This window comes from Papio anubis, chromosome 5, assembly GCF_008728515.1.
Source record: "Papio anubis isolate 15944 chromosome 5, Panubis1.0, whole genome shotgun sequence".
NCBI classification, from domain to species: domain Eukaryota; kingdom Metazoa; phylum Chordata; class Mammalia; order Primates; family Cercopithecidae; genus Papio; species Papio anubis.
In genome coordinates, this window is record NC_044980.1 from 166,954,475 (window position 1) to 167,026,563 (window position 72,089).

Below are 72,089 nucleotides of genomic sequence, written 5' to 3' on the forward strand. Positions count from 1 at the left end.
AATACCTCTGGGATCAGGTTTCTCAGCCTGGCCCGGGGGCACTGCGGGAGCCTCTGGGCCTCAGGTCATAACTCAGTTTGTCAGGTCTCAGCCCACGGCTGCCCTCCTTACTGGTACAGTCCTGTCCAAGGAGCCTGGGCCTGCATGGCTGTTTGGGGCTTTTTCTCATAATGCCACGGTCTTTGCACCATCTGCTGTTTTCACCCCTTATCAGGCCACACCCCCGTTTTTTCATAAAAGCCCCCAGGGAAATGAGTAGAGGAGTCTCTGCTTATCTGCTGTCCGTGGGCCTGCTGGTTCCTTTCTCCAGGCTGGTTCAGCCTGGCAGAGTCAGGTGGCACTGAGCTGGAATCCCTGGTTCTCCACTCCCCTGCTGTGCCACCCTGGGCATGTGGGGCCACCCTTCTGAGCCTCAGTTTCCTTATCTGAAAAAATGGGATCGCTTCATCTGAGCTGGAGGAGTTGGGGTAAGAGAAGGTGCTGCTCACACCCTGGGGGCTCAGTCAGTGAGCCATGTCTCAGTTCCTTCCCCAGAGTCAGAGAACCATCCATTACGGTTTCTGCAGGGAAGGCTGGAGGGGGCCTGGCCACACCTGGTGACAGGCTGCTGGTGACAATAATAACGCATTCATCAGTCATCGTTTCCAAAGAAATGGTCACATTTACTGTTGCTTTATCCTTACAAGAACTCTGTGTAATGAGATGGAATTTTATACCCATTGTACAGCAAAAGCGTCGAGTCGCGTTGGGGTGAGAGCATCTCTTCAAATGAAGGGTGAATGCCTTTCAAAGTTGCAGGCTTCTGCTCACCGACTTCCCCTCTGGCCCATCAGTGTGGGTAGCTGGCGGCCAGCTGGTAGTTTCTGGGTGTCTAGAGTGTCGCATGGCTTTTTCCAGACATCCTTCCATGCAATCCTCACAGCAGGCTTATGGGGTCCAGATGATTTCTATTTTTATTTTACAGATGAGGAAACTGAGGCTGAAGGGAGTCAAGAAACCGGTGAAGAAGCAGGGGTGGGAATCCAGTCTCCTGCTCTTGGGCACCAGACCATGAGAAGCGGGTGACTGAGAGGAGTGGGGGGCCTTGCTCCTCAGGAGACAGGGGTCTAACCGGACCCTCTGCGTGACGCTCTGAGCTTCTGCCTCCCCATTTGCAAAGAAGAACTATTTTTCCTGCCAACTTCATAAGATTATTCGGAAGCTCATTTGAGAGACTCTGTAGAAAATTGTTTCCTAAACCAAATTGGAAGGCAGGAACTTTAGCTTGAGCCCACTCAGGAATTTGGGCAAGCCTGGGCCTGTTTGCCTGTTTGGGATGTGTCTGGGCAGGCCCTCCAAGAGTCCACCTAGTGAGATTTTTTGTTGTCTTTGATTGAAGGAGAATGCGGAAGTGCTTTTGCACACTGAGTCTAAGGAAGGTGGGGGACAGGATCCCCTGGGTCTGTCTTGCACAGCGTCCTGCCGGCTCAGCCCTGTGAACCTGTGGATGGCAAGGAGGTCCAGGGGATCCCTGGGGTGACAGCACTCCCAGAATGTGTGTGGAACCAGGGCACAAAGTTACTTAGTGACAGCGTGCCTCATGAGGCAACTGGAACAGGCAAGGGGACTGTGGGGAGAGCTCCTGCGGGGAGACCCTCCTCTGGGACTCCTAAAGATGTGCCTGTACCTGGAGGGGCAGGGCCAGGGCACGTGGCCGGTACAGGTGGAGGCACAGCTGAAACGAAAGACGGTTACTGCTATCAAGTTGACGCCATGGTCAGGTCTGGAGAAACCTGAGGATCCCCTTTAAAGGGCCATGGCAATGTCTGGGCTTGCTTTTCATTCCAAGGAGTAAATACAAAAGAGGGGGCCATTTTCTGACTGAATCTGTAGAGACTGAGTATGAATGAGGTGAACGGCTTTGCCCCTGTTGCAGGGGAAAATCAGAGTGTTAGATTTGTAGTTACTGTATTTGTAGTTCTGCCTTCAAAGTTCAACCCCACCTGTGCACACAAGGGGATCTCGATTTTCAGAGCCTCTGCTTCTCTCACCTGCAAAATAGAGGTCAAAGTGCACCAGTCCCAACTTGTTGGGCTACTTCATGAGATATTGCATGGATGTGCCCGCCAGAGCAGGTGGTACTTGCTCATCTTGTCTCATTTTACTCTTTCTTCCTTCCCTTCCCGCACCCCTTCCCATCCCTTCCCACTTTATTCATTCAGAATAACCTGTAATGCCCTATGTGGTCATTTTGGCTGTGCCGGTAGCTAGAGTAGACTTACTCTTTGTTAAGCCAATTCACAGTCATTGTGACAATTAGAAGCAAATGTGCATTCGAGAAATAATCATCTCAGTGCATCTGGTAGGCACAGTTTCAATGCAGCTGGTCTGTTCCCTTACAAAAACAAGATAGGCCAGGAACCTCTCTGGACCCATCTGGTTTTCATTAGTTCCCCCATGAAACCAGATTTTTACTTCATTTAGTTACCATCATTGACCACAGTAACTTGCTCTTTCCAAGCTAGAGCTTTTACATCCCCCTTTCCTGGAGAGGCCAGTTGAAGATCAGAACTTAAGAGAAATCAGTCTCCTGCTGAAAAAGGCCACCGTGTGGTATATGTTTGCTAGTGGGAGATTAGGAAGATGATGCACAGAACACCATCAATGAGGAATCCACTGGGGAAGATGGTGCAAGGTAGGAGGAGCTAGGCTTCCATGTTTGCCAAAATATGACATCCGCCACTGCCAAAGGACAAGAGTAAGATGCGGTTCCCTGCGAAATCCCTTTCCTTTCCAAGAAGACAATAAAATCATGTAGTGGTTCATTTAAACCACCAGGAGCCTCTGCCTCATAATATCATCCATATCTGCATAAGGATAAGATACGGTGGATCCCTGCGATTGAGGGGCTGGTGTTCATTTCAAAATGTTGCTTCCTCTTGTTCTGATACCGTGTGTGTAATACAGAAAACCAATCATAGTGTAGTGAAGGAAGTCACATTTCGTCAAGGTCTATTTGCTATTCCTTCTTTCTCCAGCCAATGAACAAGCTATTTTAGAAGTACAGTTGATGATCTAGAAATAAGACGAAAGAGGATGGAAGGTGGTAACTCTGGGCTATCCCTCTGTCCATTCAGAGAGTGAATCTGAGGATGGCCTGAGAGGTGGCAGTTTAGGAGGAGGCAGGAAAAGGGGCCCCCACTGATGGTGAGGGAGTCCTGAACTGGGCAGCCAGCCAGGGCTTTCCTATCCTCACTTTATTCCTCCCTCAGAACAGCCCTTGAGGCACACAGCAACATGGGGTGGTAGCTGAGCACCCTGATGTTTAGAGCCAGTGGGACCTGGGTTTCGATCCCAGCATCACCATTTACTAGCTGTCAGATGTTAGGCAAGCTTTTTAAACCTGTCCAAGCCTCAGTTTTGCCATCTGCAAAATGGGGGTAATGTTCACTTCTTCTTGGGTCAGTTGTAATGTTATGTAAGCTAACAGCTACAGAGAGTGTCCAGTACTGCGGAGTCATCATTGTGATCATTTACAGTACGGGAATTCGGAGTTGGTGAGGGGAGGCCCTTTCTGTTACTCCGTGCCCACTCCACCGGTCCTTCTTTCTAACCAGTCATCAAATCCTATTAAGACTTCCTTGAGACCAGGCATGGTGGCTCATGCCTATAATGCCAGCACTTTGGGAGGCTGAGGCAGGAGGATCACTTAAGTCCAGGAGCTTAAGACCAACCTGGGCAACACAGAGAGACCCAAACTCTACAAAAAGAAGAGGAAGAAGGAGAAGGAGAAGAAACGTTGAGCATGGTGGCAAATGCCTGTGGTCCCAGCTACTTGGGAGGCCGAGTCGGGAGGGGACCTGGGAGGTTGAGGCTGCAGTGAGCCACGATTGCACCACTGCATTCCAACCTGGGCAACAGAGTGAGACTATGGCTCAAAAAAAAAAAAAAAAAAAAGAGAGAGAGAGACTTATTTGAAAATATCTTTCAAATCCATCCCCTCCTTTCCATCCACTCTCCCACCACCTGGGTTCATTCACACGGATGCCACCTGGAGTTGTCAGTGACCCCAACTGGTCTCCTTTCTCCACTCCTGTCTTGTCTACCCCTCACAGAGCAACCAGAAGGTCTGCCACAGATCTGACTATATCCTCCACTTAAATTCATCTTGTGGTTTTTGTCACCTTCCAGACAAGACCACAGTGACTTAGCAGGAGAATCGTGCTTATCAGAAATCATTCCATTGAAACGGACAGAAAGCCCAGTCACACTGGCTTTAAAAAGTACTAGAAAGGGGTTGGAGGTCCTCTAAGAAGCATGTGCCAAGATGGTATTAGACATACAGGAGATTTACTGGGGGGTTCACCGGTGAAGAATTGCCGCCAGGCAGCTGGAGGAGGCGCGGAGGCAGGGTGACTCAGGGCTGACCCTGTGGAAGGGAGAGGGGAGGGAGGAGCATTGGGTAGGAGTCTCAGACGGCCACGCAATTTCCAAAACCTTTTGGCCAGGCCAATGGGGAGTCCTAGAGTTTAAGTCACCAGGTGGAGGGGACCCACAGGAATGGAATAGTACTAGGACCCCCAGATGTCAGGCATTGGTTGGGAGCAACCGAAGGTTACTGTAGGGAGCATGGCCTGGGCAAATGCAGGGAAGCATGCAGCGGAGCTGTCAGTCAACCATTGTCCCACGGCAGGAGGTCTTAGTGGCACATTGTCATGGCTGCCACAGGGAAACACGTGTGGGCTTGCACAACCAGAAAGTCCAGAATCAGAGCTGCTTCAGGTATGGCTAAGCCCAGGTTTTCAGATGACATCTCCACAATATTCCTCACAATATCTCCACAATATTCCTCACAATATGGCTCTGCTTTCTTTGATATGGGCTCCATTCTTGCAAAAGCTCTCTCCACGTGGAGGTAAGATGCCATCACCAGCTCCGGAGCCACCTCTTCCCAGGTTAAAATCCAGCTGAAAATAGCCCTCCTCCTTCTTTCCTAATCATTAGAGCAAATGTCCCAGGAACAGCTCTGATTGGCTCAGACTGGGTCATGTGCCCATCTCTGAACCAATCCCTGTGGCCAGGATGGTGCCATGCTCTCATTGGCTAGTCCTGAGTTAACTGCCCACTCCTTGAGCAGGAGGAGGATCAGCTTTACCTGCCACATGACCCCTCATCACCACATGGTCTGAGTGGGTGTCCCAAGCAACCCTGGGGAAAAACGGGGCAGACCAGGCTGGATCCTCTGTTAACAGGGGAAAGGGAAATGGATACGTGTGACGACAGCAGAAGTCTCCTCTCCATAAATCATTCTTTTAGTTTTTAAACTGTGGTAAGAATACTTCATGAGATCCACCCTCTTAACAGATTTTTAAGTGCTCAACACCGTATTGCTAACTACAGACACGATGTTGTGCAATGAATCCTTATTCACCTTGCATGACCAAAACTTTATACCCATTGAACACATACTCACCATTTCCCTGCCCCACTGCAGCCCCCTGCCATCAGGATTCTACTCTGTTCTTCTGTGAGTTTGGCTATTTTTGATTCCTCCTGTAAGTGTAATCCTGCAGCATCTGTCCCTCTGTGCCTGGCTTATTTCACCAAGCATAATGTCATCTGGGATCATCCATGTTGTCACATGTTGCAGTTTCCTTCCTTTTAAAGGCCAAATAATAGCCCATTGTTTGTGTATGTCACATTTTCTTTATCTGTTCATCTGTCGATGGACATTTAGGCTGTTCCCACATCTTGACTATTTGTCAATAGTTCACATATCTCTTCAAGATCCTGATTTCATTTCCTTTAGATAAACACCAAGAAGCGGGATTGCTGAACCATGTGGTGGTTCTATTTTTAGATGTTTCAGGCACCTCCATGCTATTTTCCATAGTGGCTACACCATTCTACGTTCCTACAAACAGCCGACCAATTTCTCCACATGCTTACCAACACTTACATCGTATTTCTTTGATAACAGTCATTGTGACCGGCATGAGGCGATATCTCATTGTGGTTCTGGGTTTTAGAAATGTTGAGCGCTTTTTCTTATACCTGCTGGCCACATGTATGTCTTCTTTGGAGAAACCCCTATTCAGGTCATAGATCCCCCTTTACATTTTCTCCTGAGGCACATCCCGCGGGCGTTCAGTTTTCTCTTGATGAGCAATAAAACACCCCAACACTTAGTGGCTTGAAACCCAGTGGTTTATTATTTCCCATGAGTCCTTGGGTTTCTTGGGCAGTCCCTCTGCTGGTCTGGCTTCCAGTTGATCTGCGATGATTCAGTAGGCCCTTGAGCTGGGTTAGAGGGTCCAAGAAGGCTTCTCTCTCATGCTTCGTTCTGGGGGTGGAGGGTTACCTGCTACCCTCTCTGCATGCTTGCTCTTCATTCAGTAACGAGCCTGAGCAGCATTACTTCCAGGGTGCTGCTTCCCGGAGCACAGAGGCTGAGGCCGGCACCCCAGCCTCATTAGTGCATTAGTCAAAGCATGTCACAAGGACAGCCCAGAATCAAAAAGGATAGGGAAGCAGTCTCTATCTCAAAGAAAAGATCGGTGAAGAATTTGTGACCATCTTTAATCCACAAAAGTGGAAATGAGATTAAGAGGCGGGTCTGAATTTGGCCCAGCAACTGCAGGGCTAGAGAGCTTTGCTCTGCCACTTCCCTTGCCAGGGCCACAGCCCTGTTCCTGTTTCAGCCTCTTTCTTTGGAGATTTAGGAAGCAACTGTAATACCTGGCGGGGGCAGGATGCTGAGTCTGGGTCCAGTGGACAAACCACAGTGGCAGCTCACACCAGAAGGTAAGCTCTTGAGGAGGACCCTGAGTATGTTGCATCCCAGGACTGGGCCCAAGACACCAGGAGGTCAGCAAACAGCAAAGGCTTTGGAACGGGCAGACCCAGGTCTCCATCCTGCCTTTGCTGCATGTATGGATAAAAGCTCCCCAGCAACAAGGCCCAGCCTGCTCCAGGCATAGCTATGTCCTGGCACCCAGAACCATGCCTGGCACATAGTAGTTGCCCAATAAATGTTTGCTGGATGAATGAATGAACCTCTCTGGGCCTTGTTTTCCTCATCTGAAAAATAGTGATAACAACGGTAACAGTAACAACTACCGCAGTCAGGATGATAATGTCAAGCTCCAACTCATACAGCCTATGATGCCTTGTGTGCTGGCCTCGATGTATTGATACCTCGTCAGCTGCATTTCACACAGAGGCCCACGGCTCTCTGCACTCCAGCCACCTGAGGCTTGCTCCGGTTTCTCAAACTCATCACCGTCTTATCTCAGGGCCTTTGAAAATGCTATTCTCAGTGCTAGATGCACTTCCCTCCCTTAGTTCACCTAGTTCATCAAATAGCTTTTTTTATTTTTATTTTTGGAGACAGAGTCTCTCTCTGTTACCCAGGCTAGAGTGCAGTGGCACGATCTCAGCTCACTGCAACCTCTGCCTCCCTGGTTCAAGTGATTCTTGTGCCTCAGCCTCCTGAGTAGCTGCAATTACAGGTGCATGCCACCATACCCAGCTATTTTTGTATTTTTGGTAGAGACAGACTTCACCATGTTGGCCAGGCTGGTCTCCAACTCCTGACCTCAATGATCTGCCCGCCTGGGATTACAGGTGTGAGCCACTGCACCCCAGTTCATCAGATATCTTACCCCCATTAGCACTTCTTTGGAGAAGCTTCCTCAGACCTCTAGACCAGACTGGATCCTCCTGTCTTAAGCTTTTAGAGCACCATGTGCCTTTTCTTTCGAGCTCTTCTCAGAAGTGGTAGCTACAGCTTTGTTGATTACTTTTAGTCTAATGCCAGTGTTCTCCAGCCTCTTGTCAGCGCTGCAAGGTACAGATGTGGCTGGTTTGCTCCAACATGTAAACGCAGAACTTAGCCCAGTCCCTGGCATGGGGTAGATGCACGATGCATGCTGGGACTACACAGACAAATGGATGGTTGCCTGGCATGGCTCACTGAGGACACTCAACATGTACCACTACCATTTATTTAAGCGGATCAACTAATGAACAAGTTAGAGAGTGGCTGGAATGGATGTATAGAACTAATTTGTGAGAGAAGACAGAATCAGAATGTAATTACAAAACAATGAGCAAACATCAGAAGAATTTAAGCAAATAACTGCAACATTTCCCCAGTTGTCCCTCTCATTGTTCTTAAAAGAAAAGCATTTCTGCTAATGAGTCAGGGAAATAAGTGAAAAAGCCACATAAAGGAAGAGCAGTGAGTCTCCAGAGCTGGCATCCCAGGGTGACTTCACGATGGGCTGTCATCGCTGAGGCCATAAGAAGCCAAAAGCACTACCCTTGAGTCATCCTAGCCCCTTGGAGCCAAAAACGTAGCAACATCGCGTCTGTAGCTGACCTCAGTTCCCAGCGCCTTCCTGAGCATTCTTTGGGAGGCACTTGTGAAACTCAGCCCAGGTGCTGCCCGGGATCAGGAGGCTGGGCCGTGGTCTGGAAGTGAGTGCCCACCCATACACCTTCCCCAGCTTCAGGGCCACAGAGGGACAAACTGCAGGCAGGCTGGCCTGGGACTGAACCTACACCAGCCTGCAGTCAGAAGAGCCTCCAGGAGCCTCCAGCCTGGACTCTTTTTACAGATGGGGAAACTGAGTCCTAGAGAGGGAACAATAAAGGATGCCTAAGGTCATCAGCAACTTAAAGTCAACAGCATCATCCTGAGTCATATTCGAATCTGAGGTAAGAGAAGAGGTCAGTAAAGCTGAGCTTGTCTGTATTTTAAAATTTGGTATTTTGTTCAGAGTGGGGTTTTGTGTTCATTTGGATGCTGGAAAATATCAGGTTAAAATATGATTCATTTTGATAATGGAGTTTTCCAGATACCTCTTTCAGTTCTGCTTCCGAGGCTAGTCCCGGCCCTGAGAGCCAGGGCACTGTGTTGGATCCATATTCCCTTGTTGGCACATGTACTGTCCTTCCCCAGACAGGCAGAGCACCCTTCTGGGAAGAACTGGCTTTGTGTTTGGGCTGACCCAGGTTTTAACCCCACTTCTAGCATCCCCATCCTAGTAACTCAACTTCTATGAGCATTAATGTTCTCTTCTGGAAGTTTCCCAGTCCCTCATTTATCTAACCAGTTCTTTGCAGGGTTCTACCATGTGCCAGGGACAGTGTGTGTGGCATGACTGTTACCCATCAATGCCCTAAGCAGCTCACAGTCAGTGAGGAAGACCTCCAGTGTCAGACCACTGCAGCCTCATGTGGATGGGGCCCCGGGAACGCCACAGGATGCTGGGGCCAAAGCAGGGGGCTCCCCCAAGACTTCTCAGAGAGATCCCTCAAAGGCAAGAGTCTCCCCAGGGAGAGTCCGCTGGGAAATCAGCAAAGGAGGGGGCTCCGGGCAGAAGAAACAGCGTCTGCCAAAGCCTAGAGGCAAGAAAGCTAGGCCTGTTTGCAGACATTCCAAGTAGATTTGCACCAAGTGTAAAGGAAGATTCGCCAGAGAGAACTTGGAGGCTCCACTGTGTGTGGCCCTGGGCCATGATAGGGGGTTGGGTAATAACATCTCCTGCAGATACCAGCTGCAGGGGACATGAGGACCCATGGAAACCACCTGGGGCTGAGCCTGAGGAGAGTATCAAGTCAATATTACCCTCCCCTGTCTCTCCTCTTGAGATAAGGCAATAGATGTTTGATGTTCAGTGTTCAGAAAGTCAGCCTGAGTGCTCTCAGATGATTAGGAAAGAGGCTGTAGTCGGTAGGGCGGCAGGGGGTGGGGGTGGGGGGTGGGACTGGCCTCCCCCCTTCTGTTTCCAGAAATCTGACCTCTGCCTCGGCCACATTCCCCGACTCCTGGGCGTGAGATAAGGCCGCTGTCTCCTGTTCCCTTCTCTTCTGTCTGGCCTGGCTGAGCTGGCGTATATGGTCTTAGTTTTCTATATTTATAGAGACAAGGATGGGGGAACCATGGTAGGGGGCAGGGGGTTGGGGGTGGCTGGCCCAGAGCTTCAGGGCCTGTGGAAGCCGCCTGGCCGCAGGGGGTATTTAACTTTCTGCCCGATGGTTGTAATTCTGGGGGCAGCCAAACTGGTGGGATCAGGTCCCTCTGGCTGCGATGACAGGCCTTCAGCAGGCACTGTAATTGCAGAGTTAAAACCACTCATTTTCTTCCTGGCAAGCTGTAGTTAAGAGGTGCTATCGGGCAGCCGGGTTGTCTGCAGGGAGGCTGATCAAAGGGCTGAAGGCATCTGTTTTGTCTCTGTTTCTTTCACCACTCCCCCCCAACTTTGAAAAAAAAAATGGTTAAAAAGTAATTTATGAAAATGAATACCTGTCCTTCTCCGGAGGCTAAAAGGCGGCTGCATATTAGAGATATTAGATGATGTGCATTGGGTGTTTTCTACACTCCTTCGGTCCGTTTCAGAATGAGAAAATTGGAGCTGGAGAATGTGCCCACCGTGTCCGCTTCCATTAAAACCTCTCAGCAGGGTTTTTATAATATCAGGCCCGACTTTTCACACCCTGAGGATTTCCTGAAGAAGATTAAACTCTCCCACCTCCAGCCAGCGATTGGCAATTACGTCTTGGCCATGCCCACACCCCTGCAGGCCTCCCAACCCACACTCCTCTTTCCACTCTCCCGAAGCCCAGGACGGGCGTCGCCCGGTGTGAGGTGGTCCAGGACTCAGCCTCTCCCTGCTCTCAGTGCCCTGAGGCCTTGGAACTTTCTTATCAACTGACTACACAAGGAAAGGTTTCCAGTTTTTAAATAGTGCGCTTCATATCTGGTTTGAAAACTGAAAGAGAATAAAGGCACTTAGAGATGAGCATGAAAAATCCCTAGCAAAGGAGAACGGCTCAGGACTGCCTGAAGATGGAGCACGTTTAAGCAAAGCCTCAAAAGAACAGGTTGGTTTAAAGCAAACAAACAAAAACAACAACCCTTGTGCTGCCTCTAACCGTGCTGCAGTGGGGAGAAGCTCACCAGCCAGACTCCACACTGCAGGTTCGTGGCTTCAGTTTGAAACCTGAGCCCATTTCTCTGCTCACGCAGCGCACACATTACAGCATCACTATCCTGTTCCAGGAGCCTGGAAATCAAAGAGGTGCTGGTTGGGGCGCCGTGTTCGAAGGGTTCAAAATGCAGCCTTAGAAGTCCCCTGTCTTGCATTTCGTTTGTATTCCCATGTGCCAAGATTTCGCGAAGCCTTTCATAGATGCCCAGTAAGGACCGGCTGCTCCCTGGGGAATTTCCAGCCTGGCCACCCTGAAGAGTTAATTCTCTGCCCTACCTGCCATTCCCCCTGCCTTCTCTTGGTTTCTGAATCCCTTTGGGAACTCAGAATAAAATAAGCTCTGTGCATGTGTACAGAGAATGTATCATTCTCGTAGTATTTACACAGCCTTCATTGCAGTAGAGTCCCCACATGATCCTCTGAGACAGCATTGCTGTTCCCATTTCACAGATGGGGGTCATCGAGGCTCTGAGGGAGGAACGTGCCTCTAAGACCACACAGCTGCTAAGTGCATCACCAGCATCTGGGTGATTGGATGACTCTGGAACAGGTGTCACCACCACAGAGAGCTTCATGGGAATTTGCCAATGGAACATTCCAGGCCTTGGCACCTAGCAGACCCTCATTGGAAACGGACTCTGACCTTGGGCATGTCACTTCCCTGCTCATATCAGTGTTTCTGGGTTTGGAAAAGCAGCCTAGAGCCTGTCTAACTGAAGGCACTCCATAGGCATTACCGCCCTTCTTCTGATGAAGTTTGGCTCCAGGGGCATGGACTGCCTGTTCTGGGATTTTCCAGGCCCTGGTTAGGTCTGATGAAGGTGGAAGACATTGCTCAGGCCTGTGGGCATGTGGATGCCAAGCTCTGATCTCTTCATGACGTCATCCCTACCCACTCCCGGCAGGCTCAGCTGCTCAGGAGCGTATCCTAGCTGCCTGTGTGTACCCCCTTTTTGGGGCCATCTGAACCCCCTTTTTGCTTCTCAGACATTCCCGAGGAAAGAGAGACTGCACCATCCCATGATTTAGTGATTTCATGACATATGCCAGGATGCCACTCCATGTGGAATGGGTGAGTCGACCGAAGTATTTTCTTCAAATGGGCCGAATTCTCTTCCAGAATGAACTCCTTGGCATGTCAGCTTTCCATTCATTAGACTCTGGGTCTCTGCCTAAGAAAACTGAGCTGGATTGCACAGAGACAACCTCCCTGCCCGACATGCAACCTCAACAAGGGTGGATTTGGGCCCCCCATCCCCCATCCACATTCCCTCTTGGTATCTGTCCAGTTAGATTTTCAAGAGTGATTTCCAGGCACAGGCCAGTCTCCGCTGTAATGGGAGGACACAGAACACCTACTGTGTGCCTAGCACTTCACTAAGGACTTTGCAAAGTAGTTATTACGTAATAATTTACAATGTGTATTTAGCGCTTATCATGTATCAGACTTTGAGTCAAATACTCTGCATACACTATTTCTTACTTAAGCTTCATAGTCACCCTTGAGAGGTGTGCTATTGCTTTCCATATTTTTTAGGTGAGGAAACAGAGGGTAGAACAACCTTCCCAGGACCACAGTAAACAAGCAATGGTATAGGCACACAAACTGAGTCCTGCGTGACTCAAAAGCCTGCTATACTAACCTATTTTATAATATCATCTAATGTGATCTTCGTAACATCCCATGAGGATGGGATTAGTAATTCCATTTTATAAATGAGAAGATTAAGGTACCAGACATAGTATGTAACTCGGGCACCTCTTCTGAGGTCGCATGGCTGGTAAGTGGTAAAGGTGGGATTTGAACTCATGAAGTCTAACGAGAAAGGGGCATACCCAAGGACTAGACACTAAAGCTTCACCAGATCCTCCAACATCCTGTTCCCTTGAGGCTAAATGCACTTCCTTGGCATGACCTAAATGCCCTTCCTTGGCCTGACCAAGCTTCTACTTAATCCCTCAAGACCACGTTCAAATGTTCCTTCCTTGGGAAAGACTTCCCTGGTGACTTCAGGATCTTTCTTGATGCATTAGGTTCCCAAGACTGTATTCCCAGTTGTCACTTCTTATTTGTATATGTCTCTCTCACTAAACAGCAGCTCCTTACTGATGGGATACAAATCGTATTTGTCTGCATGTCTTTAAACTTAACAGGGAGTAGACACCTAATAGTTATGGAATGTAGAGATTAGGTAATTTCTTTCAGCTTCCTTGGGTCTTAGAATGTATTCCCTGATACATTATATCCATATATATTTAAAGTATAGATAGATCAGTATTTCCCAATTGGGATTATACATCAGAATCACCTATGGAATTTTTTAAAATATAGATTCCAAGGTTCCACCTGAAGCCTACCAAATTATATACTGTCAGGGCTAATCCATGTCTGTCCAAGACCCAGGCACCCACTGTCTTTGATAAACAGCTCCCTCCACCACCACCACAGAGGCAGGAGTGTCTCAAAGCTTAACCAGTCAGAGTTCTTCCTTGAATTTTTTGTTGGAATCATGGGAGAGAGTTTTCTTTGTGTTTCCAGCCATGGAGTTGGAATAATGTGAATCTATGCCTGGCAGCAGCCCTGTTCCCTGACACATGAAGAAGCTTATCTTTCATGAGAGAAAGAAAAGAGGGAACAGGTTCAGCCATCCCCAAGGCCTGCTTGAGTCCTGACCTTTTGAGGTTTGAGACAAGGAACTCCCTCCAACTTTTTCTTAAGCTACTTTGCGAGGGTTTCCTGTCCCTTGCAAATGTTTGTGCGTGATGTGTACGTATACATTATGGTGTATGTACAGATTTTTAAAATAATAGCATTAAATGATATTTTGTACAGAAAAATAAATAAATAAACATGGAGATGCTGCTTCTAGCTTGACCTCATGGCATGATGAGATGCAGTGTAGCTCATGCCCAGGGCCCTGCCTGCCCTTCCCTCTGTGGGCACAGGCCCTTGGGCCAGGAGGTCCTCTGGCCTGGTGCCATTAATTCCCATACCCAAAATGGGTGGTGTGGGGATGATTTTAAGGTTTTCTCAGCCACCAAAGTAAAGTTGAGTTCAGATGATGGAATCTTACTTTTCTAGAGAGAAAACTGAAGGAAAACTTAAGAGCCACCAAAAGAGGAAAAAAAAAAAAAAAAGGATAAATTGAGAAAATCATCTGTGAGGTTGGATATATAAGGCCATTTTTTATTGTTATTTATGAGCGATTTAAAGAATTTCAGGGGTAAATCTTGACTATTTCTGCTCTTCTCTTAAGTGCTGACCTCACACCCAGTAAGATCAACCTCAATAGTGTGTAATAGGTTGTTCTTAATATTGTTGGTCTGGCAAAATGAGGTGCTGGTGACTTTTCAGAAAATGTTACAAGCCACCCCTCTGCCCAGCTACCCGCCTTCGGAAGAATCTTCTGTGCCATGTTTCTTCACAGCCTTGTGTTCTTCCCTTGCTTATTATAAATGAATGCATGTACTTCACTCATAAATCCATTAGCTAAGCACGTGCTCTGTGGAAGGCCCTGTGCTGAGTTCTTTCGTAACCATATGGATCAAAAGTGATCCAATATACATCAATATGATGCAATAGAGATCAATATGGTCAATATGTGACCAAGGAGGTCAAAGCCTCTGGTGAGACACAGACGGGGGTACCTGCTTCTATCAGAAATCAACAGGGTATCTTGTGCTATGACAGAGGCCTCTACAGTAGGTAGTTCAAGCACAAAAGGAGGGGTCCCATTGGCTTTAGGAGCATGTCAGGAAGGGTCACAGAGCTGGACAACTTTTATCTGGGTTTTGACGTATGTGTAGGAGTTTACCAAGTAGAGTATCTGAAGGCTGCATTCAAAGATTTACCAACTCAACTTTAAGAATTATGTCTCTGAATATGTACCTCTCAGTAAAAGGTCTCTTTTTTCTTATAAAACTTTTTGAAGAAAGGAAGAGTTTTATATCCCTCTTGGAGATCTGTGGGCCTTCTCCTAACTTGCACAGCTGCTTTTTGAGGAAAAAAGAAGCTGGTAAAATATCCTTTGTCTAAAAGTCACAAAAATATACAGAGCAGGATCTAAGTTTGACATAGAAATACTTTATAGAAATACATTCACAGCTCCACTTCCTCACCCTCCAACTGCCAGTAATTTATTCAGACAGCTTCAGCTAAAACCATTTCTCGCTTGATATAATATTCTGGAAAGGTGTGTTAGGATTTTCTTCATTCTGCAGGGCTTCGTTCTTTTCTTGCCAGGAAACCATTCTATCCCTTGGCCTCTGACTTCCATGAGCTGTGGTAGATGGGGAATGGACCCAGTCCTCTCTGGCAGGAAAAGCAAATGATTTCTGTGTTTCTAGATGTTTCTTTTCAATTCACTTCTGGTGAACGTGTCCAGTGCCGCAGGGTTGATAGAAGGCTTTCACTCGTCCTTTATGTGACCCAGGGAGATGGACCTTCCAGTTCAGCCCCTTTTACAGGTGAGGACAGAAGTGGAAAAGAAAGGACAGAAGAAAGAAGAGGAAAGAAAGAGAGAGACTCAATGGTCACTTGCTTTGGCAGGTACCTTTCACATAGGAGACTGAATCACGTCCTCTGAACAACCCAGGAAGGAGGCATTATGGGCCCTACTTTATACCTAAGAAAACTGAGGCTCGGAGAGAAGTAGCCCATCGGAAATCAGCAAGGCCCCTATGTGACTCCAGGTCCCTCTTATCTGGAATCAGACCCCAAGGCTTTTTGACCCCAAGGCCATCATGTCATGCTACCTCCCGAGACTGTCCTGAGGGCCTGGCCTGTGCCTCTCAGTCGGGTACTAAGAAAGGCGAGATATGGACCCCCCCCAACCCGGACCCTCATATTGGTGAAGAGCGAGAACAAAGGGAGGCATTCCAGGATGACGACCAGCCCGAATGACAACTGCCGCCTTTGTAAAGCCGTGCCAGACACTCCCAGACACTCACTGCTGAAACATGCAATCCATCCTCCTGACAATCTGGAGATAAGTGCAAATATTATCCTCATTTACAGCCCAAAGCAGAAGATTTGGGCAAAGTCTGCGTGATTCCACAGCACAAGCTCCTAATCACTGGAGACAGTCATGTAGCTCAGCCCTGGGGTCTCACTGCCTAGCACCATGCAGTGATGAGCTGTGTGTGCTTGGGCAAGTAATTCCCCTCTCTGGGCCTCCATTTCCAGGGCTGTAAAATGAGGATGACACCAGTAATGAACTCAAAGCAGCATTGTGAGGAGTCACTGGGAAAGCACAAGCAGAGCCCTGAGCGCCCCTGGGCTCCGTGCCTGCGCACGGCTGGAGGACTGCGGCTGAACCCCTGGGCTCCAGGCCTGCGCACGGCCGGAGGGCTGCGGCTGAACACCTAGCGTCAGTAGCGGCTGACCTTCTGGTCATTCCGGGTGTCATATCTGCATATTCATTAGATCCACTCTGAGTATGGGAAAAAGGGACACACGTGGGAATGTCTGCCGTGGACTCTGAACCTGCCCCTTTGGAGTGGAGTACAGTTCTACCAGAGGAGGGCAGAGCTGGGTAAAATTTTGTTTCCTTGTTACCTGCCTACAACACAGCCAGTTTCTGCAATGGTGGCCACAGAAAAAGAATTCTTCTTCCTCTGGCAAGATTTGGGAGACCTGATCCCTAGGAAAATGTCACTGGGAGGTGAGGGAGGTGAAAAGTGTGTCTCCATTGAATGTTCCTAAGAACTAAGTAGAAGGAGCTTTTTCCTAAAATGCCATTTGGATTTGGGAGGTAAGCTATTGCTTTGATTGTGTCTCTTAGGCTTAGTTATCTGGTCTGAAATTTATACCCCTCATATATTCCATGTAAGGGACTGAAATACATTCTCAATACTATCTAACAGAGTAGGGTAGGAATGATAACACTGCCCATAGTGCCTGCGAGGGAAGTGGGAGGGAGCCCTGTGGAGCCAGACAGACCACTGGCTCACCACACAGCTGAGTTAGAATCCCAGCTCAGCCACCTTCAGCCTGTGTCACATTGGACCTGCCTCTTTTCCTGTCCAAGCCCCAGTTTCTTTTTCTGTAAAATGGGAGCAACAATTGTGCTAGTATCCTAGGCCACCACAATAAAGTACCACAAATGGAGTGGCTTACAACAACACAAACGTATTCCCTCGCAGGTCTGGAGGCTGGCAGCGTAAAATCAAGGTGTTGGCAGGGCCATGCCCCTTTTGAGGCTTTAGGGGAGAATCTTTTCTGGGCTTCTCTCCTGGCATTCCTTGGCTTGTGAACACATCACTCCCCTCTCGGCCTCTGTGGCCACAAGGCATTCTCCCTGCATGGGTCTCTGTGCCCACTCTTCTTAAAAGAACACCAATTATACTGAGTTGAGCCTCCCCACTTCCTGCAATTGCCTCTTCTTAACTTGATTACATCTTCAAAGACCCTATATCCAAATTCAATGTATCATTTTTTTGAGGGTTAAACAGGCGCTTATGCCAAATGGCCAGCCCAGCACCTGACCCCTGGGAGCTTTCATTCTGGAAGTTGTATGGATGCATTTTTGTTATGCTTCATCTCAGTGTCCCCAGAAACATCTCAGTGACTCACTTTGCCGTTGCCTTTTTTAATCAAATGCATTTATTTTTTCATGACACAAGAATACATATTTGTAAAGGGAAACAAACATGACATGAAATATATTTATACAAAACGTCTGGAAAAGGAAAATTTCATTCATTTTTAACAGCTACATGGTGTTCCATAAGATGGCTAGAATTGGAAAAAAGTAACCACTCCCAGTTTGGGGACATTTTGATTACCTCTAGTTTCTTACCATTACAAGAACACACCTGCAGGAGCCTCCTGATGCAAGCGTGACTCACCTGTGCTCCAATGACACACACACACACACACACACACACACTTCAGGCCTACAGAAGCTTTAAGCCTCCTATGTTATGAAAAAAGACAGCTGGAACCTCTGAATAATTAGAATCTTGATTAATGAGATGCAGCTTGGCTTCCCGGAGGCTGCTTTCAGGGGTAACCTGGGACTCTGAGCTGCTGGTATTCTCCAAAGGCCTGTGCAACACAGTTGGGCAAATCCAAGAGTGATACCATTATAGTACAGCTGATGACATGAATTCATGAGTGATAACCTTGATCACCGCCACCACCAGGCCACCATCCTCTCTTGTTTGTTTCTTTCCTCACCTGCTAAATTGGTTCTACCATGAACTTCCCAAAACGTAAGACATGTGCTACTCAGTCAAGAGGTTCACCAAAATCCTGGTGTGGCTTTCTTCTCTGGGTACCCAGAGAAGCCATACTCTTTATTCTCTAGGTACCCAGAGAAGCCACACTCCAACCGGTTTAACGGTGGGAGAGCTGTAAGCAGATTAAACCTTCCTATGAAGGAAGGCATAGCTGGCAAAACTTTTCCATTCCCAGGACAATGTGGTCAGCTGGGGCTCCAGCAGCACTTAACCTCTCAGGTCAAGTGAACTTGCCAAGATTCAAAGGCAATTTGGGCGGAATATGTAACCACTTTGATAAAGAGGCTTAGAGCGAGGTGTTGAAACACTGTCACCTGCCTCCCCACTTGCTCTCCAAAAGGCCAACTTCTAACAGCTTCCATCCTGTAGGTGGGTAATCTATGTGTTATCTAATCATGGAAAAGAGAAGGTGGCATCTGGTTACAACATCAATTGAAATTCATCATTCAGGGTAACAGAGACCCCATATACCATGCTCTTCCTCCTCTATCCATTCATGTGTTAGCCTTGGCTATAATCTTTCCAATCCAGGTATCTCAATCATCCTTCACCACCACCAGGTGGATGTTGCTGCCACTGTAAGGTAGATGAGGGAACAAAAACTGAGAAAAGTGTTCAAGCTTCACCCAGCCAGTAAAGGGCAGAGTCAGAGTTTGACTTCATGCCTCTCTATTGCCAAAACCCATATTTTTGTCCTGATGATCTTCCTCAGTTTCTTTAAGGCTCTAGATTTTTAAAAATCATCAAAAATTTTTTAAATGAAAATCAAGAGTCTACTATCTTATCACCCTAATCTCTTTTCATTTGGGACTATTACCGCAATTATTGCCTGCTCTCTTTCAGACATTGCACTGGCTGAATAGATGAATGAATGGGTAGATCGATAGATGGGCAAGTGAGTGGATGGATGGGTGTGGATGGATGGGGGGGTGAGTAGATGGATGGATGGATGGATGGATGGGTGGATGGATACATGGATGGATGGATGGATGGATGGATGAGTGGATGGATGGATAAACGTGTGAATGGATGAGTGGGTGGATGAATGGAAGAATGTCAATGGATGGATGGATGGGTGTGTAGGTAGCAGATGGGAGGTTGGGCTAATCAATTAACCAGTTTCTTTTCCTTTGCATGGAGGACTTCTCCTGGAATAATGCCCCTCTCATTCTGAGTCATGCTGTACGTACACACTGCATAACCCCCAGCACTCACTGCCTTTCTCTCTTCACTAGAGAAATGGGAAAGCAAGATTGAGGAGACCATCTTCCTGGTGTTTAAGGACATCAACATGACCAAGGTTAGAATGCAGGACTGAGAACAATGGCATCCTGAGTCATGGGTTTTCCAGGACTGCTTGGCTGAACACTTGCTTCAATTGTTGAGTAAAGTGGTCAGCTAAATCCAGACCAAAAGACTCCTAGAAATGTGCCTGTTACAAATCCTGTAAAGCCACGATTCCTGGGCCAGGGAGGCGGTTTCTTAAGTCTTACGACTCCTACTCTGACTCCCTCTCTTAGATGCTACAGACTAGGAGGGTCTGCGAATCCTATAGTCAGTTCTGACATTGGGAACCAACCCTCCATTTTTTAAGACTGACCCCAAGAGCAGGGCAGACAGGTGCAGGGGGAAGAGCACTGGTTTAGGAGTCAATCAGACTTGGGGTTGAGTCTTAGCTTTGCCTCTGACCCTGGGAAAATTTCTTAGCATTGCTGGGTCTCGGTTTCTTTGTCCATAAATTGAGAATAGTGTTATTACCTACAACAGGGGTGGGGACAATAGTGGGGACTACACTACATAGTAATGGGCCAGGTTCCTGGCACAGAGCTGGAAAAATCCTAGGTGCTCAGAAGATGTCAGTCTATCCATTTCTGCACCTCTGGCCTTTGAGACGGACTTCGGAATACAAAAATGGGAATATCTCTTTGAGTAAATACATGCTGAGTTTCCTATTTTCTTATACACTGGAATGGAAATTTGATGGGCTTGGTCTTGGTTTATATTTCACTTTCTAGATCCTGCTTGGCTAAAGCTGAGGTCTCTCAGTGGACAGAATTGGAAAGGCTTGAGCTTCAAAATATTTAGAATATGACTCTGAATTTGCTCCCATTTCCCACAATGATACAAAAAAAAAATTGGTTCATTCTTCCCACTCCACTGACTCGGCAAAGATGTGATCCTCTAAAATAACAACCCCAGCCCAAGAAAAGGGAGTATTTCACACTCTCCATCTGCAATGTGTCATGAAGAGGAAAGGAAAAATAAAGAAACCTTTAACAATCTGCCATATTGTATGCTTTGGAAGAGCCTAGTAAACTTGCCAGCAAATTGCTTCTAATTATAGGAAACCTGCCTTTGGCTTCAGGAAACACTCACTAGCGTCATTCCACTTCTCAGTTCTTGGCAGAAGCAGAAGTTTCTTCCATTATTATTTCAGTTGGCTTGAGCTATCGACAAGGCATTTATCAAATGGGGCATGCAGCTGCCTCCGTGGAATTAGTACTAGAGGAGGCAGTGCGTGGGAGCCAGGTGAAACAGGCCAGCCTCTGAAGAGTCCTGATACAACCTCCAGGACCAGCGTCAGCTGAACAATGATGATCTGCCTGTCTTATGATCAATTTTTATTTCAGAAGTTACAGAATGCGTACATGTCATTATCATAAAATCTAGTAAAATATCAAATTCCCACATATCTCTCTTCCTCAAACCTGTATCTTTCCCCAGGATGGTTCACCCTTCTACTGACTTTTCCTAATTCTGCTAAAGCTTGTCAAGAGTCTTCTTGTTAACTACTGCTCGCTTGCCAGCTTTGGGAACACTATCGGGTCCCTTCTGGGCCCTTTCAGATACTCTCTCTTCATCTTTCCTCTTTCTCTTTGAAATGTGTATATACTTGTTCTTTTTTTAATTGGGCGATATAATTAGCTACTGTTCCATGAAAGGGCCATATATGCAAAGCTGCCCCCAAACCCAAAATGAATCAAGAAACCAGAGAAGGAGGCAAACAAGTCCAGCTTGTCTTTATAGGGTGATTTTATTGGGAAACTTATGGACGCCGTTGCTCCCGGACCCAGGAATTACATACTATAGGGAAAGGGTGTACCTGCTTAATGTAATCTAAGGGCAGAATTTATGCTAAGTATAAGTTTATCAAGGTTGATTTGATCTAAAGGCAGATTTATGGGGAACAATAGAGAAACTGGAAATCTTAGAGATTCCTGGAACCTGCATTAATCAGAGATCAACATGGCAGATCATCTTCCAAGATGGAGTCACTTTAGCATCTAGAGCAACACAACTCTCCTTCTTGTCTTAATAGTGAATTTGTATTGGAGATCATCCTTGCTGGTATCTGTAGAGGTACGTCATTCATTTAATGGTTATATTCTAGTTTATGGAGGTGTCGTCCAGTAGAAATATAATGCCAGTCAGTTTTCTAGTAGCCACATTAGAAAAAAGTACAAAGAAACAGGTGGAATTAATTTTAATGTTCCATGCCTTATCAACCTTTGTCTACAAACAAAGACCATACCTATTCTAATGATAGTATGGTGTCATGGAAACTCCTATCCCTTTTCCACTCTTTCACTCAAGGGTCTCCAAGCCGGTCCAAAGAACCCCGGGGAAGGCAAACATTGCCTTTTCCTAATCCATCCAGCTCTCCTTGTATGTCTTCTAACAAAGACGTCCATTTCTCAGTGTCCCAAAACTCTCATCCATATGAATATGTGTAAATAGTCACTTGGAAAAGTCACAGAGGCAGAGTAGCTATGGAAAGAGAAAATACGTTAGCTAGTCTGGACTCAACTAAGATAATAAAAAATACTATAACTCATTTATTCTGTAAGGATTCAGCATCAACTCTGCCGCAGGCCTTTTTCTGGATTCAGCAAATGCCTGATTTCTTCTTTCAAAGAGTTTACAGTCTTATGAATGAGACAGACAGGCAAATCATGTGCACTGGGCTAACATGGCACGCACAAAAGAGGACAACCAAGAATTCCTTCGGGAAGGGAGTGAAGCCCAACCTCGAGTGGAAGTATGGGAAGTGGTAAGCCAGGGAAGGCAGTAAACACCTGGAATGTCCAAGATTAGGAGGAGTTTGCTAGGTGAGGGAAGGAGAGAAGTACCCTCTAGGCAGAGAGAGCTATGCGTTAAAGGGGTCAGGGTGGCAGATGAAATGGCAGATTCATGGGGCCGTGTTGCATGATGGTGTAGGGTTAAGTAGAGGAACATTAGCTGGAGAATCAGATGGACCAGCCCAACTAACTCTTTTCTAGCCACCAAAACAGATTTTAAAATATGTCAAAAATCCAATTGGCCATCTTCTCTACAAAGCCTTCTCCCCATCCAGTGTTCTCAGAATGGCCCAACAACCTCACCCAGGTGATTATTCCCTGTCCTTCAATCCCATATTTAAAGCCATCCTTGATGACCCTCTCGTCCAATCTCTCATTCCCATCGCAACTGCTATCACTCTAATTGCACCACCTCAGCTTTTTCAGGGGAGCTGTGCCAGCCCCAGAACTGTCCTCTCCCTTCTTTGTTGCTGCTTCCGACCTTCCCCACACTGCAGGGCGGCCATTCCAAAATGGAAATCTGACCATGCACTAGTCATTCACTGATTCCCATTTTCCTCAAGATAAAGAGTTTTCAACATCTCTGATCTGCAGATCTGTTAATAAATGAACTTTCTGGAATAGTCTCCACTCTCCTTTACTTACCCCATGTCTTAGTCCATTTTTGTACTGCTATAAAGAACTACCTGAGACTGGGTAGTTTATTTTATTTTATTTTATTTTATTTTTTGAGACGGAGTCTCACTGTGTCACCCAGGCTGGAGTACAGTGGCCGGATCTCAGCTCACTGCAAGCTCTGCCTCCCGGGTTTACGCCATTCTCCTGCCTCAGCCTCCCAAGTAGCTGGGACTACAGGCGCCCGCCACCTCGCCCAGCTAGTTTTTTGTATTTTTTAGTAGAGACGGGGTTTCACCAGGTTAGCCAGGATGGTCTCGATCTCCTGACCTCGTGATCTGCCCGTCTCGGCCTCCCGACTGGGTAGTTTATAAAGGAAAGAGGCTGAATTGACTCACAGTTCAGCATGGCTGGGGAGGCCTCAGGAAACTTATAATCATGGCGGAAGGTGAAAGGGAAGCAAGGCACTTTCTTCACAAGGCAACAGGAAGGAGAAATGCTCAGCAAAGGGGGAAGCACCCCTTATAAAACCATCCGATCTTGTGAGAACTCACTCAGTATCATGAGAACAGCATGGGAGAAACTGCCCCCATGATCCAGTTGCCTCCACCTGGCCTCTCCCTTGACACATGGGGATTATGGGGACTATGGAGATTACAATTCAAGATGAGATTTGGGTGGGGACACAAAGCCTAACCACATCACCCCGGAACCCAACCTTATCAAGCCATCCCATTTTCTCAACATGTCATAACTTTCACATTTCCATGTCTGCCCCATCGTATTATTTCTGCTTGGAATTTTTACTTCCGTATGCTACCAGGTAAGTTTTTATTTTTTCTTTGAAGCCCTAGCTCAAAAAGCTTCTCCTTTAGCTAGCCCATTCTGTTCCTCCCATCCAGGAAGAATAAAATAGTTGGTGCTTCATCTGTGTTCTCAGGCACTATTGTCTCCTTAATACACTATACCATCAGTTTACCATGGTTCTGTAACTCAAGCAAATTTCAGACAACACAGTGGTCCACTGTCAGCCCAGTCTTAAGTTCCAAAAAGCACAACTATGCAACCCACAAGTAGTGAAAAGTAGTTAAAATCTTTGCTGGGCCCTGCCATGGAAATGACCAAGAGGGGAATGAATTTCCAATTAATACTACACATCTTTAAAATTACCTCCCAATGGTAAATGCAGTCATAAAAAAGGATGAGTTCATGTCCTTTGCAGGGACATGGATGAAGCTGGAAACTATCATTCTCAGCAAACTATCACGAGGACAGAAAATCAAACACTGCATGTTTTCACTCATAGATGGGAATTGAACAATGAGATCACTTGGACACAGTGCGGGGAACATCACACACTGGGGCCTGTCGGCGGGTGGGGGCTGGAGGAGGGATAGCATTAGGAGAAATACCTAATGTAAATGATAAGTTGATGGGTGCAGCAAACCAACATGGCACATGTATACCTGTGTATCAAACCTGCACGTTGTGCATATGTACCCTAGAACTTAAAGTATAATAATAAAAAAAATTATCTCCCAATGATTGACTCTTTCAATAGCCTTCTCAGTCGACAGTTGTTCTCTAAACTAACTCATTCATTTTCTCTCTCCCAAATCCTAACTTTCTAAAGCTACCTCTGACATCTACCTTGCATGTTTGTTTATTTCTCCCTTCTCATCAAGGCCGCTGACTTATACACAAGACGGACACCATTCCCACTATGGTCTTTGGAGTGGAGCTTCCAAGGATGCTGTTTCCGTAGAATACCATGTGAATGGTGTTCCCTGCAACACAGTAGATCTGCTGTCATTCCTCTCTCAGCTCTGTTCTGCGTATATCAACTTAGTATCTCTGACTTTTTCTCCCTTAGCCAGTTTCTGGATGCTGGCCCAACAAGCAAAGATCTCTCTCCCAACAGCCATGGGAGAAGGTAGAAGATCATGAATATTAGTTCATTAATTACTGTTGTCTCTGTTACATCTGTTTTTGCATCAGTCTTTTTTAGCAAATGGTGAGCTCTTCCATGTCACAGGCTGTATTTTATTTAGCTTGGTGATTCCAGAACCTGCACAGATTTCAGAACATGTAGATGCTCAATTATTGAGTCAACAACTTTAAAAAAAAATGTAAAAGTTTAAATGGCCCATAACTTTCCAAAATAAAAATAGCACTGAACACATTGGTTTTTATATTACTCATATATCTACCTTACTTCCTTTCAAAGGTTAGTGTCTTTTAGCCATGGGCTTTCAAGTTATAGTCTACATCAAACAAAAGTTTCAAGAACAAAAGTTACCATCACTTCATCCAATACATTCTAGTTTATTCTGTTTCTTTCTTTAACTATTGTTTTAAATTGAAAGCTCATCATAAACAACTAAATGGATGTCCCTACTCGTATGTTATTTCTCCAGTTTGAAAAAGTTGCTCTTCTTTCTTATTTTTTATTTTATTTTATTTATTTATTTATTTTTGAGACAGAGTCTTACTCTGTCACGCAGGCTGGGGTGCAGTGGTGTGATCTTGGCTCACTGCAACCTCCGCCTCCCTGGTTCAAACAATTCTCCTGCCTCAGCCTCCCGAGTAGCTGAGACTACAGGTGTGTGCCACCATACTTGGCTAATTTTTGTATTTTTCAATAGAGACGGGGGTTTCATCATATTGGACAGGCTGGTCTTAAACTCCTAACCTTGTGATCCACCTGCCTCAGCCTCCCAAAGTGCTGGGATTATAGGCATGAGCCATTGCACCTGGCCTGCTCCAGTTTTACCTTTTTTTTTCTTTTTTTTTTTTTTTTTGAGATGGAGTCTCACTCTGTCACCCAGGCTGGAGTGCAGTGGCGTGATCTTGGCTTACTGCAAGCTCCGCTTCCTGGGTTCACGCCATTCTCCTGCCTCAGCCTCCTGAGCAGTTGGAACTACAGGCACCCGCCACCACGCCCGGCTAATTTGTGCATTTTTAGTAGAGATGGAGTTTCACCGTGTTAGCCAGGATGGTGTCGATCTCCTGACCTCGTGATATGCCTACCTTGGCCTCCCAAAGAGCTGGGATTACAGGCGTGAGCCACCACACCCGGCCTCTACTTTTTCTTAAGAAGGATCCTATTTTTTTTTGTCTCCTCTTTAGCACACCATTGTGTGTTTCCCCAAATCAGCAGGCTCATGTGGCAGTGGTCACCAGTTGGTACTCCTGGATAGCATCTCCTCCTTAGGAGAAGCTTCCGTTTTCATGGCTACCTGTGTGGAAGTGGATGTGGGGGTTCAGTTGGGAAAGCACTACTCTGGTCCTCTAAGTCTCAAAACACAGGTCAGCTTGGGCATGAGGTCACCACTTGAAGCCCTAGTACTCAGAGCCCTGGTACTCTTCTTCCCTATGAGCTGCAGGCCTGCCTTCTCTTTTGCCCAGTTGTACAGAGGGCAACTGTTGTCTTAAGCATGGAATACTCACCTGTGCACACATACACACATGCAAACACATACACTTGTACACATGCATCATGTGTACAATGCATCATGTGTACTCATGAACAAACTCATGAATTCTCAGAGAAAATGGAGTCCCAAGTTATAAGGAGGAAAATAAAGTTTTTCGTAACCACTAAATAATGTGTACAATGCCTCTTTCTTGACACAGTCAGACTCTGTTATTATTTTGAATAGCATTTAATTACTTTTCTTCATGCATTGAACATCATCCTACTTTCAAATTGGGCCCCGTTGGGCCTGCTAGAAGGAAGAAAAGAGCTTGTTTTATAGCCTCTTAAAAACTCCAGCCCTATGCTAAAGTTGATGTGAGCAGGCCATTCTGGGAAGAACTTGATTATATTCCTGGCCAAGGGCCACGCTGGCCTTGGTTTCTGTCTGTGGAGACAGATGGGATGATTCTCTTCTTCCAGACATGGAGGAAACAGAAAAGCCCTGCTGAGAACTGAGACTCAGCCCAAAGTGGCCATGGAAGCAATGACGAATTTGTGGCATCATGGGGTTGTGGGTTTAGATTTCCACAGATGCCCAGACATGAGGGCCACCTGATGATGTGTGTGAGCCTGGTAGCCAGTGCCTAGCATTTCCCCAGGAGGGAGCATTCTCCAACACACAGCTCTTTCTATCCATCACAAATCAAAAAGGGGACAGAAATAAACAACAATAGCAACAGCAGGCCCAGCCCAAACAATGGACTTTGACAAGTCAAATGCCCTGTAAGACTCTCAGTCCCTTGGTCTGTAAAATAAAGACTGCACCTGCCCTGTCAGCTTTGTAGAGCTGCAGGTAAGTAGGCTGCACATGAGATCCACGTGGAATGGGAATGCAGTCCAAATACTGCATGGTACCGTGCAAATGTAAATGTTGGGACATTAAAAAGAATTTTCGTCATAATTAACAATAAAGCCTGTAAGATACACTTGAATTTCACAAATGAGAGAAAGGAACTAACACTTATGTGGCAGGCATTCAGCTGAGTCATTTCATAGATAATATCTCACGTCATCCTCACAATGGTAGTATGGTGAGGCAATGCTATTTTCTCGATGTTACAGAAGAAGGAGAGGTTCAGGGAGCTTACGTAACCCTCAAAATTTTACAGCCCAATAAGACAATAAGAGTCTAAGCTGGGAGACAAACTCTGGTGACTCAGGTCCAGGGTCTCTGCTTCCCACCTCTGCTCCACATCTGTGAGACCAAAATTAATCAGAGATAGACCCTGTTGCACAAGGCAGAAATCCCAGTGGCCATCCTCAGAAGAGTCCAGGAAGGGCAGGCCCTGAGCATCATGATGTCACTTCCAGTAGAATCCAGCTGATTTTGGACCTCCTTCCAAATCTGACATTTATGGATTCCAAGGATTATAGAAAATGAATCCTTTCTGGGCTGATCAGGGAATACTGCCTTTTTGTTGTTGTTGTTGTTGTTGTTGTTTGAGACAGAGTTTCACTCTTTTTGCCCAGGCTGGAGTGCAGTAGCGCAATCTCGACTCACTGCAACCTCCGCCTCCCAGGTTCAAGCAATTATCCTGTCTCAGTCTCCCTAGTAGCTAGGATTACAGGTGCCTGCCACCATGCCTGGCTAATTTTTTGTATTTTTAGTAGATACGGGGTTTTACCATGTTGGCCAGGATGAACTCAATCTCTTGACCTCGTGATCCACCCGCCTCGGCCTCCCAAAGTGCTGGGATTACAGGCCTGAGCCCCTGCGCCCGGCCAGGGAATACTGCTTTCTTAAAGCCACCAGGCTCCCCTAGTGTTGTCCTTGAGTGGAATCTTCAGCGGTGACCGCATAACCTCTATTTATTCTGTGAGCTTAAAAGTCAGTCCTCAAACATTTGACTTTGGCTGTCAGCTCTAAACTGAAGTGGGGGTTACCCGAGGTGGTTTGGATCTCAACGACTAGGCTCTTGGACTTGAGAAACAGCCTCCTGTTCTTGAAGAAGCTTTTTAAAAGTTTTTAAATGTTTTCTGATAGCAGTTACTTGAGCACTGTTGGCTTTCTGGTCTCATCTAGCAAGGGAGATGGGCTGCCTTAATGGGAGGCTGCCATCTGAAGTTGTTACATCCCCTCAGTCTGTTTTTAGAAGGCTCTTGAAGAGAGGAGATAAACTGCTTGGCAACCCTGTTCATGATAATGGATGGGAGGAGCCTAGCGGCTTGGGCTGGATGGCAGGGGAAGCTGGCAGGGATGTTGGTGACACTCCTGGCTCTGCACCAGCACCAGGCAGTTCCAGCCCTGAATATCCTGTGTCATTGTAGGAGCAATCTCTCTGAAATGTGAATCTGACCCCAACACCCCTTGCCTCCATGATTAAGTCAAAAGTCCTTAACTTAGTCATGCAAGTCCCTCATGATCAGCCCCTTCCAACCCCTTCATCATCTTTGTCCTCCCTTCCTCTTCTTCCTGTCCCTTCTCTCCAGGCTGGCAAGTCTACATGCATGGCACAGCATTTGGTGCCTTTATGCCCTTGCTCAAGCTATACCCTCCACTTGGAATGACCTTCCCCAGCTCTTTGGCCTTACAAAATTCTCTTTGCCCTCAAGATCCAGTTTAAGCATCTGCCTTTCTCTAGCCTACAACCTCTACATGGCCCCAACAGCACCACTATGTCCCCTATTAGTGACCTCCTGGTACTATTTGTTTGTCCCATCAGAGCACCTGTCACATCGGTGATGATTATCTGTTCTCAAGTCTCTCTCTCTGCTAGGCAGTGAATATCAGAAGGGCAGAGACCATGGCCTATTCTCATAACAGCCCCAGGCTATTGCATGTCTCAACTCTTTGCACATAGTAGATATACAGAAATGTGAAAGAAAATTAGTAAGGGAAGAAGGAAGTGAGCATGTGAGGGAGGGGCTAGGAAGGGTGAATTCTCCAAAAGAAATAGAGAAAGCATCTGTTGTCTCTTATTGTCAAAGTCTCCAGAGTGTTGCCAAGAATATATATGCTGGGAGCAGACTGTCTGCTGAACCCTTGCTCTGTTACTAACTATGAGAATTTGGGGAGGTTGCTTAAACTCCCTGTACTTCAACTTCCTCACTTGCAAAATGAGAATGAAAGTACTTGTGAGGATGAATAAGTCAGTACATGACAGTCATTTACAAATGCAACTGTGATTTAGACAGCATGAACAACATTAGCTACTGTAACAAGTCAACTCCTAGTCCCAGTGACTCATGGTCACATTTCAGTGCATCCCCTCCACAGAGTCTTTCAGGGATCCAGGCTCTTTCCATCTTGGTGCTCAGCTTCCTCTGGGTCCTGAGATTTCTCTCCCTAGAGCTGGCAGATAGGGAAAGAGCAAGGGTCATGGAAGGAATGGCCAGTCCTAGATATAAGGGGATAAACATCATTGTCCAGTGGCCACAGCTAACCCAGAAGAGTGGCTCAAAATGGGGTTTAGCTGTGGGCATTGAGAGAAGGAGACAACGAAGACACTGATGGGCATGGGAATTTTCCACCCCAGGCACCACTTGGCACACTGTAAGTCTTGAATAAATGCAGGTGCTGTTATTATAGCGGGGAGCCTGATAAAAAATATCTGCTACGATTCTTGATAGATAATGAGGATATTTTGCAGGTTGCAAAGAGTTGGTTGTTGGGAGTTCCTCCCCAAGGCATGGGCCCTAAAATCAACATATTTTGAGTCTCTGTTCTGCAGAGACACCCCCACAGTTCCTGTCTTTCATTTCCATGGGGAAAGATGGCTTTGTGCTCATTTTGTTGAGGATGTAACTGCCTTAAGGAAGAGCAGACCAGGAGCAGTGGCTCATGCCTGTAATTCCAGCACTTTGGGAGGCCAAGGTAGGAGGATCACTTGAACTTGGGAGTTCGAGACCAGCCTGGGCAACATAGGGAGACCCTGTCTCTATAAAAAATATAAAAATTAGCCAGGTGTGGTGGCATATGCCTGTTGTTTCAGCTACCCAGTAGGCTGAGGTGGGAGGATGGCTTGAGCCCAGGAGGTTGAGGCTGCAGTGAGCCATGATTGTGCCACTTACTGCAGTCCAGCATGGGTGACAGAGCAAGAGCCTACTCCCCCCAAAAAACCAAAACAACAACAACAACAACAAAACAGAGTAATGCATGTGCCAAGGTCATATAGAGAGGTTGTGGGAGGGCGTGAACTAGGACATTGTTCTAGTTATGAGCTTTGTGCCTGTGTGGCCTTGATCATCCCCCTCAACTGCCCTGAATCCCAGCTTCACATCTACAAAATGTTTGGATGGGGAGGGGATGTTTTAGAAAGGATAATTTCAGAGCTTATTTTTAGTTTTAAAAGACCATTCTGTGAAATGAGGTCATCTAAAGGGAAATGACTTTGAACAATGAAAGACCTTTACAAAAAGCAGGGATTGATGGTGATTGTGTTGCAATTATGGGAAAGTGCAAGTGGGCCTTCCATGTAATTGTAGCAACCCCACCTCTGTAGCAAAAAGTTATGCTCATTTCTACAACGGTGTCAGGAACTTCGGGGTTAACACTCTGCAAGTTTGACCAGAGCAAATAGATTTTGCTGAGTATATTCTCACAGAACATTATTTTTGTTTAAAAAAAATAGTGCTTTCAGTTAATAGCTGACATTTATTTAATTGGCCCAAACAGATTTATTGTCAACTGAAATGGCTAAGCTACATAAAAGAAACACAGGCTAGAGGACAGTTTAAAGGCAGTTTCAGTTTTACAAAGGCATGGATGGTTTTCTTTGAAAGCAGTTTGGCTCCAGAAGCTTGTGTCTGCTTAGCACCCTAGTCTGTTGGTCTGATCTGTGAGTGTGCCTCGGTGTTGTAAAAGTTTAATTTGTTTAAGGAATTCACTAATTTTATTGTTCACTCTTTTGTAAAATTATTCAGTAATTTTTTTTTTTTCACCAATCACTTGTGGAATCGTAGGCACTGGATATACAAACAGTAGCTGATTTGTTTTTAACTCACTTTGTTTAATCAAATTTTCAGAGCAAAATATTTTAAAAAGCACAGATGCCAAAAAAGTCTAGAGTATACATAAAACTGTACCACAAGCAATGGGTGGCCAACAACTGTCTCTGATCAAAATGTCGCATCTGACACAACAACTTCTCCTGGGACTCCAATTTCTAAACTGCTTGCAAATGAACAGCTAGCAGGATCTCAGTGCTGGCCCAGAGGGGGTTCAAAGGCTGGGATTATGCAGCTCGTCACTTTATTCGTTCTTCTTTAATTGTTCATAGATTTTGAAAATGTTTATGGGACTGGGGAGAGAAAGACAGAGCAGAACAAAAGGAATTAATAACTGTCAACTGCTTGATTCTTAATGAACCCAGTCAAGAATCTGGGCCAATATGACATATACTTGTACTCTCTCTTGGGGGTAGAGGGTGACTTTTCAGCCTAATTTTAACAGAAAAATGATGCCTGACACTCTTCAGACACAATCTCAGAATGTGTTGGGGCTGAACATTGAAAGGATATGGAAAGCAACTTTCTCCTAGTTACTCTTATTTTTTTCTGGGAGAGCTCAGCCAACTGCAATGTGGACCAACTGTAGTAGCCTAGTCCATGCATTCAGTTTGTTTCTTGAGTACCTACTCTGCTCTGGGCACCTGGTAGGCACTAGAGGCATATTTGAGAGCAAATACTGCATGGCATCTTCCCTCCAGACCTCACAGATTCCTGGGAAAACATATTAATAAAATAATCTCTCTCTCTTTTTACACACACACACACACACACACACACACACAGCAAAGATGATGATAAGAACTTACAAGTGAACTGTTGATCTAGTTGGCAAATCAGGAAAGGAAGTAATCTGGCTAAGATACGAAGAGGAAGCCAGAGGGAGAAACTTGAGAACAGTGTCTGCAGCAGAGAGAACAGCATAGGCCAAAATTCATCATGGGAGCCAGTAGGTCATGTCTAATAAACTCAAAGAAGGCCAGTGCGATTTGAGGGCAGAGGGTAAAGACTCCTGCAATATAAGATGAGGCAATGATCGAGTCAAATACGGTCACGTGGATCAGTTAAGGATTTCTACTCTCATGTGAGGCTATTGAAAGCTCGTAAGTATGACACAAGTCCCAGCTGGAAGACAAATGCATCTCAGGTCAAAATCTGGTCCCAGCACCTACTCATTCTGTGACTTTAGGCAAGTTTCTTCATGCTTTGAGCCTCAGGTTCCTCTTCTGTAAAATATGTAATTCCTACTATGCAAGGTCATTTGGGAGAGTCAATGAGAAAATATGTACAGCAATACTTAATATTACGTAATACAGTGGCTGATACGTAACATATGCTCACAACATGTTGCTTGAGATAAGTGAAACTGATGGCGTTTCTCACCTTTGATAACAGGAGTGGGCTTCGCTATCACCTTGCTTCTTTGGCGGTGAGGATATTGAGTTCAGCAAAATCCTCAAAATTTGAGACCACTCATTCTAATATTGGCTTTTCTCAGGTTAAAGAAAAAAGGAAAGATGTTTACTTTACCCCTGGAATTATAGAATCACAAATTATTAGATGTGGAAGGGACTTTGAAGGTGATAACGTCAGCCCCCTGCTCATTTTTGTAGCTATAATGGGTATTCATTGTTTTCTGTCGTCCCAATACCTATTTCCCTTCTCTTCAGTCTCCTTTTGAGGAATTACATCTTCCTCATTAGGTACAGTCTGATGGGGCTACTTGGGGTGTGCATCCTGCCCTAGTCAAGTGGCAAGGACAACTCCCAAGCCAGTGAAGTGAGCCTTCCCTTCCTGGAAGTGGAATCCCAAACAGAAAAATGAAAAGGCTGATATAGAATGGCAGGGTGGGGAAGGTGGGGGGCTCCACACCGGCACAGGCTCTTGGGCAGGTTGTTCTGCTCTTGGGCCCTACCTGAGTGTCTGCTTTCCAGCCTCTGGAAGGAGGAACCCTGAATCCCTTCCATGGTTCCAGCATGCTGTACAACTACCCCTTGAGTCTGCTGGTCCCTGAAAGCCTTCCAATATAATCCCATTTTAATAGCTAGCTTAGAGCCAAGGCATACTAATTAACACCACAGTGAAAAAATTGAAGCCAGAGAAATTAAGTGACCTGGACAAGGTCACACAGCAAATTTGTTGGATCTGGGTGTAGAGTCAATTAATTCCAAGTTCAGAACTCTTTGCACAGCACCTAGAGATTTTTTTTTTTAAATAGGGAGTTCTAGGAATACACCTTGATTTCTGCCCTTTTCTCATCGTCTTTGATTTCCCGTCCACTTCGTAGAAGCAAATGAAATTCTAGTTCAAAACGTGAGTAGCTTCATTTTGGGTCTGAAATCTGTAGACATGAAAGCTGGCATTCAAGGCCTTCATGACATAATCACCTCCCATGTCTCCAGCTTTATCTCCCACAAAGATAAAGACCTGCTGGTTTTTCTTCTACGTAAAACCTGCCGTCCAGCCACAGAGGCCCCTTCCTTGTCCCAGGCACCTGCTGTCCTGTCCTCTCTCACCCTCTCCCAGGGTGCTCTGTCTTCTTTCCTTCCTTGTTTCTTTTGGCACTATAGAGAGCTACTCTGTCCCCGGCCTGGTGATCTAACTCAGTGGTAAAGAAGGCCCAGTCCTTTTCTAAAGGAGAACGTAGTCTGCCAGGAGAGAGGGGTGAGTAAACAATCAGATCCAACAGGGGCAGGGCAGGAGGTTGTGGGATTACCAGCAGGATCCCAGCTGTCTTGGAAACCAGAGAAGTTTGCTGAAGGGAGGAGATTTTAAACTGACTTCCCGCGGATGAGTAGGAGATGAAAACAGGAAGAGGAAAGTGTGCATAAAAGCAAAGAGGAGAGAGACAGACAGAGGGAGAGAGAAAGAAGATAGAGATGATACCAAACACACAAGCAGCAGAAGAAAACATAAACTGGACAACAGAATCATAATGGACAACAGGCACCATCAAAAAAGTGAAAAGACAACCCATGTAATGGGGGAAACCTTTTGCCAATCATGTATCTGATAAGGGAATTTAATCTGGAGCATAAGGAACTATTATAATTCAATTATTTAAAAAGACAAATAACCAAAAATGGTCAAAGGATCAGAATGGGCATTTCTAGAAATATGATATACTAACAGCTTAAAAGCACGTGAAATGATGCTCCACATCACTAGCCATCAGAGAAATGTAAATTAAAGTTGCAATGAAATACCACTCTCTACCTACTCATATGGCTATCATCAAAGGATGGATAAGAAGTGTTGGTGATGATGTGGAGAAATTGGAATCCTCAAACACTGCTTGGAAGAATGTAAGATGGCACAGGCACTTTAGAAAACAGTCTGCCAGTGTCTCAAAAAGTTAAACATAGAGTTACCATATGACCCACAATTCCAGTCCTATATAGCCAAGAGAATTGAAAACATATGTGCACACAAAAACTTGTACACTAATGTTTACAGCAACATTATTCATAATAACAAGCATGTGGAAACAACTCAAGAGTGCATCAACAAGACAAATGGAGAAACACAATGTGGTATGTCCATACAATGGAATATTATTCAGCCATGAAAAGGAATGAAATGCTGATACATGCTACAACATGGATGAACCTCAAAGATATTATACTCAGTAAAAGAAGGCAGACACCAAGAACCACATAGCATTTGATTCCATTTCTATAAAATGTTCACAATAGGCAAATCCAAAGAGACAGAAAGAAGTTTAGTGGCTGCCAGGGGCAGAGGATGATGAGCAAATGCAAGTGTATGACAGCCAAGGGGTACGGGTTTCTGTTTTGAGGTAATGAAAATGTTTCTAAATTGATTGTGGCAAAGGGTACACAACTCTGTGAATATAATAAAGGCCATTGAATTGTATACTACACTTTGAGTGTGTGAATTGTATGGTATATGAATTATAATACATACCATGCATTTTTAAAATAATAAAAAAGCAATAATGCTTTCAAAAATAAAATAAAATAAGAACTCTTATGTATCTTGTGTTACATCCAGAAGATGGTAGGGTATAATGGCTAAGAGCAAAGGTTCAAAAGCAGCCTGCTGGAGTTTCCTGAGACCCAGAACCAGTTACTTAACTTCTTAGGGCTTCAGTTTCCTTCTCTGTAAAATGGGGGTGGATGAGAGAATGCATAAAAAGCACTGAATACCATGCCTGGCCCAGAGTACATGCTCAATGAAGGTGACAATTATTATCATGATCAGTTGACAGACTGGAAGAATGATGACCCTAACAGTTCCAGAGGGATTGTAGAGAAAGAAAAACTGTATCAGAAAAAAATATATATTTTTAGGTTTGTCATTATGAGAGCAAAAAAATATTTAGGAAATAGAAAATGCCAAATATGTCAAATTAATTTTATTCTGCAATGACAGAATTTTGTATAAATAGCCTTCAGAGTTCATTTAAAGTCACACATTCGTGAAAATATAATCGGGCGCACAAGTGAGAGAACCAAGCTTTTAGAGATTAGAGCAGGGGAAAACCCAGGAGCAAGCACAGTCTTACCTAAAATGCCTACCTGGCATTATCAGGAGCTCACAACATACCCATCATCTTGTCAATGGAAGCTTTGAAATAAGACTTTCCATCCTTTGCAGGAAAGGAGGTCATCCAGGCTGTTGTCTTCCAGAATTCTTCTTGTGCTATTGGAGTCTGAGGTGTTGTTAAAGTAAGAATAGCCAGAGATTGTGGAAAACAGTCAGAGGTAGAAAATAAAACTTGAGCACATTTTGAAGTTTGGCAATGACACTTTCAGTCATGTACCTTAGAGAAACACCAGCCCACATGCTCAATTAAACAGATACAAAGATGTTCCTGAGGCATTACTGGTAAGAGCAAAGAGGTAGTGGTGGTAATGATAATGGTGGCGTTAATGATGATGACGACAGTGGTGGTGGTGATGATGATGGTGGTGGTGGTGATGGTGATGGTGGTGGTGGTGATGGTGGTGGTGGTGATGATGATGGTGATGGTGATGATGGTGGTGGTGGTGATGGTGACAGTGATAGTGATGATACCTGACATTTACTGAGTACTCTCTATTTCTTAAGCATTGTTGTAAACACCTTACGTATATTGACTCTCTTAATCCTCACAGCAAAACTATTAGGTGGACACTGTTATTATCCTCATATTACAGATCACAGCACTCACTGTTTAAACCTCCCTGAAGACTTTTCATTCCACTTAGACTAGTCCAAAACCTAGCCCTTTACCCTGACCTCCAGTGACCTCTTAGATCTGTCTCCTGCCTGCTACTCTGAGTCCCCCACTCCTCCTCCTGCTCATCATGTTTCTTCCATCTATTCCTTCAACTCACCAAACTTAATTCTATCAGATCTTGTGCACCAGTTATTTTCTCTACTGAAAGCACTCTTCCTCTAGTCCAGTTGCTCCCAAAGCAAGGTCCCTAGGCCAGCAGGAGCAGCATCACCTGGGACCTTGTTAGAAATGCAGTTTTCAGGTCTCACCCCAAATCGACTGACTCTGAAACCCTGAAGGGGGGACCCTGAGATGTGGGTTTTACTTAGCACTCCAGGTGTGTGTGATTCTCCTGAGTTTGAGAATGGCTACTCTAGGTTTTCATGAGCAGGCTGCTCCTTGTCATTCAGGTTCCAGGTTACTCATCACATCTTCAGAGTCCCTCCCTAACCTCATCCTCCCCATGACTCTGTACCATGTCACCCAGCTTTATTTTCATCGTGGCTCTTACCATTACCCAATATTTTCCTGCTTGTGGAGGCATATGTCTGTCTGTGTGTTGTCAGTCTTTTCTACCCGTCAGTAAACTCTCTGAAAGCACAGACTTGCTGTTTACAGCCATGTCCCCGGCACCAAGCACAGAAGCCAACACAGAAAGGGCTCAATAAGTATTTGATTCATTTGATTAATTGATTAATTAATTGGAAGACTATGCAGGCAAGACAAGAGTAATTGACTGAACTATAAAGCAGGGCAGTCAAGTCAAATGACGCTGGGAGCCAGCCAGGTTCTGTAATGGAAAGGCTGAATGTGAAGCATGGAGGTATGGAGGTGGCAGGGCCAATGAGTAGAGAGTATGTGGCTAAAGGATTCAAGTTCAATACTGAAAGGGTGGTATAGACCCAACAAAACCAATTTGTGAGCCAGATTCAGCCCAGGGGCTGCCAGTTTGTAATCCTTATTCTAAAGGCTTGACCTTCGCACTCCATTGAGGACATGCCTTTCCTCCTTAAATAAGACTTTCTGTTCCAAGAGCTTGAAAAAGGCCTGCTTTTCAGCTTAAGAGCTGGAGAAGTAGAAGGGAGCTTGGAAAAAATCCATTAGGAATGAGAAAGTAAACCCTCGAGGAGGGGCTGTGTCTCTCCAGTCACAGAGAAAACCGGAGGAACCATTGGAACTCAGTTAAATACCCACACGGTAGCATGAATATGCAAAAACATTTATTGCAACCCTTTTCATAAACACCAAAAAAGGCTCTAAAAGTCCAAGAATATGGTATTGCTCAAATAAAACAGAGTAGAAAAATTATATGTAGTACTACTTAGTAGCAAATTTAAAAATTATATTTTAGGAGAATCTTTGATTACAGGCTGACTTGCACATGATGCCAGAGCACAGATAAAATAAGATTCCAATTTTATAAAAATAGCCTGTGTCCCAGCTGAGCCTGAACCTCGGGGATTTAGACCTGTCTTTCCATGTTAGAGAAACTCATTAAACAAGTGTTTAATTGCATGAGTTTTTCTTAATGGGGGTAAGAAAACATCAAAAAGGACATTTGACAGAGAAATGGGAAAGGGAGGTGGAGAGGACGGCAAAATACCTGTAGCCCCCCAGCCAGCTCCGTGAGCACCTACCTGAACAATAAAAAGGGGCCTCAGGCAGAAACTGAAGGAGCTGTGCTCAAGGACTCAGTGTGACCAGGGCCCAGGCAGCACAGCAGCAGGCTCAGAGGGCACGCGGGGATGTTGAATAAAGATTAGGAGCATTTTCCATGTCTTTGTGTAGTATGGAGTTAAGTGGGGGTTCTGAGGACACAGGATCACTGTCGTTCCCTCCGTGGTGCCAGAAAGCAAGCTTCAGATGTCACCACTGCCGTAGTGGGCACTGACATGGACAGCATCGACCGAGGTCGGGAGATGTTTCCTACGTAGGAGACAGCGTGGTGGGCACAGAACAGGAGGGGCCTCTTGTGAGTGCACGTGAGACTCCCCCACCCTGAGCTCCCTGAGATCACTTGGGGAAACATTGAAAGGGGAGCTTAGCCGGGGCGCGATGGGTCATGCCTGTAATCCCAGCACTTTGGGAGGCCGAGGCGGGCGGATCACCAGGTCAGGAGATTGAGACCATCCTGGCTAACGTGGTGAAACCCTGTCTCTACTTAAAAAATACAAAAAAGTTAGCCATGTGTGGTGGCGGGCGCCTGTAGTCCCAGCTACTTGGGAGGCTGAGGCAGGAGAATGGCGGGAACCCGGGGAGACTGAGCTTGCAGTGAGCTGAGATAGGCCACTGCACTCCAGCCTGGGCAACAGAGGGAGACTCCATCTCAAAAAAAAAAAAAAGAAAAGAAAGGGGAGCTTGGCAGATGGAGGCAAAACAGTTATATATGAGTTCAGGGACCTCATTTGTACACATATGTTGATGTGGAAACTTGGGGATATTATTTGCATTTATATCACTGATTGTAAATATATCAAAATATCAACAGTTTCTCTGAGTGGTAGAGTGGTGGAAGATTTTCATTTTCTGTTGGATAGTTTTTGCACTTTGTAATTTTTTTTTCCTAAACTGAACAGATATGACCTTGATAACAAGAAAATCCAAATTCTATTATTTTAAAAATACATGATTGACAACATCAGGCATTTTTAGTAGTGAGCCAGAGAACTGGCTTCCGGAGTGAGGAGGCTGAAAAAGGCTCAGATCCATAAAAGGTAACTAGATGGTATCCCCAAGACTGAAGAGTCCTCCATGTTGTGCTCTAAGATGGAAGTTCCCAATAGTTGCTGATTGTCATAGACCACCTCACAGCTCTTACTGTTTTTAATCCTTGTAACAGCTGTATGAGGTCTTATTAGCCATTAGGTACACCTAATCCGCAGTGGGATATTCATGCCTACGTTCTTTTGTCTGTGACTTTCCCCCATGGTTTTCTAAGGCAGATGATACTTTCTAGATGCTGCCTTCTAGAGTATGAGATCTTCACCTGACTTGGGGGCAGTCTGTAAACCTCTTGGATTTACATCCAGAGCTTTGCATGCATGTTCGTTTTTCTAATAGGATAACCCCGAGTTTTACTACCCCCCTCCAAAATTTAAGTACTCCTATTCTATGTTATTTGAAAAGCATAGGCTTTGAAAAAAAAACAAAACAAACAAACAAACAAAAACATTAGAAATAGGAAATGCTTCTTGAACAGTAAGATTTTGAGGATCTAATGGTAAGCAAATCAGAAACATGTGGATTAAATTTCCCTTAAATTGGGCATAAACCAAATAATATAAACAGTTTGGTAAAATTTGCTTGGGGTTTTCTCAAACCCAAACCATTTGAAAAAAAGAAAATGTTGGTATTTTTGATGAACCCTAAAGAGAGTCTATTTGGCAGATTATAGGTTGGGTGAGCCTGTTTGTGGTATTTCAACATAGCGTGTTTTCCAGTTGGGGGCACTGGTTCATTTGGGGTTGATGTTGTTAGATTTGCGGCGTGGTGGGTGGACAGTGGTTGTGCTGGTGTACATTAGGGTGAAAGGAATACTCCACATCTCCCCATGCCACAGTTTATTCTGGGTTGCTTGTTACCAAGAGGAGTTTGCCTATGGAAACCATCAGAGAACTATAGAGACTTGGAGGAGGTGGACCACTGTCTCCCCACCATGTCAGCCAGTCTGTGAAACCACATCTTCGAAGGTGAGCAGCTGCAGAGAGCGCCTGGCTGTGGGTATTGAGACCACTAATAGTCCTTCTGTTGCAGCCCAGTGGGAGAAAAAGAGGCAAGATGGCTTTTTGTTGCTTTTTTTTTTTTTTAATGGAGTTTCACTCTGTCACCCAGGCTGGAGTGCAGTGGTGTGATCTCAACTCATGGCAACTTCCGTCTCCCAGGTTCAAGTGATTCTCCTGCCTGAGCCTCCTAAGTAGCTGCAATTACAGGCGTGTGCCACTGCGCCCAGCTAATTTTTTAATATTTTTAGTAGAGAGGAGGTTTTACCATGTTGGTCAGGTTGGTCTCAAACTCCTGACCTCAAATGATCTGCTCAACTCGGTCTCCAAAAGCATTGGGATTACAGGCATGAGCCACTGTGCCCAACCGAGGCAAGAGTTTTAATAGCTCTTTTGGCTCTAACAGATCATTGAGGTAGTGATCTGATGCCAGCAGGTGCTAATACTCCAATAACACAATCAGATGCAGAGTAAGAATCACTGATTGTGGCCGGGCGCGGTGGCTCACTAGGTATTGCCTAGTTAGCAGTGTTGCCTCTCTAGGGAGGAGCAAGAGCCATAACAAATCATTTGTTGTCCCAAGGCCAATTTTGCCTTTAGATCATATTCAGTGCTGGCAGATTACAAGGAGAAGGTATGGCCTTGTAGGGAGAGGAATATATGCTGGGGAAAAGGCAGATGCCATGAGAAACACCAGCCCTCACAGCCTGGCATCTGCAGGAAGAATCTTGGGTACATTCAATTTAACCAGCATTTAGTGGATGCTGACTCCTATAGGTGGACAACTCCACATTCATAACTCTCTGCAGATTTTTCTCTCGAGGTCTGGAGTAGGCCCACATATCCACCCAACCTCCCTACTGGACAGCTTCACCCTCATTCAGCTATTCATTCAGCAAGTATTTATGGTGTGCCTCCATAGACGGACAATGTCATGTGCTCAGGATTTTGGGGTGAACAAGACACGCTTCTTGCTTGGCAAAAAGTGCAGTAGGGGAGCCAGACGTGTAAACAGGCAGTCACAGTCACCTACGCCCCCTCCACGCAGAAGGAAATGAGCAAGTCTGTTTTACTAAGATTATTCTCTTCTCTCTGGGCTGTGAAAACACATTCCAGATCACGAGAAGAGAAACACCCATACACAAATCAGATCCCTCATTAATTGCACTTCATCTTGTAGTTTCTCATTCACTGCAGTACAGTGATGATCTGGTCATCTCCAGCACAGGTGCTGGGTTCCTGCATGTGCCACCTCTTGTGCCCACAGAGTGTCATAGGACCCTGAAGGCTGGCTCCATGACACATGGTATCATCCTGCTGTTGGTAACAGGCCCTACCAGCCATCCAGGTGCCCACACTTAGGTGCTTCATCCTCTGCTTCCTCCAAACCCACACCTCTTGCTGGCTTCAATGGCGGCATGGCCAGCTCCCAGCTATCTTTACTCCTCTCTCCCTTCAGGGTCATATCTCAGGTATTTTCAAGGCATGCCAATTAAAATTCTGCAAATCCATGACCTCTTTGCTCCACCTCTGTTCCAATGATACTTTTACCTTCTCCTGGACGGGCTTCCTCACTGGTCTTCCTGCTCAAGTTACTCCCTGCATCTCTCTACCCTTTATGCCAATCATCTACAATGCAAATCTCAGCATGTCACTTCCAGGCTCAGAATGCTTTCATATCTCATTGGTAGCTTGGCATTATAGCTTTCCATGTTCTTGGTCTTGTTTTCTCTATTCTTCCCCCGCCCTCCTTATGAAATGCACCAAAGTCTCACGTCATGGTATCTTTGCACGTCATGTTCCCTCCAAACTTACCCCAGACCTCAGCTCTGATGCACTCCTTAGATATGCTCAAACCCCTCTTCAGTGTCCCCAGCCCAAATGCTTCCCTCCACTGTTAATACTTGTTATAGGGGCTGTGAACAGGTTGGCCTCCCAATCTGGAGGGTGTGAGCCCCCTGAGGATGGGAACCATGCTTTCTGCAACACCGCAAAGCCCTCATGAATGAATGAATGGGTCTGACACTCTAGCTGGCTCTACAATGAGGAAAGGCTTCTAAATATTTTGTCCCTATGCCTGCGCCAGACCCAACCACGAGATCTTATCAGGAAGTCTGCCTCTGTTGCAGTGTCAATCTTCCAGCGTGACGTGAACCTTGGGGACCTGCTGGTAATCATTTGCAGCAGCCAAAAGTGCTCTTTAGAGAATGAGTCATTTGGTCGTTGCACACACAGGCTGGTGACCCGCAGAGAGTTTGTCTACAGACACCTTTGTGGGCAGCCGTTCGATTTCCTGAGCCTGAGGAGGCCTTTATTTCAGATTCCAAACTTTATTGCAACTTCTGAGTGACTGCCTTGACCCTATTGGTAACCTCACAGCACTTATAGTGATTCATCTCTTCAGGAAACTGTGTCTCCCCTGGGTCTGTCCCGTGATATTGGCGCAGGAATAGTGGCTGGGAGTGGGATTGGTGAGAGGGAAAAGCCTCTTTGCCATTTGCAGTCTCTTGAGTGGCCTGTGAGAAAAATATTTCCTTCGCTGTGGGATTCAGCAACTGCACACCAGAATGAAAAGGTGAGGAGCTGGACCCCAGGCCCAGCCCAGCAGAGGATTGAAGGGAATAGCCAGGCTCACTGCAGCTCTCCCACTCCTCCCTTCCAGAAATCCACCCACTGGGCCATCTTGTGATCCCTAACCATCATCATTTAGATCTGTCTACTGGACCCAACATGTCCTTGACTCTCCCAAACTTATAGAAGACAGACGGTGTGGTGTCCTTTAAGGATGGCAAGTTCTGGAGTTATGCTTTTTATTGGAGAATAACATACACACAGGTAAGCACACAAGTCACAGGTGTGCAGCTCACTGAGTAGTCTCAAAGGCACAACTGATGCTGCATTCCCACTTCAGCTGCCCAAACTTCACAAGTCACATACCCCGCCTGAGCCTCAGTTTCCTCAGTTCTCAAGTGCAGTTAAAAACCCATCTCTTCTAATCGGGCCTTCACTACAAGCAAATCTGAAATGCTACCCCTTGCCTGTCTCCTCACTTGGCTTTATTGTTGTTCATAAAGCCTATCATCTTCTGATGTGTTATTTGTTGTTTGTTTAGATTGTTTATTTTCTCTCTCCCAATGAGAATGTCAGCTCCCTGGGCAGAAGAAATTGATTTCGCTCACCACTCCATCCCTGCAGCTAGAACGGTGCCTGTTCACTAAATCAATACTCATTGGATGAATGTAGACAGTGGTTTTGAGGACAGCTTGAATGCTTTAAAACTTGGGAAACATCATTAAGATGGTTAGTTAAAAAAAAAAACAAAACAACAAATGGGTTGGCCAAGCTGTGGTGCAATTGGAACCCTTGTGTAATTGCTGGTGGGATGGTAAAATGGAGCAGCCACTGTGGAAATAGTATGAATGACAGTTCCTCAGAACATTAAAACCTAGACTTAACAATGATCTGGTAATTCAGTTTCCAGGTACACACCCAAAAGCACTGAAAGTGGGGTCTTAAACAGATATTTGTATACCCATGTCCGTAGCAACATTATTTGCAATAGCCAAAAGATGGAGACTACCCAAGCATCCATCGATGTATAAACAGTCCACAAAATGGGGTCTAAATATACAATGGAATATTATTCAGCCTCAAAAATGAACTCAGTTTTCACACGTGCTACAAGATGGGCAAACCTTGAGGACATTATACTAAGTGAAATGAGCCAGGCGCCAAAGGATAAACACTTTATGACCTCACGTACACGAGACACCTAGAGCATTGAAATTCATAGAGACAGTAGAATAGTGGTTTCCAGGGGCAGAGAATGAAGGGTTGTTGTTTAATGAATACAGAGTTTCAGTTGAGGAAGAAGAAAGTTCTAGAGATAGGTAGTGGTGATGATTGCACAACAGTGTGAATATACTTAGTGCTGAGGGTTGGACAATGAGTAAGACCAATTCCTTGGCCTTTAAGGAGCTTCTTGTCAGGTGGAGAAGGCAAGTGATTAAAAAATAAGCATAGTAGGCCGGGCGTGGTGGCTCATGCCTATAATCCCAGTACTTTGGGAGGCCGAGGCAGGCGGATCATGAGGTCAAGAGGTCGAGACCATCCTGGCCAACATGGTGAAACCCCGTCACTACTAAAAATACAAAAATTAGCTGGGCGTGTTGGTGTGCACCTGTAGTCCCAGCCACTTGGGAGGCTGAGACAGGAGAATCTCTTGAACCCAGGAGGCAGAGGTTGCAGTGAGCCGAGATCACACCACCATACTCCAGCCTGGCGACAGAGCCAGACTTTGCCCCCACCAAAAAAAGTAAGCATAGTAACATGTGATGAGAAGCAGGCTTGCGGAGGACTGGCAACATAAAGTGGTGACATGGATATGAGACACTGGGAAGCCGAAAGAGAGTCGGGGGTGTCCAGAGAAAATGTCGGGGAGTGGAGTGCAGGGAGGGGTGTGGGTGCACAAGATGACGCAGTGCCCTATGGACCAGACTAAGGAATGCATACTTGATCCCGAGGGCAATAGGGCCACTGGAGAGATTTACACTAAAGAATGAATTAGAAGCCTTGCTTTGAGTGCCACAAGGAGAATGGATTGAAGGAGGAGAGAAGGTGGAAAGAGTTTGTATTAGGATCCAGGATGGAATCTGTGTTTATCTCCAACACTCCTCGTCTGCTTTCTACCATACACAAGGCTTTCTAGAATGTCAGGGGTTAGACTTGTTTCCCCACCTATCATGTCACTAGTACTCAGGAGTGCTAAGCCTTCGCCAGGTGCATCCTGAACCCCATGGACCAGCCTTGGTCTGACTTAGCGTTGAACTTCCTGGAGGACTTGGAGTGACAGAGTGCAAGCCCTGCATGCACCTTGGATGTGTGGCACTAAGCACGCACTGAGAAGTAGAAGCGAAAGGCCGTCGTCATTGTCTTTGGGAAAGGCTCTCTGCTGCTGAGTTTTTAAAATAAGCTTCATGGCAGTTGTGTAGGATTCGAATGTCACAACTGTAGTGAGGGAACTGGGGAAACGAAAGCTAGAAAGGGAGTGTCAAAGCTGTTGTAACTTGATGTGGGAGCTGAGACGCTGACAGTCTGATTTGCATTTTGCAAAATTCTGACAGATCCTCACATGCCCACCCCATTCTCTGCTGGGGTTTATCGCATCCATTTCCCCTAGAGTGCTTCATAAAGAATTTAGGTCTAGAAGGCTTCATTTAGAATCCAGTTATTATCAGCATTAAGATCTGGGTTCCAGGAGAACATGATTGCTCTCTGTTTCGTAGCTCAGAGCTGTAAGGGGGAGCTCTTTACTGCTGAATGCGATCACAGGCACACCCTAGTGATGTTGTACCCACCCACCTACAGACAAATTGCTGTTAGTCACTCAGAACTGAAGAGTCCTTATAGAGGTAACCATCTCACTGCAAGATAGGGAAACTGAGGCCCGGGAAAGAGATGGATAGGCATGAGTCACTGGGAGAGCCAATCGTTAACTGGGAAAATATTTACTAAGCTCCTACCATGTGCTAGGACACTTGGGATTTAAGTGGCAAGTAAAATACTGGTCATCTTGTTGACTAGACAGCTCATACGCTCCTACTTCTTGTTACATGAGCCTTGGTTTGGATTTAAGTTGGTATCCATTTATATTTTATGGTAAGAAACCTGTGCTAATCAACTCCTTATTCTGTTTCAGAAACTATGTTGGATGTTTTGCAACCATTACCTTGTTCAATTGTTGTCAAACAAAGAGATACATATTTATCATCCACGTTCTACAGATGGGGAAATTGAGCTCAGAGAGGAACATTGTCTTGCTCAAGGTAGCAGAGCTGGTGAAGTGCTGAGCTAGGATTAGAACTTATGTCTGCCTGTCTTCAAACCCTTGATTCTTCATCCTAATCCTGTGTCTCTGGCCAGCGGATCTTTATATCCTTAAGCTAAACCCTCTGAATTTTGCATCTTACTTGACCTCCAAGTGGCGGAAGCCCCAAAACTCTTCATTGAATGGGAACAAGTCCCCAGGTCCCATGAAAATTATTCTACAGGAGAAGGAGTTGGGAGCCCCTTTTCCTCTACTTTCCTTCCATGTGGACCCCTTAGAGTCAGAGAAAGACAGAACTGGTATCTGCACCAGGACAGCTGGCTGAATAACTCAGCCTGATGCCTACCATTTACTACTCTGTGCCAGACACTGTGCTAAGGGGTTTCCACGCACCAACTCAAATCCTCACAACACCACCGTGAGATGGGTTCTGTCATTCTCCCTCTATTGAAATTGAGAAAACGGAGGCAGAGATAGGTAATTCCATTTCCAGGGTCACAAGCTAGGAGAGGCAGGATTGGAGGGTCCTCATTTTGTCTGAGTCTAGATTTCAGGCTCCTTATAATTACTTTGTATGCTTAAGAAATTCCTGTTGACTGAGTGGTTGAAATTAATTTTTTCAAATCAGTCTTTCTATGTTCCCACATCACTGGACTTTTTGAACGAGCCTAGAGAAGCCAGCAGCAGGCCAGGTGTATAGTACGTGTACTAGGTGAATGAGGAAGCCACCCAGGGGGGTTCCAGGGCAGAGAGAGCCATCCCCACACTGACAATCAGGTTCTGAGGACTCTAGCGCTCCAGGGAGAATGACGCTCTGCAGTTCATTCCAGTCTCACCCAGTTTTCCTCCCCTGCTTCAGTTCTTTGATTTGTAATGGCCTTAGCTCATTCCTTTACATTCTTCCCTTGGGGTTATGTCACTCATGGTGAACAAAGCATCTTTTCAAGGACCCTGAAGAAATCAGATTATGCTATAGGCCCTGCAAATTAGAGGCCTGGAGAGGAGGTCTCTTATTTGAGGATAATCACCATCCCTTCTCTGTTTGACAACTTATTTCAAGATAATTAGAGCTTCACTTTCTTTACTGGGATCAACTCTTTCTGTTTTCCCTTATCCTTGCCCTACCAGCTCTGGAGCTGACTCTCATGGCAGCTTGCAGTCAGACAGGGGACATCTGCAAATTTGTGCTGGGCCACAATCCCTTACCAAGAACTGTCAAAACAACTGCCATGGATACAGCCTTTAAAAATTGGCACTAGTGGCCCAGGTAAGATATGAGTTTAAATCTTCATTCATTCAACATCTTTACTAGACATGTGTTCAGCATCTTTAACACACACAACTCTAGGTGCTAGGAATATCACAATAGAAAACACACACAACTCTAGGTGCTAGGAATATCACAATAGAAAATGAAGACCAAGGCCCTGCCTCGTGCAGCTTACTTCATAGTTGTGAAGACAAATAAAGGACATGAGGAGCTTGACTAACCTAGAGATAAAATAAATTTTAGAAATAAAGAAGTGTGTTCAGAAAGTGAAACTTACTACTCCCAGGTACAATAGTAAGAGTACCCATAATAACAAAATCATTATGATAATAACAATAGTCATATTTTAAGTAAAAATGAAATTATTTATTATTAGACTAGAATTTGCTGTATAGAAACTTGCTAAAAGTAAGTGATCAATGTCTAGGACTTGGAATTATTTTGTTAAATAGACCATTGGCATTTGATGTAGTCACAGGAAGTCGGAGTACCTGGGGAATGAGGTGTTTCATTGATTCGCTTTTCCTCTTGTTTTGTGTAAAATTCACTATTATTAATAGTAATAATAAATGATTACCCATTATCTTTCTAGGCCCCTGGATTGTTGTTCCAAATATTTAAGGATTTTTCAATTCAAGTCAATTAACATTTACGTCTATGAGGTCGGGGCTGGGATGAGAAGCAGGTGAAGAAATGGATCTCTATGAACAAGGAGACTTAGGAAATTGGAATGCCGTGTACACACTTGCGAAGATTTTGGAAGTGAGGGTTTGTGTGTGTGCGTTTAGCTTGTTTTTTCCCTATAATAAATCTCAATCTTATCTAGGCTTGTGCTGTATATGTTTACCTATGTGTCCTCCAGTACTTATTATTTACATGGTCAAATTTAAATAAATGAATCTATAGCTGCACAATGGGAAAAAAATTAGAAATTCAATTAGGAATTGACTAGTTTACAATCTCCGTTGGGATATTTTAATGTACCTCTCAAAAGCGGAGAGATCAAGAAAGAAAAAAATAAGAATGATATAAAAAATTTGACTAATATGCACATTCACAAATTTGATGGGATTTGACATATATTTGACATATATAGGGCCTTATATTCAATAAATATAATGTGTATGTATTTCACACTCACATGGAATATTTGCAAATATTTATTTAATAGATATCAAGCCTATTAGAAGCCTTAACAAATACTGAAGAATCAATATCATACAGACAACACTCTCTAACTGCAATATGATAAAATTCAAAGCAAAAAGCAGAAAAACTATATGTGTGGTATATGCATATAATATATATATGTAGACATACACATATACACAAACAACACACCTTTAGAAACCAAAAAAATAAAAAACCCACTTGTATATAATTAGTCAAAGAAGAAATTTTAATGAAAACTATCAAAGATTTATAGCAGATAATGAAAACATTACTACTGAAACACCTACAGGGAAATTTACAGCCTTAAATACACATATATTAGAAGGCAGGAAGAAGAGTTAATGAGATAATCTTTCAGTTCAGAAACAGGAGAAACAAAACCCATTGGTTTAGGGCTGGAACACACCTGGAATATATATATATATATATTTTAAAACTGACTCACTGGTAAGCAGTCTAACATTCCATTAAACTTACATAAAGGAGGGTTGGGTCCGAAGGCAAATTAAAATAGCTCTAAAGAAAATCAAACCATACTATAATGTTGGAAAAAAAAAAAAGAAAACTTTCATAGCAGAGGGTATAACAGTTAGCAATTGCTGTATAACACATTACCTCAAAATTTAGTGGCTTAAAATAACAAACAGTTATTATCTCCCAGTGTTCAAGGGTTAGGAACTTGGTGTGGCTCGGGGTCTCTCACGAGGTTGCAGTGAAGCTGTCAGTCTGGGCTGCAGTCATCTGAAGACTCAACCGAGGTGTGGAATTTGCTTTCAAGTTCACTCACATGATTTATTTCAGGCAATACTGTTCTTCACTGGGTCTTCCTCACTCACTGCTGGGTGCCTTGCCCCCCGGGCCTCTCCATAGGCATGCTTCCGCCAGAGTAAGCAGTCTTAGAGACAGAAAGCCGATCCCCAAGACAGAAGCCACAGTCTTTTATGACCTAGTCTCTGAAGTGGCATGCCATCACCTTTGCCACGTGCAGTGGTCACACAGACTAACCATAGCACTATGGGGCATGCAAGGGTGGGAATACTAGGAGAAAGAGATCATTGGGGGCTGTGTGGGAGGATGCCTGCCACATGGGCTTTCACTTGGCTGCTAACCCACAGAAGAGAATAGGTGAGAAAGATTAGTTCCACCTGGTCAAAATCGTTAGACTTACATTTGGGATTCAAATGATATTGAAATTTGAGGAGAGGTGCTGGATTCAGGATTGGATTTCTTGGCATTTGGATTGGAATTTAGGTGAATTCTTTTATTTTGCTTTCACTATGTACCTTTTAAAATACCAATTTTCCCCCAAAATAATTTTAGCCCACCAAACCCCTTAACAGATTTTGTCAATCCACTTTTCCCATCACTTTGAAGTTGATGTCTGCTTGAAAGGAAATTTGATTTAAATGTTTTTGATTCCTTTACATAAAAGTATTGAAACTCAAGTTACTAAGAACTATTTGATGGAGAGCAAGTCCTCCAATTTCATGTGAAAGTTGTCAAGTGGATAGTTCTCAAAAATATAAAATTGTGCTTTGCCAAAAAGTCAATAAAATACTGACTCAATGAGGGTTAAGTTTAGCCACCCACAAATCAACAAGCCTTGCTAACTTTATGCCAAACTTTTTTGGTTGATTAAAAATATCGAATCGACCATTTCCACCCACTCCTGAATTTAAATGAATTGTAAATCATTTTCTGTCTTGTAGATATATATACTGGCAAAAGTAAATGCTGAATTAAGATAATTCAATTTCTTTAAATACTTCTCAGTGACTTGAGCTTCTCGTCTCCAGTTTCTTCCTGCTATAATCTATGCTACCCTGGGCACTGTTATCTTACTGAGACGTAGAGCCAATCTCACTTATCCCCTCATTTTATTTTTTTAACTTTTCACTGCCTTCTCATTACCCTCAAGTAGGTCTTACCACACCATTCGTGACTGTGCATCACATAGTCTCAACCTCTTTTCCTAACTCGTTTTCCTCCTCTCTTACGTGGGCTTACTGGTATAGTAAGCAAACTTGCCATTGTTTGAATATGCCATGCACTTTCACACCCAAAGCCTGTGCACGCCCTGGGACACCCTCACCCGCTCTCAGGAGTAATCCCATTACCTCTTCAGGGCACATTTAAAATATCATCTCGAACGCACCAGCTTCTTCAGTGCCCAATAATGCCTCCAATGTGATAGAAAATGGTCTAAAATTTTTTGGTCTCAAAAGCAGGTGATTTCACCTTACCATATTCTATAAAATTTTGCATATACCCACATCGCAGCACTTTCCTAACTGCATTGTAACTAAATAGAGTATTGACTAGGGGGATGCTAACTGCTTCAACAGATGTACCTCCATTTGTAAAATAAGAATGATAATATCTACTCCTGAGGGTGTTATAAACAATAGTGGAGACTCTATACTGACTGTTTCTCTCTGGCACTGAAAGTGTTCTGGGCTTGTCTTGTCCTTGAAAAACAGAGTTTCCAGCATCTTCTTCCTTTAGAGGTATTTCCATTCATCCACCCACCCACCCATCCATCCACCCATCCATCCATCCATCCATCCATCCATCCATCCATCCATCCATCCACTCACTCGTCTATTCAGTTACCCATCTGTCCATCCATCCATCCATCCATCCATCCACCCACTCACTCGCCTATTCAGTCACCCATCTGTCCATCCATCCCTCCATCCATCATCTGGCATTCAGTAATTGTTTGGTGATGGTGATGATAACGAAACAGAGTAAGAAAAAATCTGTTTAGTGTGAGATAAATGATCATTAACAGTAAAGTGCCAAAACTTACCAGTTGTTGGGTTTTTGTTGTTGTTGTTGTTGTTTTCAGTTTTCTGGGCTGTGGCCAATTTGGGGGCAGGGATTTTCTTTATTTTTCTTTATCTTCCTAAATAAAGACTAGCACAATGTTGTCCACATGATAGGTCCATAGACGTATTTACTAATATAGCTTTTGGTGGGGGTTGAAAAATTGTCAAGAGAAGTTACTGACTCCCTTGAATTAGCCTAATGGCATCAGAAGGAGCACTTAAGATAGTAGTATTAGAAATCCCTGAAACAGATAAAACTAGAACTCACTGGGATAGGATTGATGCTTCTGAATACCTGCCCCTACCTTCTACAAGGAGCTGTGATAATAAGCTGATTCCAAAGTAGCCTAGCTTAGTGATTCTTCTGTCGTATCTGAATCTGACAGTTAGGCCCTCATTAAGAATGTTTACAGAAATTGCAGTGCACACTCCCGCAATTCTCATGCACGTCTCCCTCCTGTGCTTTTGTTCATGCTGGTTTTGTGGGGGTTTTTTCATTCTAGAATGACCCTTGCTTTCCTTTCTCCTCCAGTCTAGCTCCGGTGTTAGCCAGGGTTCTTCAGTAGGGGTGTGTGTGTGTGTGTGTGTGTGTGTATGCACGTGTGTTCACATGCATATGTGCAGAGAGAGAGACAAAGACAGAGAGAAGAAAGAGGGGGAGAGGATAAATTCATTTCAAGGATTTCACTCATGATTGTTGGCACTGGACATTCCAAAATTGCAGGGCAGTTTGGCAGGCTGCAGACTCAGGGAAGAGTTGATGCTATATCTTGAGTCTGAAGGCAGGCTGAAAAATTCCTTCTTTCTTGGGGACCTCATTTTTTTTTCTTAAGATTGGATGAAGTCTATGGACATTATGGAGGATAATCTGCTTTACTCAAAGTCTGCTGATTTAAATGTTAATCTCATCTAAAAAAAATACCCTCAGGAGCATCTAGATTGGTGTTTGATCAAATATCTGAATACCATTGCCTTGCCAAATTGATACATCAAGTTAATCATTACAGTTTCCTTCTCCTTATGCTTGATACTCAACTCACAGACCCCTCTTCCTGGGGACTTTCTGACTTCCCAACTGGGCTTAGATGGGGCCTTCTCTAATTCCCTCTAACAAAATTCCTGATATTCAGCTTTTTTTTTTTTTTCATCTGTTTATTCATGCGTTTCTCCCTCTAGACTATAACCATCTTGATGGCAAGGATTTCCAATAAATTGTTATTGAGAAAAATGCATTTGGGGGAGGATATAAATGCAAAAATATGCACCTCCAGACCCAAAGCTTTGGGATTTAAAATTTAAAAAGGAGAATTCCTCCCCAAACAAGTCCATCACACAGGCTGTTTTGGCAAAGTGCCGTTGTCAGTCCTGTCATTAGGTGGGGTCTATGTTCCTTCCTCTTGAGCCTAGGTGGGCTTGTGACTTTCTCAACCAACAGAACGTGTGAATGGAACACTAGGTCGCTTTCAAGGCTAGGTATAAAAATGTGACACATTTCTGTCTTGTTCTCTTGCAGTGCTTGCTGTTGGAACCCACGGTGTGAGAAAGTTAAGCAGCCACAGAGGCAGACCAGTCACCACCACCAGACCAGGAAGTGAGTGCGTGAGTCTGTGTGTGATCTCAGCCCCCAGTCTCTGACTCATCCTGGCTGACATCCTGGGGAGCAGAAAAGAGCTGGCTCCACTGAGCCCTGCCCAAATTTGCATATTATGAGCAAAAGAAATGATTGTTGGTGTTGTATAGCATTAAGTTCGGGGTGGTTTGTTACCCAACAGTAGATAAGTGGAAGAGAAGAGTCAAAGGGCAAACCTGTAAGGGAGGCAGAAATGCCGGAAGATTCAAAAGGCAGATATCTAGGCTCAGAAAAAAGTCACCAAATCCAGGAAGGCCTGAGCACGTCTCTTCTCACAGCCTAGTTTGCGTTGTTATTGCCGCCACTGTGACCTTTGTGTCTCTCTTTTATGCCATTAAAGTCTTGATTCGTTTGCTTTGTAAAAATGTGTCTTCATGTTACATTGAATATAAGCTCATTTTAATCTAATGGCCCATTGGTTTTAAGTAAATAAATAGATGATGATTTTTTATTTTGCCAGAATAGCCTTGAGGCTCGAGAGATAGATGCATTCATACCTACATTCATACAGAGGATGACAGATAGATTCACACCTCTAAGGCTATTTCACAATATTCTGTGAATGAAGTTTGCATGTCAATGACAGCTTTATTAAGTACTAATTTTCTTTTTTTTTTTTTTTTTACAAGTCCCCAGGAGGGCTTTATTTTTTCTTTTCAACATCCTGTTCTGCGGCTTCCTTGGCTCTTTTTGCCGGTATGCCGAAGAGTCGGGCGTTGGTACGGGCCATGCGGAGACTAGCGAAGGCTTTGAAATTCTTCTCCTCCTCAGTAATGACCCGAGCTTTCTCCTTCTTATAGACATTCCGGATGGGCATGACCGGTCCCGTCAGCTGGGTGGCCAGTTTCAGTTCTTCAGCAGAACTGTCTCCCTTCTTGGGGGCCGAGGGCTTCCTGGGGAAGAGGATGAGTTTGGAGCGGTACTCCTTCAGCCGCTGCACGTTGGCCTGCAGGGACTCCGTGGACTTGTTCCGCCTCCTCGGATCCACAGAAATGCCGATGGTCCGGGCCACCTTCTTGTGAATGCCGGCCACCCTGAGCTCCTCCAGGCTGAAGCCGCGGCCAGCGCGCACCTTCGTGTGGTACCGAACCGTGGGGCAGCGCACGATGGGCCGGATGGGCCCCGACGCGGGGCGCGGGGCGATGCGGCGCGCCTTGGCTTGCCGGGCCTTGCGTCTGCGGATCTTCCGGGCCGGCTGGTTGAACCACGTGGCCACGCGCCGCTGCCAGTCCTTGTGGAAGTGGGGCTTCAAGATCATGCCATTCCGCCATGGCTGCCTACGGCCCTGCGGCTCCTGCGCAGGAAGACAACCTTAAGTACTAATTTTCTTTACAGCAAGCACTGCAGTGAAGGCTCTATATGCATCAACTCATTTACATCCTCCCCCAAAACTATTAGAGTCCTTTTTACAGATGAGGAAATTGAGGGTCAGATTGCCTGGATCACATGTCCCATCAGTAAACTGGGTGACCCCAGGCAGCGTGACTCCAGGGCCCACCCTGTTAACCCCTGCCCTCACTACCTCCATCTGCAAGGCTCTCTGAACATTGCCTGGGGCACAGATTTTCAACCAATGCCTCATTGCTTTCATTCTAAATTACATGAAACAAGCTCCTACAAGCTCCTATATTATTATACCCTATTCAGCCAGATAAGTCCACTGGTCATGAGCTTAAATGGTGTAGAAATGTCAAATAACTATAAACATTTATTTAAAAAAAAACAAAAAACAAGTTCTACTCTCAATTTCTGTGCTTATCTCATCAAAGATGGTTACAGCTCACTGATGAGCATGAGTTTTGTCTGCTATTCACCCAGTGGTTTGTAAAACCCTGATGCAACTGGTCACCTGATTCATGTCTTTACAGAAATTAAAACAACAGCAGCAATCATAAAACTACAGCAATAACACCATCAATTACTGCTCTGTTTAGGAAAATAGATCCATAAGGCAACAGAAATGTACACATCAGCCACAGAAAGTCTGCACTTGTTGGTTTACATTTCTATTTGTAGTCGAATTCAGGCAAAGTAGGTACCCAATTCATGTGTGCGTCAATTACCGACTCTTGTAGAGAAATGGCCTTTTGCATTTGAAGGCTCTGAGTGTATGTGTTGGAAGGGAGGTCAGTGGGTAGAGAGACTGGAGCTTCAGAGAAGGCAGGAGAAGGGCTTTCTTTGTGGATGTTTGTAGGCAGACAGCACATCTTGGACACATTAAGAAGTAGCAGGAAAACAAATGGCACCTTCACTCCATCTTCATTGCAGGGCAGGGGATACCAAGGGAGAACTTTCCCTTTTAAACAGAAAGAGAAAGAACTGAATGAAAATGCACAGTCAGCCCCTGAGAACCGTGCCCCTTCAATTGAGAGGCATTTTTCACCAAGCCCTGGGACAGAAGAGGGCCCAGCGCTAATGCACAGTCCTCTCCTGCTCCCACTCCCCCTTCTAATCAAGGCGATATGAAACAGAGGCCTTCAGAGAACACACGCCGAAGTGGGCTGCCTGTTCCGGCAACTGTTATAAAGCAGGCCAAAGCCATGTCACGTCCAATTAGTGTCAATGAGGAACATCTGTATTTAGGCACCCACGTTCCTTAATGCAAACATTTCGTAATTACAGCCTCTTGCACACACGGTGTGTTATGAGATGTGGTGTCCCAGTGTGAATCAGTCACATTTTTCAGAGTCGTCAGCAGACTTGGTCTGGCTGAGATGCCGCTTGCTGACTGCCCATAAGAGCATTTCTCTAAAATATTGAATTAAGCACAGTCCGGCTTTTCCCTCTTATCTATGAAATCTTGCGGTTGGGGCTTGACTGTTTTTATAAAATGAAATATATAAAATGGATAAAATGCAAATAAAGTTGAGGTTAGAGTGGCGTGTTTTTTTCTTTCTCTCTCTTTTTTTCCATTTTCATTTTTTGTTTTTTTTTTTAGAAAGACATCTGTTTCCCCCACGTTCCCCTTTTCCCTTTGGTGTTTTAAGCTGAAACGTAAAGGTTCAATTGTCAGGCACAGTCTGAAGGGCTCCAATTCCGACTGGTTTTTCACCTCATCGAGAAAGCTAGTCTGGTTATAAGGACCCAACTGCTCTGGGAATATTTTCTCATGGATGTTTTCTCCTGGGCAGAGCACTCGGCTTTAGAGTCACGGGAAATCCAATAGCCCTGGGTTCAAAGTTGAAGATATTTTAAAATTCTTATGGTGCATTCAGTGAGGCCTCATAGAAATAGAAGCTGCAGATTGGGGCAATGAGGATATTATGAATCCGTCAATAAACCTGCAATAGTAATAGTCTGGATAGACATTTTTTATCCGTAAGCCACCAAGCCTAAGGAATTTGAAACTCTCTGCATTGTCATTTTGTGGCAACACCTTGGCGTGTTCTTGATCTTTGTCTCCTGACCCTGTCCCCAATTTAGCCATCAGACAGGATCCTAATAACTTCTCTCCATGACTGGTGTTCCCCCTCCTCAGACATAATTCCTGCTCTTCCTTTGAAAGAGACCGTAATCCCATCTGGTTGCTAGGAATCCACCCCTACTGGCCCAGTCAAGGGCTTGTTCTCCAGATCGGTCTTCATCCCAGGACAGAGAAGAAGATGTCATGTCAGAGGAGAATAACTGCTGCTGAGACGGCTGAGCTTTTAGTCCCACCATCGATGTCTTGTTCATCAACCTTCCCAGGCTCTTGGGTTGTTGTAAAGGACAAAAACTCCAGTCAGGCTAGGCGCGGTGGCTCATGCCTGTAATCCCAGCACTTTGGGAGGCCGAGTCAGGCAGATCGCCTGAGGTCAGGAGTTCGAGACCAGTCTGGCCAACATGGTGAAACTCCGTCTCTACTAAAAATACAAAAAAATTAGTTGGGCGTGGTGGCAGGCACCTGTAATCTCAGCTACGCGGGAGGCTTAGGCAGGAGAATTGCTTGAACCTGGGAGGCGGAGGTTGCAGTGAGCCAAGATCACGCCACTGATCTCCAGCTGGGCAACAAGAGTGAAACTCCATCTAAAAAAAAAAAAACAAAAAAAAAACACAAACAAAAAGCAAACTCCAGTCAAACTAATGAAACAACAAAGGGCTTGGAAGAAGAAGTTTCAGTAAGGGAAGGGAACAGATGGATTCAGGACACAAACCCATTTTCTCGTGGGGTCTCGTTCCTGTTTTTCTCTGTGGGTCAACTTCATTCTCTTACTACAAATCGGGCTTCCTATTTTTTTTTAACCTTCCAGTCCAGCCAACAGAGTGTAGACATGTTCTCCCGTGCTCCTTCCTGCTAAGCACAAGGATGAACCCTGGAAATGGAACAAGAAATGAGTTGATGGTGAATTTTTGTGTCAACTAGGCAGACCGTGGTGCCCAGATATTTGGTAAAACATTATTCTAGATATTCCTGTGAGGTTGGTTTTTGGATGAGATTAACATTAAATGGAATGCTTTACTCCTGTTCGAACTATGAGTAAAGCTGATTACCCTCCTTGGCATGGATGGGCCTCCTCCATTTGGCTTAAGGCCTTAAGAGGATAAAGACTGAGATCTCTGAGCAAGAAGTCATTCTGCCAGCAAATTGTTTTTGGTTTGAACTGCAACACTTCCCTGAATCTCCAGCCTACCAGCCTACCCCATTAGATTTTGGACTCACAAAACCTGCACAACTGCGTGAGCAAATTCCTTAAAATAAATCTCTCTCTCTCTCTGTATACACACATACACACACACACACACACACACACCCCTTGTTGGTTGTGTTTCTCTGGAGACCTCTGAATAATATAGCAATCAAAAGAGAACTCTGAAATGCTGTTTTTTAAAAAAAGGCAAGCTAGTTGGGAACCCCAAGAATAGCACAGCAACAGGATATTTTGTGTCCCTCCACTTAACAGAGAAAGAGGCCACCGAGACCCGATGTTTCCCAACCTCTCACCCAGCAGTAGAAAGTAGTCAGCTAGGTTCATTCCCACCCTGGATTTAATAGGGTCTCCCTTTGAAGACCACAGGAGAGCTTGACACCTCCAGCAGGGACACTGACTGGGAGTTCTGCCAGACACAGTGGGCAAAGGAGGCGCTCCTCTTCCCCACCAGGCCTGGGACACCCCTTTTCCACTGATAGATACTGAGGAAGGTGGGAAGAGCTGATAGGAGAGACCCCACTATAGCAGTTATCCTGGCCCAAGAAGCCTCTTTGACCTGGTAGGTCCAAGATTTTCCTTCCCTGCCAAGAAGCACCGGGGCAGTGAAGAGGCAGCCATAGGGTAATCCTACCACACACCTTCTCCACCAAGAAGCACGCAAGTGGCCCAGCCACTGGGGAAACTCTTTCTGTCCCTTCGGGCAACCCTGGCAGGAACCAGTGAGGGCTTTCCTGGCACCAGATAAACAAAGAAGATAAAAATAATACTGCAAATGCTCTAAGAATTAAATTGCCTTTTGAACCACAGCACCTAAAAGTAGGCTAAGACCTACATGCTAAACCTAAACAGAGTGATGGCCTGCTAAAAGAAAATATTTAAGTCTAACCTAGAGCTTCTTAGCATAATACACAAAATGTCCAGGCCACAGTTAAAAAAGAATCAGCTGTCATACTCAGAACCACACAAAATAACAAGTTGAATGAGGAAAGACTGTGGCTAACACCAAGATGTTGAAAATATCTGATAAGAATTTTAAAGCAGCTGTCATAAAAATGCTTTAACAATCACAAAATCTTGAAACACATTAAAAAAAATAGAAAATCTCAGCAACGAAATAGAAACTAAAAAAAAGAATCAAATGGGCCAAGTGCTGTGTCTCATGCCTGTAATCCCAGCACTTTGGGAAGCTGAGGCAGGCGGATCACTTGAGGTCAGGAGTTTGAGACCAGCCTGGCCAACATGGCAAAACCCTGTCTCTACTAAAAATACAAAAATTAGCTGGGCATGGTGGCACGCACCTGTAGTCCCAGCTACTCGGGAGGCTGAGGCAGGAGAATCACTTGAACCTGGGAAACGGAGGTTGCAGTGAGCTGAGATCGCACCACTGCACTCCAGCCTGGGCGACAAGAGCTAAACTCTGCCAAAAAAAAAAAAAAAAGAAGAAGAAGAAAGAAAAGAAAAAGAAACAAAGAACCAAATGGAAATTATAGAATGGGAACATATAATAGCAGAAATAAAAACATGCTGGATAGGCTCAATATTAGAGTAGACATGACAGAGGACAGAATCGGTAACTTGAGAACAGAACAATAGAATTCACCCAATTCAAACAGCAGGAAGAAAATATATTTTTAAAAAATGAGCAAAGCCTGAGGACTTGTCCTACAATAATGAAATAGCCAACATTTATATTGTCAGAGTCCCACAGGAAAAAAAAGTGGAGTTAAAAAGTCTTCAAAGAAATTATAGCTGAAAACTCCCCAAACCTGTGGAAAGATACAAACCTCCAGATCCAAGAAGCTGAGTAAATTCCAAAACAAAGATTTTTAAACCAAAATAAATCCACACCAGGACACATCTTAATTAGACTTCTGAAAATTAGAAAGAAAAATGAAAAAATCTGGAAAGTCACCAGAGAGAAATGACATCTTTTGTAGGGACACACCGGTTTGAATGATAGAGGATTGCTCATCTAAAACCAGAAGCCAGAAGGAAGCAGCACAATATTTTTCAAGTACTGAAAGAAAAATTACTAACCACAAATTCTATATCCTGAAACAATTGTCAAGGAATAAAGGAGAAATAAAATATTCTGAGATGAGAGAATGCTAAAAGAATTTTCTCTAACTCAAAGATCGCCTGAAAGAAGTTGCTTGAACAGAAAAGAGAAGATTAAAGGAGGACTCTCAGAGCATCAGGACTAAGGACAATAGGATGGAGGAAGAAACAATGGAAAGAGTTTGAGAAATGGGCATATATGATAAGCTATCCTTTCCTCATGCAGTTTATAAATTATGTTTGATGATTAAAACAAAAATTATAATACTGTGTGATATCCGAGAAAATAATATTTAAAACTAGGGAAGATAAATGTCTGTATATGGTCACTATCCAATCTCTCCCTCTCCAAAATCAGAATGAAAGCAAAATTCTCACACTTCACTTAGAGTGGTAGAATAGCAATACCAGTAGACTGTTGTAAGTCATATATGTATGTTGTAACACCTAAAGAAACAAAAATCATACAAAAATACCCCAAAACACTACAAATAAATCAAGACGGAATCCTAAAATATATTTAAGTAACCTGCAGGAAGGCAAGAAAAGAGAAATGGAGGAATGAAAAACAGAAGAAACAAATAGAAAACAAATAATAAAATGACAGAGTTGAATGCTGGCGTATCAATAATTCCCTTAATGTAAATGGTGTAAATAACCAGTCAATGGACAGAGACTGAAAGAGTGGATAAAAAACTATAATCCCACTATATGTTCCTTATAGGAGATTCACTTTAAATTCGAAACAGGTAGATTAAAAACAAAAGGATTGAAACAGATGTACTGTGCAAACATTAATCAATTTGACTTAATTGGTTTTCCTTCATGTGGAAAAAAACGTGACTTTCAATCTCTCTCAAGCCTCACATACACAATTACCTTGACTGTTTCTAGCCCTGGGAGAGGGCTCTAATTGATATAGCTCATGTCTGAGGGCTAACCCCTACACAGTCAAAGAGCAGGGTCCTGGGAGAATATGGCCTTGCTGATGGAGTCCCATCTTTGGAGAAGAGGGAGAAATGATTTTTTAAAAAAGAAAAGCACTATTCACAGGTGGCAGGAACACTGGGAGGCAAAAATAATAGGAGTCTAATACATGCATTGTGCCCCCTCTTCATATACATACTAGCCAGCTTCCCACCCCAAAAACAATCAAAATAAAGCAAAACTAAACAAATAATGTTTTCTTCCAGATGAGGGAAAGTGTGCATGCTGCAATTTTTTCTAGTTGGCTGTCAGTGGTCAGCTGACACTCTTTCTTAACCTTTAACATTCTCTCTAGGCATCTTCAGGTCAAGCAAAAGAAAGAAATATATCACATGCCAGCCATGGTCTTTGGTCAAATTTTGGTGTTCAGCAACAAATTGAACTAAACTTTATATCTCATTATTTCAACCCATGAGTAAGATTTAGAGCTCACTTCTTTAAAGCAGGTAGACCACATTTTGGGTTCTTCTCTGATTTAATCAAAGTTTGTAGAAGACATTTGCTGATTTCTATGAACTAAAATGAATTATAAAACACAACCCTTCTCTCTTTTGAGAGTTTAGCAGAACTTCCACTTTGTTGAAGTCAGTTTTCTTATACATTAGTAAATCCAGAGCTGTACATGTTTGGTGGGGAAGGTTGTGATAAGTAACTGAATTTCAATTAATGCATCCATTTGACAAGTATTGATTAGCATCTTTATGGGCCAGACCCTCTGCTAGGAGGTAGGTACAGTGAGGAATGTTCCCTGATCTCAAGGGGCTCATGGTTAAGGGGGAGAAAACAGATGCATAAACACATAATACTACGCAAAATACAAATATATTCCAGGGCTCCTGGTGGAGCCAGAGCTAAGAAGCAAGCATATCTGCTAAAGAATTAAGCAATGATCTTCTCCATGAAGCACCTGTTTGGAAATGGTTCTCTCTGCTTCTTCCCTTTTCTCTCCCATCGCCTGCCCCCCTTCTCCTAGGATAAAACCTAAAGCCTGAAGGATATGTCCACAATGCATTCGGACCTACGCAGATGTCTCTGAAGAGGGCGGGGTCCCAGAGGAGCAATGGATGCCACATTTCAGAGGGGGTCAGTGGATTCCCAAGGGAGTATTCTCTATAGGCTGGGAGGAAGAAGCCTGGAGCAAGAAACCAGATCCCAGCACAGGGCTTGAGGGGAAGAGGGTCTTCCTTGTTCTGGAAAGTGAGTGGCAGCCACTAACGGAGCCAGCCCCAAGCCAGGAACCGTGGAAGAGCATAGGAATGGAGAGAATCCTCACCCTACACCCCACAGCACCTCAGAGCTCCAGAAGGCCTCTGTGGCAGAAGGCAACCGCGCCACTGTGACGCCGTCAGGGCCAGAAGCAACAGTGGCTGGTGGAGGTGATGGGAGTTGTCACTCCAACCGGACAGAGTTTCCACCCCAGCGCAGGTCTTTGAGGACCAAGTGAAGCAACCCTCATCCCACAGGCAGCATTCAGTGCGAGGAGAAGCCACATGAACTTGCTGGTGCAGGCAAGTCCTCCTTGGAGACTGGACTTGAGCATTTTGCCAGAATGAAGGGAACTCCCTTTCGAGGCTTTAGTTCTTATAGTACAACCGCTGAGACAGACGCTCCAGAACACAGCGAGACATGGAAGATGGTCAACGACTTGCTCTGCTGCCTTTTATTTTGTATTCAATATGGCATGGCATAACACAGAGCTGTTTCCCCCACAGGTTCTATTAGGGCGACCAAATAATTTCCCACCCAAGCCTATAGTTTAAAGAATGGAAGAGGGCGACGTTAACAATTTCCCTGTGATTGTAGGCATAAAATGAGACTATCCTGGGCAAATGAAACATATATGGCCAGTCGAATGTTATTGCTTTGCTTTTGAGATTTCTTCTTTTTCATATTTCTGGGCTTATATGAAATCTTTCTACTTCGGTAGGGTGGGATGGGGGTGTTGAACCTGAGACCTGAGGGTGTTCCCCACAACCAGGAGGTTGCTTCAAACATGGGGGTGTTCTGTACCTTCTTGTAACCTCTCCTGGGACAGACATGATTGGCATCAGTGACACCCAATCTTTGGGCTATTACCACATTTTAGGCAGGCTCAATGAGCAACTGCCTCTCTATTCTTTAGTAGCAATTTAGTAACTGCATAATTTAAAAAATTGAGATATAATTCACATACCATCAAATTCACCCTTTTAAAATGTACAGTTCAGTGGTTTTTAGTATATTCATAAAGCTGTACAACCAACTTCACCATCTAATTTGAAAATATTTTCATTACTCCAAGCAGAAACCCTATACCTATTAAACAGTCACTTCCCCCAATCCCTGGCAACCACTAATCTTCTTTCTGTCTCTATAGATTTGCCTATTCTAGACATTCCATATAAATGGAATCATACGATATGTGGCCTTTGTGTCTGGCTTCTTTCGCTCAGCATAATGTTCAAGTTTCATCCAAGTTGTAGAATGAATCAGTACTTCATTTCTTTTTATGGTTGAATAATATTCTATTGTACGGATCCGCTACATTTTGTTTATCCAGTCGTCAACCGATGAACATTTGGTTTAGCTGCATGATTTTAAACACACACTGCTCATGCTTTACAAGCATCATACCTACTGTTCATTTCAACTTTACAAGCATCATATCTTATGTTTACTGCACACAAGTGAATTTAGCTTTCTGGAAAATATGAACACATACCGCGCTACGGCTTACTTTAGAATTATCACTGATTGTCCTATCTGTGTTTGTTGCCATCTTTTTCTCAAAGGAGGAGGAAAAAGTAATTGCATGTATGGAGAGTGTTAGAGGGACATGTGAAACTATAAAGGAGAACTCATCAAGGGTCTAGGGAAATAGAACACCCCAAAATGTTTCAGGATCCTGTGCAGGGACTAGAGTTCCTATGCTAGCACATGGCGCTGGAGGCAGTGGAGTCCAGGGCCAGAATGAATGCAGCATCCCCTGACAGGCTGTAATTCAGATGACAAAAAAGGAAGCTCTAATGTGCTTTGGGGGGAAAAAGGAGGAAAGGGAGAGCAAGGACTGCCATGCTGAGGAGACAGCTTCAATAAAGCACACAAGGCAGCCAGGAAAACACAGAGGGCAAGCATTTTAGGGAGAAGGATGAGCATGTACAGCAGCTCAGAGGTGTGAGAGAGCTGATCCCCGCCTCCGCTCTATTTGGGGAGCTCTTAAGCAAATCATTCATCCAGATATCCAGACACTGGAAACAGCCAGATGACAGGATTAACCCAGGATGATTTTAGTGGCATTCCATCCTAAAAACACTCCATTCCATTCATGCATATCACGTGCACTGGCAGGATTCACCAGGCTGGGGAGTCACAGGCTATCAATGTCACAGCAGTGACACCTACATGGTGCAAATCAGGTAGCATGGAATGTAAGCAGTGATCACAGCGATGTCATGGCCATCTTTCTGGAAAGGCACAATGTTGTCAATGTCCTCAGTCGTTTGTATATTTCAGTGGAAAACAACTGTTGTGTTGGGTTGAACTGCAGATGAGAATAATGTATGTTAAATATGTGTGTGTATACATATATATGTATTTTGGCACAGCTTTTAAAAACCATCGTGCTCTTTGAGAGATGACATATTTATTATGAAATATTACTACAGGTTAGGCCTGGGGTGATCCAAACAAGTGATCTCCAGGTAAATGTAGTCAAAACCAAGGACTCCTGGGAGGGGAGAGGATGAAGAGGAGAATAGAAGGGTTGATAGGAGGCAGATTATTAACGCCATCAAATCCAATCTAAGAGCCTTGGGCTTTACCCTCCTAGGCCAGGGTCCTCAAACATTAGTGTTGGATTCCTCTGGAGAGCTTACTTAATGTCTATTCGCAGGGACCTCCCACTGATTTTCTGGTCAATGGGTTTAAGGAGTCACTGAGCATTTCTAAGAAAAGAAGTGTCCATTTTTTCCAAGATATATTTGAGATTTCTTACACTTTAAGTTTTTCAGAGGCATGTATTTTCTCAACCTCTGAAACTGGTGCACAACAGTTCTTCAGCAATGTTTGGTGAATGGCTGAATGATCACTCTGGCTATCGGTATCAGTGTGGGGTTCAGGCTGAAGATGGTAGAACCGGAGGCAAGATTGATGAGGCTGTAGCCCAGTGAGTGAGGATATGGTCTGATCAAGGACTGTGGCGAACAGACAGACAGAGAGACAGACAAGGACAGAGGATCCTGTTGTCTGGCTCCCAAGAGGATTTTAGGGAAAAAAGAGAGAATCAGTGATCAGCACAGAGCAGAGTCAATGGCCTTCCCACTAGCCCATGTGTTTTAGCTAAAGCCCACAAGCACCCAGTGTCATAGGGTGGAGAAGCTGCCCAGATGGGATCTAGAAACAACCCAGATACAGTCAGACTCTTTACCTTAAACCAGATACTCCTAACTGCTCTGAGGCTAGGTAGGCTGAGGCCACTGACGCCAGGCAATGGATTGGGGTGAGAGCAGAAGACAGGAACTGGTGCCAGGAGGCAGGGAGAGATGGGAGGAGAGATATGAAGAGGGAGTAGGAGGACAGCTTAGTCATGAGATAGACTCATGAAAACAGTTTGTCTTTAGAGGCTGTGGCTGTAGTAGAAAGAACGTGCATTTTTAAATTAAACAAACTCAGTCTGGAGACCTGGCTCCATCCTTACCAGCTGTGTTGTTGGCCTTGGCAAATCATGGAATGCGAATGCCTGGAAACCTGTTTTCTCACCTGTAAAACAGAGATACAGATAATTCCTTCACAGGATACTTTAATTAAAGGTGAGTGACACATATAACATAGCCTGACATCCAATAGGTGATGAATTAACGTTTCTTGTTTTATTGTTTTGAAGTATTTGAAGCAGACATTGTAGTGTAGCCAATAATATACGAAACATTCATTAGTCACCACCTACCAATGTGAAACCCAGAATTTTGCTTGATTCCTTCTGATGTACTTTTAGAGACATCAACCACTTCACATATGGTTGGCTCTCCCTGGCTACCCCTACTTGATTGGATTTCCACCTTCTCTGAAGGTGGCGATGCTGTTGCATGCTTACCATGAACAGATAGGTCTCTAAAACTGTGTAGCTTTGAGTTGTGCATGTGTTTAAACTTGATATAGCAGTATCCTAAAATTTACATCTTTCTGCAGCTTACTTTTCACAGTCAACATGGTTTTTGAGATACAGGTAGCTCTAGTTCATTAGTGGTCATTATTGAGCAATAATTCGCTGCATAAACATGACGCAGTTGATTTACCACTTTGCCTAAGGACCAGCTTTCAGGTTTTTGCTCAGTTATCACTAGCACGAGAATTGCCAAGATGACCATGTTCCCCCATGTCGCCTGGTAAGCATGTGCTGTAAATGAGTTTTATTGCTTCACGACAACAATAGATTTTGCCAGGCTTTGTCATTTGTGCCCATCTGATGGGTGTCATTTCTTTTTTTAAGAAAAAAAAACAGATAGTAACAGGATCTGTACCTCTGGATTTTCTAGGACTATCCTAATTCAAGTATAGTGTCCTATTGTCTCTGTGGTAGCAATCATACTGCTTAGAAATGGTAGTGATTATTTAGATAAAGAGCTCTGGCCACTGTGTGTGGAGATCCCAGTATACTGGGAGGGTGGGGAGGGCCGGACAGAAGATGACACTCGGGGAGGGCATCGTCTTTTCCGACCTTGACCCTGTTTTTGCATGTGTTCTTAATATGCTGATATAATTCTTGTACCCTGGATGTTTTGATCTTCTCTGAGACTGACCAAGGGGGAAAAGATGAAATTCTTTAAATCAAAAGACTTTGGGTTTAGTCTGTTTCTCCTTATAGTTCTTTCTTTCTTATACGTGGAATCTTAAAAAGTTAAACTCATAGAAGCAGAGAGTAGAAGGGAGGTTTCTAGGGTCTGGGGATTGGAGGCATTTGGGTCAAAAGACACATTTCAGTTCGATAGGAGGGAATAAGCTCAAGAGATTCATGGTATGCCATGGTGACTGCAGTTCATAACAAGGCATTGTGTTCTTGAAAATCACTAAGAGAATAGATTGTAAGTGTACTCATCACAAAAAAAAAATGATAAATTTGTTACAAAAATTAGCCAGGAATGGTTGCAGGTGCCTGTAATCCCAGCTACTCTGGAGTCTGAAGCAGGAGAATTGCTTGAACCCAGGAGGTGGAGGTTGCATTGAGCTGAGATCTTGCCACTGCACTCTCCAACCTGGATGACAGAGCAAGACTCCGTCTCAAAAGATAAAAAAAAAAAAAAGATAAATTTGTGAGATAAGGCAAACGTTAATTAGCTCAGTTTAGCCATTTCACAATGTATACAAATTTTAAAACATGTCATGCACCATAACTATATGCTATTTTATTTGTCAATTAAATAAAAAAGTAAGCAATTTTTAAATGTTTTTAAAAAGTCAGGGAGCTTTCATCTTCTCTTTCTTTAATCGCTGTCGAGTTTACAGTAAGAATGTAAGCAAAAACATAATGATGAATTGTATTCCATAATATATTTGCTGGTTTGCTCTTTTTTTATTTTTTGTGGAGATGGGGTTTCCTTTTGTTGCTCGGGCTGGCCTTGAACTCCTGGCCTCAAGGATTCCTCCCCCCACAGCCTCCCAAAGTGCTGGGATTACAGGTGTGAGCCACAATGCCCAGCCTATTTACTTGTTTTTAAAATGTGGTTATAAAACACCTTAGGCTACATATGGCAGGAGAAGTACAATAGACTTTCTGTTCTATTCTAGAATAAACTAGAATATAATTTTAAACTTGGGAGACTCCAGTTAAGTCACTCTAGGATATTATAGAGATGATGAGATAGCATCCCAGTCTTTGAGGAGCTCAGGGCCTGGTGGAGGGGATGCAGACAGGATGAGGAGGAACTAATGGGTTGCTGCTTCCCCCATGGTGGCCCCTCCACCCACCCCCATAGCACAGGTGGGATCAGTGTCTCTGCAAAGCTGAATCCCTGAGTCTAAGTATTTGGTGGGTCAAGAGCCAGGCAAGTAACAGGATGGAGAAACACAACCAGCCATGGAGGTGAAAAGTGGGCCTGGCATGTGTAGACTCCACCTAAAGGTGACTGTAACTGACCAGGGCCTTGAAGGATACAGGTCCAGGGTGCCAAATCTTTAACAGGGGTTTTCAAGAGAAGCCAACATCCACTCTTGGTGGTGGTCAGGGGTCGGAGCAGAGGGTGGGATTAGGATTAAAACCTCCCCCTAAAAGTTATTAGTTAATAGAAAAAATGTTACCCAATTTGATTTTTAAAGTAAGCACTGTGTGGTACTAATAAAACCTATCTAAGTATTGCATCTGGTCCCTACACTGTCAGTTTCGAGCCCTTGAACTTCACAAATGTCTTTTTCAATGCTCTCTAATAGCTGCTATCTATTGGATGGCATATTATTTCATGGCATATTTCTTCCCATATTATTTCATCACGTCTTTGAAACCGCCTCTGAGGAATGCGTTTGTGTTGTTCCCATTAACAAACAAGGAAGATGACTTGAGTCACACAGCTGCTAAGTGGCAGAGAAGACTAAGCCCAAGTCTGTTGGTCTTTAAAGTCTGAACAACTTAATTTTTCCCATAATTGCATGAAAGAGATGAAGAGAAGCCATGCCATGAATGGGATATATGAACTGGATCTTGTTGAATTAGTAGGGTTTGCCACACAGAAAAGAGTAGAAGGAGGAATATTCTAGGCAGAGGAAACTTCAAAGACACATTGTGGGGGCCAGAAGTGTTCTGTATAGCCCAAGGCGTTACAAGCATTGTCACAGTTCTTGACATAAAGCCTCTGCTCAATCAGTGTTGGGAGAATTTGAATGAATGAGTGAAGCAGGCAGAGTCTTTGGGATGTTCCCTAAATAGGGCACAGTGTGGCACGCACGGAAAAGCACAGTGTGAAGGTCCCTTTGTGAGCTCACATGGGGTACCCCATCCCCAGACGCTCCCCAGGATAACTTGGAGAAGCGTTGAGAGGAGAGGCTGGCAGATTGTATTAGTCTGTTCTCACACAGCCAATAAAGACATACCAAAGATGGGGTAATTTATAAAGGAAAGAGGTTTAATGAACTCACAGTTCCATGTGTCTGAGAAGGCCTCCCAGTCATTATGGAAGGCAAAGGAGAAGCAAAGGCATGTTTTACATGGTGGCAGGCAAGAGGGCTTGTGCAAAGGAATTCCCATTTATAAAACCATCAGACTCCTGACGACTTATTCACTCCCAGGAGGACAGTATGGGGGGGAACCTGCTCTCATGATTCGATTATCTCCATCTGGCCCTGCTCTTGACACATGGGGGTTATTACAGTTCAAGGTGAGATTTGGGTGGGAACACAGCCAAGCCATATCATTCCACCCCGGCCCCTCCCAAATCTCATGCCCTCACATTTCAAAACATAATCATGCCCTTCCAACAGTCCTCCAAAGTCTTAACTCATTCCAGTATGAACTCAAAGGTTCAAGTCCAATGTTACATCTGAGAAAAGACAAGTCCCTTTCACCTATGAGCCTGTAAAATCAAAAGCAAGTTAGTTACTTCCTCGATACAATGGCGGTACTGGCACTGGGTAAATATACCCATTCCAAATGGGTGAAATTGGCCAAAATGAAGGGGGTACAAGTCCCATGCAAGTCCAAAATCCAGCAGGGCAGTCAAATCTTAAAGCTCCAAAATGATCTCCTTTGACTCTGAGTCTCACATCAAGGTGATGCTGATGCAAGAGATGGACTCACATGGCCTTGGACAGCTCCACCCTTGTGGCTTTGCAGGGTATAGCCCTGCTTCCAGCTGCTTTCATGGCTGGTGTTGAGTTGTCTGTGGCTTTTCTAGGAACATGGTGCAAGCTGGATCTACCATTCTGGGGTCTAGAGAATGGTGGCCCTCTTCTCACAGGAGTCCCGGGGGGCTCTTTGTGGGAGCTCCAATCCCACATTGCCCTTCTGCACTGACCTGGCAGAGGTTCTACATGAGGACCCTGCCCTTACAGCAAACTTCTGCTTGCACATCCAGAAATTTCCATACACCCTCTGAAATCTGGATGGAAGTTCCCAAACCTCAGTTCGTGACTCTTGTACACCTGCAGGCTCAATACCACTTAGAAACTGCCAAGGCTTGGGGCTTGCACCATCTGAAGCCATGGCCAGAGATGTACCTTGGCTCTTTTTAGCCAAGGCTGGAGCAGCTGTGATGCAGAGTAGCAAGTCCCTAGGCTGTACACAGCAGTGGGGGCTGGGGCCTGGCCCACAAAACCATTTTATCCTCCTAGGCCTCCAGGACTGTGATGGGAGGGGCTGCCCTGAAGGTCTTTGACATGCCCTGGAGACATTTTCCCCATTATCTTGGTGATTAACATTTGGCTCCTGGTTACTTATGCAAATTTCTGCAGCAGGCTTCAATTGCTCCCCCCAAAATGGGTTTCTCTTTTCTGCTGCATTGTCAGGCTGCAAATTTTTCAAACTTTTGTGCTCTGCGTCCTCTTGAACATTTTGCCACTTAGACATCTCTTCCTTCAGATACTCTAAATCATCTCCCTCAATTACAAAGTTCCACAAATCTCTAGGGTAGGAGCAAAATGCTGCCAGTCTCTTTGCTAAAGCATAGCTAGAGTCACCTTTGTTCCAGTTCCCAACAGGTTCCTCATCTCCATCTGAGACCACCTCAGCCTGTACCTTATTGTCCATATCACTATCAGCATTTTGATCAACAAGTCTCTAGGAAGTTGCAAGCTTTCCTACATTTTCCTATCTTCTTCTGAGCCCTCCAAACTGTTCCAACCTCTGCATGTTACCCAGTTCCAAAGTTGCTTCCACATTTTAGGAGATGTTTACAGCAGCACCCCACTACCTGGTACCAACTTACTATATTAGTCTGTTCTCATGCTGCTAATATAGACATATGTTAGCAGAGACTGGATAATTTAAAGAAGAAAGAGGTTTAATGGGCTCACAGTTCTACGTGACTGTGGAGGCCTCACAATCGTGGTAGAAGGCAAAGGAGAAGCAAAAACATGTTTTACATGGTGGTAGGCAAGAGGGCTTGTGCAGGGGAACTCTCATTCATAAAACCATCAGATCTCCTGAGACTTATTCACTATGACAAGAAAAGTATGGGAGAAACTGCCCCCATGATTCAATTATCTCCACCTGGCCCCACCCTTGACACATGGAGATTTTTACAATTCAAGGTGAGATTTGGGTGGGGACACAGCCAGACCATATCATAGATGGAGGAGAAACCAGCCTATTTGAGTTAATGGGAGTTTATCTGTCCACATATGTTGGTGTGGAAACCTGAGGACATATTAATACATATATATATATAATATATATACAGAGAGAGAGAGAGAGAGAGAGAGAGAGAGAGATGGAGTTTCGCTTTTGTTGCCCAGGTTGGAATGCAATGGTACAATCTCAGCTCACTGCAACCTCCGCCTCCTGGGTTCAAGAGATTCTCTTGCTTCAGCCTCCCAAGTAGCTGGGATTACAGGCACCTGCCACCACACCCGGCTAATTTTTGTATTTTTAGTAGATATGGGGTTTCACCATGTTGACCAGGCTGGTCTTGAACTCCTGACCTCAGGTGATCTGTCTGCCTCAGTCTCCCAAAGTGCTGGGATTACAGACATGAGCCACCATGCCCGGCTGTGTATATTAATATTTATAACACTGATCATAAATACATGAAAATATTAAGTTTCTTTCAGTGGTAGAATGGCTCTCTGCTCCAGGTTATTTATCTGTTTGTTGGTTTTGCTCATCATATTCATTGCAAGTCTTCCAGTTCATTGGCTATGTTTTCTAATGTACCAAATAAGCTATTCATGACCCCTATTGAATATTTAGAAATTTGACCTCAATATTAAATGTCTCAGATGACCTTAGAATATTCCCTTTTCAACCACCTAGAGTGATTTTCTAATATTATATTTCCCATTTCTTCCTTAGAGAGACATTTACTTTTGACTCCTCAGATTGGTCTCCTTGAATCCTGAATCTTTCATGTGAACAAGGATTTTCCCCTATTTGCTCACTATTTGGGATGTTTGTTCAGTAACGGCCATCCAGATTGATTCTGAGAGAGACAGCCTGAGTCCTGGCTTACATTATTCACACACACATACACACACACACACACACACACACACACAGAGAGAGAAAGAGAGAGAGAAAGAGAGTACAGAACTATCTAGAATTACAGGGTTCACTTCACCAAGTGACAGCTTATGACAGAAGCAGCAGCAGATATATTGTGAAGGGTATTTAGACAGGACATAGATGGCAATAAACATATAAGAAAAAAACCTGATAAATCTGACTTTATCAAAATTAATAACCATTACCGTCCAAAGACATGTTAAAAGAAATGAAGATGTTGTTA

General features: G+C 44.4%; 2 long non-coding RNA genes and 1 pseudogene across 7 annotated transcripts; 1 reads left to right on the forward strand and 2 right to left on the reverse strand.

The window, feature by feature from the left end:
* The first annotated feature begins 7,545 nt into the window (after positions 1 to 7,545).
* On the forward strand, positions 7,546 to 20,922 carry LOC103885599. Its single transcript, XR_648759.4, has 3 exons — positions 7,546 to 8,700; positions 19,454 to 19,518; positions 20,234 to 20,922. It is a non-coding gene; the product is annotated as an uncharacterized LOC103885599 (long non-coding RNA).
* Positions 20,923 to 21,701: 779 nt separating this feature from the next.
* LOC108586542 lies at positions 21,702 to 49,449 on the reverse strand. 5 transcript variants are annotated; one of them, XR_004183908.1, is made up of 6 exons: positions 38,199 to 38,712; positions 35,879 to 36,012; positions 32,721 to 32,869; positions 32,147 to 32,349; positions 24,563 to 24,699; positions 21,702 to 21,986 (listed from the first exon to the last, which is right to left on the reverse strand). It is a non-coding gene; the product is annotated as an uncharacterized LOC108586542 (long non-coding RNA). The 5 variants fall into 5 exon arrangements; XR_004183909.1 differs by lacking the exon at positions 38,199 to 38,712 and adding an exon at positions 49,166 to 49,449 and having other exon boundaries at positions 21,703 to 21,986; positions 32,721 to 32,830; XR_004183906.1 differs by lacking the exon at positions 38,199 to 38,712 and adding an exon at positions 49,166 to 49,449 and having other exon boundaries at positions 21,703 to 21,986.
* Positions 49,450 to 53,618: 4,169 nt separating this feature from the next.
* LOC101005957 lies at positions 53,619 to 54,323 on the reverse strand (annotated as a pseudogene). Its single transcript, XR_648761.4, has one exon. The product of XR_648761.4 is annotated as a 60S ribosomal protein L13 pseudogene (transcript).
* Between the last annotated feature and the right edge of the window lie 17,766 nt (positions 54,324 to 72,089).